Source organism: Medicago sativa, chromosome 3 (genome assembly GCF_051527215.1).
Source record: "Medicago sativa cultivar Bolivia chromosome 3, Bolivia_mono, whole genome shotgun sequence".
Taxonomy (NCBI): domain Eukaryota; kingdom Viridiplantae; phylum Streptophyta; class Magnoliopsida; order Fabales; family Fabaceae; genus Medicago; species Medicago sativa.
In genome coordinates this window covers 64,840,685-64,909,674 of record NC_140751.1, presented here as the reverse complement: position 1 = coordinate 64,909,674, position 68,990 = coordinate 64,840,685, and the positions used below count along the sequence as shown (strand labels likewise).

General features: G+C 33.4%; 4 protein-coding genes, 2 long non-coding RNA genes, 1 other non-coding gene and 2 pseudogenes across 10 annotated transcripts; 2 read left to right on the top strand and 7 right to left on the bottom strand.

The window, feature by feature from the left end:
- Positions 1-8,428: 8,428 nt before the first annotated feature.
- Positions 8,429-9,098, bottom strand: LOC146939190 (uncharacterized). Its single transcript, XR_015031581.1, has 2 exons — positions 8,658-9,098; positions 8,429-8,557 (listed from the first exon to the last, which is right to left on the bottom strand). It is a non-coding gene; the product is annotated as an uncharacterized LOC146939190 (long non-coding RNA).
- Positions 9,099-13,540: 4,442 nt separating this feature from the next.
- Positions 13,541-14,844, bottom strand: LOC146939189 (uncharacterized). The gene is made up of 2 exons (XR_015031577.1): positions 14,026-14,844; positions 13,541-13,926 (listed from the first exon to the last, which is right to left on the bottom strand). It is a non-coding gene; the product is annotated as an uncharacterized LOC146939189 (long non-coding RNA).
- A 7,962-nt stretch (positions 14,845-22,806) lies between these two features.
- PBCP (Protein phosphatase 2C family protein) lies at positions 22,807-26,539 on the bottom strand. Of its 2 annotated transcripts, none has more exons than XR_015031576.1 (11): positions 26,347-26,539; positions 26,199-26,253; positions 26,029-26,108; positions 25,560-25,641; positions 25,275-25,345; positions 25,065-25,144; positions 24,859-24,956; positions 23,842-23,962; positions 23,672-23,749; positions 23,298-23,346; positions 22,807-23,219 (listed from the first exon to the last, which is right to left on the bottom strand). XR_015031576.1 is itself a non-coding variant. In XM_085752961.1 (11 exons), the coding sequence occupies exons 1-11, from the start codon at positions 26,499-26,501 to the stop codon at positions 23,167-23,169; spliced, it is 927 nt and encodes a 308-aa protein (XP_085609087.1). In that variant the 5' UTR covers positions 26,502-26,539; the 3' UTR covers positions 22,807-23,166. The 2 variants fall into 2 exon arrangements, 1 of the variants encoding a protein (XP_085609087.1); XM_085752961.1 differs by having other exon boundaries at positions 23,672-23,754.
- Positions 26,540-26,648: 109 nt separating this feature from the next.
- On the top strand, positions 26,649-26,719 carry TRNAG-GCC (transfer RNA glycine (anticodon GCC)). Its single transcript has one exon. It is a non-coding gene; the product is annotated as a tRNA-Gly (tRNA).
- A 58-nt stretch (positions 26,720-26,777) lies between these two features.
- Positions 26,778-27,553, top strand: LOC146939186 (uncharacterized). The gene is made up of 2 exons (XM_085752960.1): positions 26,778-26,885; positions 26,975-27,553. The coding sequence occupies exons 1-2, from the start codon at positions 26,855-26,857 to the stop codon at positions 27,400-27,402; spliced, it is 459 nt and encodes a 152-aa protein (XP_085609086.1). The 5' UTR covers positions 26,778-26,854; the 3' UTR covers positions 27,403-27,553.
- A 548-nt stretch (positions 27,554-28,101) lies between these two features.
- On the bottom strand, positions 28,102-32,124 carry EMB3147 (Acyl-carrier-protein S-malonyltransferase). Its single transcript, XM_085752958.1, has 10 exons — positions 31,810-32,124; positions 31,638-31,723; positions 31,483-31,549; positions 30,024-30,166; positions 29,456-29,504; positions 29,206-29,343; positions 29,021-29,101; positions 28,766-28,942; positions 28,601-28,687; positions 28,102-28,499 (listed from the first exon to the last, which is right to left on the bottom strand). Exons 1-10 carry the CDS (start codon positions 32,059-32,061, stop codon positions 28,437-28,439), a joined length of 1,143 nt encoding a protein of 380 aa, XP_085609084.1. The 5' UTR covers positions 32,062-32,124; the 3' UTR covers positions 28,102-28,436.
- A 3,844-nt stretch (positions 32,125-35,968) lies between these two features.
- Positions 35,969-38,943, bottom strand: LOC146939184 (uncharacterized; annotated as a pseudogene).
- A 4,090-nt stretch (positions 38,944-43,033) lies between these two features.
- Positions 43,034-49,173, bottom strand: LOC146939183 (UDP-glycosyltransferase 87A1-like). 2 transcript variants are annotated; one of them, XM_085752956.1, is made up of 2 exons: positions 48,276-49,173; positions 43,034-44,245 (listed from the first exon to the last, which is right to left on the bottom strand). In XM_085752956.1, exons 1-2 carry the CDS (start codon positions 48,754-48,756, stop codon positions 43,299-43,301), a joined length of 1,428 nt encoding a protein of 475 aa, XP_085609082.1. In that variant the 5' UTR covers positions 48,757-49,173; the 3' UTR covers positions 43,034-43,298. The 2 variants fall into 2 exon arrangements, with proteins under 2 accessions (XP_085609082.1, XP_085609083.1); XM_085752957.1 differs by having other exon boundaries at positions 43,034-44,242; positions 48,276-48,916.
- A 12,699-nt stretch (positions 49,174-61,872) lies between these two features.
- On the bottom strand, positions 61,873-66,225 carry LOC146939182 (UDP-glycosyltransferase 87A1-like; annotated as a pseudogene). The gene is made up of 2 exons (XR_015031575.1): positions 65,638-66,225; positions 61,873-62,973 (listed from the first exon to the last, which is right to left on the bottom strand). The product of XR_015031575.1 is annotated as a UDP-glycosyltransferase 87A1-like (transcript).
- Positions 66,226-68,990: the final 2,765 nt, after the last annotated feature.

The following is a 68,990-nucleotide window of genomic DNA, read 5'->3' as shown; positions in this document are numbered from 1 at the left end:
GTTTGTCAACACATCTCAACAAGACCATGTCATAGTTCCTCTTGTATAGGATTTCTCCGTCCAGAAGGAATTTATTAGCCCATCGTCTCAAGGTCTTTTTATCCCTGTTGGAAGCACCAGGTGGATATTCACGATTCTGCAAGAATTGCTTGATGTTGTAATACCAAGGCTTTTTATCATTCACATCTTGGTCAGCCTGATCTGGCATATTTTCAATGGTGAACACATGAGCGGGTCTGTCAAGACGCTGCACCTTGATCACGGGCACGTCATTCCAGTGATTGACACGAAACATGGAAGACAGAGTAGCAAAAGCATCAGCCATCTGATTTTCATCCCGAGGGATGTGGTGCAGCTCAACCTTGGTAAAGTATGTCAACAGACGTCTTGCATAGTCACGGTATGGGATTAGCTTCTTATGATGAGTCTCCCATTCACCCTTTATCTGATTAATGACAAGTGCAGAATCTCCATAGATGTCAAGGTGCTTAATCCTCAGATCAAGGGCTTCTTCAATGCCCAAGATGCATGCTTCATATTCAGCTATGTTGTTTGTGCATTCAAAAGTTATTCGAGCAGTGAAAGGAATGTGATGCCCCTGCGGAGTTACAATGATGGCTTCAATTCCTTTACCATAAGCATTGACAGCACCATCAAACACCAATCCCCATTTGCTATTGGGATCTGGCCCTTCATTGATCAGTGGCTCTTCACAGTCTTTTGCCTTCAGATACATAACTTCTTCATCAGGGAAATCAAACTTAATTGGCTGGTAATCATCAAGAGGTTGACAAGCAAGATGCTCAGCAAGGACGCTTCCTTTGATTGCTTTCTGAGCTTTGTACACAATATCATATTCAGACAACAACATTTGCCAACGTGCAATCTTTCCAGTAACAGCAGGCTTTTCAAAGATGTATTTGATTGGATCCATTCGGGATATCAACCAAGTTGTATGATTCACCATATAATGACGCAGGCGTTTGGCAGCCCAGGCTAAAGCACAACATGTCTTTTCAAGCATCGTATACCGAGTCTCACAGTCGGTGAATTTCTTGCTCAGATAGTAGATAGCATGCTCTTTCTTACCAGTCTCGTCTTGTTGACCGAGAACACAACCAACTGAATCATCTAACACTGACAGATACATGATCAAAGGCCTTCCTTCCACTGGCGGGACAAGGATAGGTGGTTCCAACAGGTATTCTTTGATGCTATCAAAAGCTTCCTGACATTCATCATTCCATACAACAGGCTGATTCTTTCTGAGCAATTTGAAAATTGGTCCACAAGTATTAGTCATGTGAGATATGAATCTTGAAATATAGTTCAGACGTCCGAGGAAACCTCTGACTTGCTTCTCAGTTTGAGGGGCCGGCATCTCTCTGATGGCTCGGACTTTGTCAGGATCAACTTCAATGCCTTTTTGGCTGACAATGAAGCCTAGCAACTTTCCAGATCTTACACCAAATGTGCACTTGTTAGGATTCAACCGCAGCTTGTACTTTCTCAATCTTTCAAACATCTTTTTCAAATACACAACATGCTGCTCTTCGTCACTTGACTTCACAATCATATCATCAACATACACTTCAATCTCTTTGTGAATCATATCATGAAACAGAGTCGTCATACCTCTTTGATAGGTAGCACCAGCATTTATCAAGCCAAACGGCATTACTTTATAACAGAACGTTCCCCACGGAGTGACGAAGGACGTCTTTTCTCTATCTTCAGGAGACATTCGTATCTGATTATAACCAGAGAAACCATCCATGAAAGAGAACACTTTAGATTGAGCAGTACTGTCAACAAGCACGTCAATATGAGGCAATGGGAAGTTATCTTTTGGACTAGCTTTATTCAAATCTCTGTAATCCACGCACATTCGAACTTTCCCATCTTTCTTTGGTACTGGTACGATGTTGGCAATCCACTCAGGATATTCAGCTGTCATGAGGAAGCCCGCATCAATTTGCTTTTGTACCTCAGCCTTGATCTTAAGAGCCATGTCTGGACGAGACCTTCTCAATTTCTGTTTGATAGGAGGACATTCAGGCCTTGTCGGTATCCGATGTTCCACAATCTTGGGATCTAGACCCGGCATATCTTCATAGGACCATGCAAAGACATCTGGATAATCATGGAGAAGCTGAATAATCTTCCTTTTCACTTCTGGCTCAAGTGCAGCACCAATCTTGATCTCTCGCTTGTTCTCTTCAGTACCCAGGTTGACGAGTTCAATCTCTTCCTGGTGAGGCTGAATGGCTCTTCTTTCTTGCTCAAGCAGTCGAGTGATCTCATACGGTACCTCTTCATAATCATCATCCTCATCTTCAGCTTCATATACAGGGAATTCAAAATTTGGAGGAACCATAGGGTCACTGTGTTCAACGGGTTTATTATGGTTCAATCTGCATAATATGATTGGGATGATTTTTAGAAAAATGTTTTTCATGCAGATTTTTAAAATTAATAAGAAAATACAGATGTTTTGGTTTTTTCTGGCATTACCATTATTTCCAAGAAAAAGGCACTAAAAAGTAAAAAACAAAGAGTCGTGAGAAAGACGACAATTTTTATTGATAACGGCAATGCCGAAACAAACACGCCCTTACAATGATATCACTTTCGCCTTGGGCAGAGCGAAAGGATTGTTATTTTGAAAACAAAGAAAACATGAGCAACAAGACACGTTACATGGAAGCATGCATGACTAAGGGAACATCAATGGCTTCCCAATTTCTCACAGTGCCTCCTGGTATGACAAATGTAGGCATGTGGTTTCTTTCGGCAGCATCTTCAGCAATAGCATTGATGAACCCAGCACTGTAGAAGGTTCCCTTTGAAACACCAGAAGTTGGAGAGAATCCAAGGCCCTCTTTTCGCTTGTTTTCCAAGATCTGAATCACTTTGCCCCAGCCAGCAGCTTGTCCTGCTTGAACAGCCTTCTGAGCGTCTTTCAGTGAAGCCATGCTAGCACCAGCCCTCCGGGGTTCTGCACCCTCGACAGTCAAGCCTTGAAACGACGTTCCTTCTGCGGACCCTGCTTCAACACAAGAGAAAGATGATACTTGGCTAACCAGAAATGCCTCCTCACCATATACAGTGACAACCTTACCATTCCTCATGAATTTGAGCTTCTGATGCAAAGTGGATGTGACTGCTCCAGCGTAATGGATCCATGGTCTTTCGAGGAGACAGCTGTAAGAGGCATTGATATCCATGACTTGGAAAGTTATTTGAAATGTCTCGGGACCAACGGTGATTGGCAAGTCCACTTCCCCGAGAACATCCTTGCGGGATCCATCAAAAGCTTTAACCAGATAGCTGCTACCCCTCAGAGAAATTCCATGATGGCTCAATTGCCTTAGTGTGGATTCAGGCATTACATTCAGAGACGATCCAGTGTCCACCAATACGTTGGATATCATATCAGACCCACAGTGCACCGAGATATGTAGAGCCAAGTTGTGGCGTTTCTCTGCTTCGGGGAGCTCATCGTCACCAAACCCCAAGCTGTTGCAGGCAGTAATATTACTTACTATCCCATCAAATTGATCCACCGAGACTTCGTGGTCAACATAAGCTTGCTCCAGTATCTTCATTAACACCTTCCTGTGAGCTTCTGAGCTCATAAGTAGAGACAAGATGGATATCTTTGATGGAGTTTGCAGTAGCTGGCCAACAATCTTATAATTGCTCTTCTTGATGAGCCTCAAAATCTCGTCCAGATTAGACTCTTCAATGGGCTGGCCCGAGGGGCTGGCATTCTCTTCCTCAAGGTTAGCCATGTTTCTTCTTTTGTACAATCTTGTTTGATGAATTCTAGCCGGTTGGTAAACCTTGCGAGCACGAGCCACTTTTCAGACTGCGGCGGACAAAACCAGGAGGCAATGAGCACGAGAGAAGCCATTTGTGACCGATGAATGATGCATATGATGCATGATATGCAAATGCAAAAAGACTCTTTTTTTTGTCAGAAGACTTGTCAAAGTGGTTGTGAACATCACGGAGAAACACGGTTTTATTTGAAGATCTTGAGCAAAACTAAAAGTTTAGTTGAGATGGTATAACTTGGTGTTCACATCCGTGATGTTCAAAAGATGACTTGTCTAAGTCCTCTGATAAATGCATGGGAAAAAGTTTATGCATGTATGCATGTATGCATGAATGCATGATTATGTTCAAGTTCGGAGAAAACATGGTGGGTTAAAGTTCAAAGTCGAGGAGTCATGGGTGGACACGGTGTCCGGTGAAACTAGGGCTTTAGGATAATAGTAACCGGGTTCTAAAAGGGTTCCCAAGTTGCAACCTCTCCGACGTATATCACGGTGTCACGAGACAACCACTCGCTCCATGATTATACGTGGAAGGTCTAACTTGAGTGTAGTATCGCGTGACGACTAAAACTCGAGACGACACTCGGTTTAGCCTCCGCACTACATCCTAGAAAATGGCCATGGATGGGTTTGGTTATCTACGGTTCATAGCGTCATAGAACAATTAGAAGTAAAGTGCCTAAACGCGACAACTCGCGCCGACAACATCACCCCCAAAATGCCTCAGCTATGTGGGATTGATCGCATAATCCAAAACACGAGGCAACCCCCGGAATGAATTGTCGATTATATCCCTCCTAAATCCTAAGTTCACTCAGCCCGGGTGCAGGACTTTTGATATTCTCACCCCACACGTTTGCAAGAAATTAAACATTTATTCAAATAGGAAAGCAAGTAAAAGAACAAGTAAAAATACAAGCGCAAGCGTGGAAATAAAGACTAGGCGTAACTCTCGAATTTCCCCAGTGAAGTCGCCAGCTGTTTTATCTTGGTTTTCGGGTGTCAAACATTAATTACGTTTGAACCTTTTAAACCGGTGATGTCTTATTTTTTCTTGGGAAGGGAAAAAGTAAGCAAAACCCTTGAGAATCGAGGTCCGGGAGTTGTTTTCGCTACGGGAAGGTGTTAGGCACCCATAACGACTATAGTAACCTATAGGAACCGTCTTTAATTTCTACGCGCGCGCTCTATTTTTAAATGCTATTTTGAAATGTTATTTACACCTAAGAATTTCTAAGTGAAGAATTGGAGGGAGAAGAGTGTTTGAATTTTTATTTTATTTGAATTGAAGGAATTTTGTTCCTTGCCTACGTACCCGTTTAAGGGATCAAATCCACCGTAGTTCTCTCTCAAAAATGTTTTTGTTTTTGTTGGTTGATTTTAAGTTTGAAAATGGATTTTGGAAGAATAGAAAGAGGCCTCGAGGGCATGAGATTAGGAAATAGTGAGGTTGAATTAGTGAATTGCAAAATATGGTCAAAGTAGGATTAGAGTTCATTGAAGTTTGATTAAGAAAATGGAAAAGAAAATACAATGGGATGTTGGATCCCAAGGTTTATTTGGAAAAGATTTGCGTGAAGTTGTTCACATTTGTTTGGAAAATTGGTTTTTTCTAAGTATAAGTCCTAGGTATTCATCTAAACATACAATCCTAAACATACATCTAAACATGCATATTCTAGCTATATATCTAAAGTGAGGTGTGTGCATGTGTCGGTGCTTGTGTCGGTGTACATCATTAGAGTCCATTGTCCTTTACATCATACCCTAGATACATTCTATGGCCTCTTTGCCAAGAAATTAAAAGCATGAAAGTAAAATATTACAAAAAACTCCTAAGCCTTTACATTCTAAATCTTTGTACAAATTAAGTTGCAAGAAAGTTAAACTAGAATATGAAATGAGATGAGCTTATGGGATACATGAAACAGGAAACAAAAGGGTTAGTAGCACATGACAATATCAAGAAGTAAAATCAAGTAAAAATTACTACAACAAAAGCAAAGAAATTACCACAAAAAACATAGCAAAAATGATGCAAAATAGAGCTAAAATCCTACTACAAAATGCAAGGTTCACATGACTTATAATCCTCACATTTTAACACATTTTAAAGACATGAACTCATATTGTAAAATGGGGATCAAAGGGATGTGATAGACCATGCATTTTAATAGTGAATTTAAGCGTATTTTACATTATTTATTCGCAAACGAATCTTGCAAAGCAAGCAACTAGGCACAAGACACACATTCAATAAAAGACATACCCATAGTAGCAAAAAAAACCCTCACAACATCATATATCATGAATTACCAACATCTATCGAGAAATGGAATTGAAACTAGGCAAGAAAACCACAAGTTTTTAGCATAAAATCTTACAATTAAAGCAAGAAAAAAAAAATCCACACTATTTTCTATCAATTTTCAACACAACACATATCATAACAAGACTACAAAAAAAAAAGAGTACATATGAATTAATTTGGGAATTTTTTGGCAATGAAACATATGCTGGGGGGTATGAACAGCAAGAAAACAGTTAAATGGCACAAAAATGGGGGGTGCGCATAGCCGTGTGTGTGCAGACATGGGCCTAAGGAACAGGCCGGGTTAATGGAGCGAACCATGGGTTAATTGAACCGGCTATAATCTCTTCTTCTCCACTTTTACAGAACACTGTTCGTTCTTCTCTCTTCACACGTACCAGTCTCTCTTCTTTCAACAGTTCTAGGCTCATCTTCCCCAACCCATTCCCGGCGGCGGTTGGCCGGCCAGGGGTGGCGGCGCCGCCGCCTGAACTCGTTCTCTCCCTCTGTTCGATTTCAAAACTCATTTTTCACAAGCAATTCGCGACAATCTTGGATCCTTTCGAACAGCCTTGCAAACATCAACAAGAAAAGGAAAGGGAGAACGTGTTACCTGTTTGTTACTGATTCGACGGTGTTCTTGCTCGTACGATCCAAGTTCGTCGCCGTTGTCGCGAGTCCAGTTCGCGTTTCACTCGGACTTGTAACAATTCGTTGCTGCTTGCTCTTTTTCTCCGTTCTGTTCGTGCTCCGCCGCTGGTTCTTGCTTCTGATTCTAGTCCGTTTCGGATTCGATTTTGGGAGTTTGATACGGCGATGAATACTCCAATCTGCTCTTCGTTCCTTCTTTTTGCCTCGGCTTCACTCCCTTTCCATCAAACCGGTTTGATTTGAGCTGCGTGCATCATGAAGACTCGGTTTGTTGCTGTGATCCGAAATGATTCTCGCTGTGTTGTTTGTTTTGCTTAATTTCGGTTTCGAGCAAAATTTGTGAGTGGTGATGGATTTGCTAGTGATTGGCGTTGTTGATGAGTACAAGAAAATTCAATGGTGAATTGTGTGAGTTTCTGATGATTGATTGAAGAATTCGTGTAGTTTTCTTGATGAACTTGGTGGTTATGGAAGTTTGAGTGGTGGTTTAAGTTGCTTAGGAGAGGTTGTTAGGGTGGTTGGAGTGGTGGAGAGAAGTAGTTAGGGTGGTGAGAGTGGTGGAGAGAAGTAGTTAGGGTGGTGATGGAGGTTGTTAAAGTTTGTTAGAGGTGGAGGGAAAATTGAGAGAAAAGTTTTTGTGATTTTGATTGAAAAAATAATTAGTGTGGAAAAAAATGATTAGTGTAAAAAAAATTAGTTGAATGAACCTTGACCAACTTTGACCTATTTATAGGTGATGTGGAAATGCTTGGACCAATGATGGACTGCCACGTGGCACTTGACTTGTAACAAACTTTTAAAGACCAATAACATTTGGACACATGGCACTTGGACTCTAACAAACTTAAAAGGGATTAAAATGCAAATAATGAAAGTGCAAGGACTAAAATGAAAATTAAAACTAAAATTGAATTGAAAAAGTAAACTGACAATTAACGTAAAGCGAGACGATTAAAAACAACAAAGCAGATTAAAGTGAAACGGAAATATGTGAAATGACCAAAACGCCCCTAGGGACTAAAACGACTAAAAATGACTCAGATGCAATTTAAAAATGATTTTTTAACAAGGGATTAAAGCAAGAGTTTATACAAGCGAATTAAAAGACTCAGAGACAATTTTTAGGATTTTAAACAGGGTTTTAACACATGAAAAGACTAAAATGCCCCTAGGGGCAAAACTGACTCAAAATGACTTCAAATGCGAATTTTAAAATGGATTTTGACATGGAATGAAACAGAGACTTATTCTAATCAAATGAAAAGACTCAAACAAATTTTTTAAAAGACTGAAAGAAATTTTATCACATGAAATGACTAAAATGCCCCTAGGGGCTAAACTGACTAAAAAATGACTCGACTGATGTTTTCTGAAATGAATTTTGACATGAAGTTGAAACAAGGACTTATACAAACCAATTTAAAAGACCCAAACAATTTTCAAAGATTAAAATGAGTTGAATGCAGGAAATGACTAAAATACCCTTGCATGTAAATTTTGCAAATAACATTGAAATAAAATGCAGAGAAAGATGCAATTGATCAAAGATAGTTCAAATGACTTATAATGCAAGAAAAGAAAAATTGACTAGTATTTTTAGGTCCAAAATTAGGGTATAACAATAATCATGCAAGATCTATTGGCTCAAAGTTTTTAATACATTTACATTGGTGCTTTACACATTGCATATGAGTACCAACCTTGCAATACATCTTTTTTGGACAACTAGAGACATCATGACATCTTACACCCGCTGTAATGAAAAAATAGAATAAAAGAATATAACTAAATGGGATGAAATATTATTTACAAAGTATAGAAGGGAATTTGGAAAGATTTAAAAGTGGGCTTACCATCAACATTCGTTAAAACAAGAAATAGGTAAATAAATATAGTCATAACTTGAAAAAACTTGAAAATTTGAGCCATATTCCTACACCTCCACCCTTTGCATGTAACAAATTGTTTTATCATTTTATATTTTATGAAACTAACACTCTCCTACACCAAAAAGAAAAAAAAAAAAACTAACCCTCTCCTTACGCCAATTAAATAGCTTTAATTCTTAAAAAAAAATCAATTAAATAGCTTAAAGTGCTTTTGGAGATGCGAAAAACTCTTTTTAAAACTAGAATTGTCATTAAATATCTTTTAAGTAAATCAATGTTTTTATTTTGTCAAGTAGTCTAATGGCTAGAATTTACATTTTAAAGTGAATAATAAGTAGGGTGTTCAGAGTTCGAACTCTGACCCCTGCATATAACAATGCACTGTCCATGTCAACTGAGGTATGGTTACGGAGACAAATAAATGTATTTTCTAATTTGTCCCTATAGCACACTTAAATAGGTTATTTAAAAAACTTACCAATCAAAAGAATTCATTATTTTTTTAATAAATTTTCATAATTTTATAACCCTTCGTGATAGGAAAGGAAAACTCACAGAGATTTTTTTATTGCAAAGATTAGATTAAAAGAGCATTACATGGAACACATCCGGATTTTCTAACGAGTTAACAGGAAAAAAAATAATTATCTTAAAAAATAGGTAGTTTAGACAATTCAGCTATTAAATTTTGGTAGTCTTATAAAAAAAAAATGCAACACCATCAATTATTAAGAAAAAAAATTATCACAAATGTTTTGAGAAACAATTTATTTTCAAGTAATGTCTTGGTTAAAAATCCGGGTGTTACATTAATCATGATGGTTATGTTGGAAAATCGCTAAGACCGTAAGGTCTCCATGAAGTAACTCAAAGTTGCAACATCCTGTTACATGCGAACCTATATTTTGATCAAGTCAAATTCCTTAACCACTCTTTTACATTTGAGATCTAAAATCATTTTTTTTATTTAGACTATTCATTAAACTTTACTTTTATTGTTGAAACCTTAAATGATTTATTTTATTTGCACACAAACAAGTAATTGTATGTTTTGAAAGAAGTTGAAAGTAACAACATAATCCATATGGGTACGATTTATCTATAACTATAACTTAAGGCAGTGTATACTTGCTGTTATATATGTGTGTTTTATATTTCACTCTCTATCATACTTTGGCGGTTGTTTATGTTGAAAACACAATTCAACAAAAGATTTATAATGTGTTAGATCATACAATTGAAGCAACTATCCCTGAAAAATGATTGAGGAATCCCTTTCCGATAAAAACAATTGATGCCAATTGTGATGAAGACAATGAATTAGCTCCTGTTTGGAACAAGGTTCAAATGAGCACAAACACACGAATACATAGAAGCTTACAACTGTAGCTTCACAAAACTCACTTCAAGAGTGCATTGGAAAGTGAGAAACATGATGCAAACTCGAATCCAAACACTCTATTAGTGGATGACACTGTTAAAGCTATAGGTGTGGTGTAAGATATTGTTGCAGTTGAGAACTTGAAAAGGAAAGTCTTGGAGCATAAAGACAAGGTTAGGAGGAAGCAACTGCATCCTCCTGATTATAACTTCAATATAAATTTTATTTACGACAAGCATCTTTTAGGTGTTTGTAGCGGATAGTAGCATTCTACTATCACAAAATCACCTATTGATAAATATCAATCCATCGTGGTTATCTCTAAATCTAATAAGAAGAACTCATGTATTCAAAGAAAACTTGATCCTATAATACTCGCTCATAATCTTCTAATTAATGATCTTGCTTAAGGTGTTTTTAGAGACTTTTTTTATCCTAATTTAGAATATATAGTTGTCCTCTTGTTCTAATATAATGTTATGTTGGACAATCTTTTCTTATTTGGTATTAGGAAACAAAGGAAAATAAATAAAAGTGAATTCTTATTGATGATACAATATTGATTACAACTTATATATATATATATATATATATATATATATATATATATATATATATATATATATTAGGGAGTAGTTGGTTGTGGGTTCCTTTATCAATACAAAATTAAACAATTTTGTCAAATTCAATTTTATAAAATACACAAATCGATAACATCAATATGGAGGAATTTTTCCTAATCTGTGTCGAATTGCCATTGATTTCTCAAAGATTTAGATAATTTTTTGAAGAACAATTCAGTTAAGAATTAGGAATTTGCAATTGAAACGGTTCAGAACATTGCAATTGAAATTAGGGATTTCAAAACTAACAAAGAACGACTGAATTTCAGGCCGGAAATGGTAGAAGGTTGGGGGCGAGCGATGACAACCCTTTCCGGAAAGAAGATAGGGGCCAGAACTGGTTGTCGACGGTGAGAAGAAGAAGAAAGGTAGAGGCAGGTTTGAGAGCTGTGTTGGAAGTTGGAACGTGGAAATGAAAAGAAGTAGGTGATGATGGTCCACGTGATATTTATGTTGGTACTTTGAATCTAAGCCTTTCATTTTAATCTAAAGGGCTAATAATGTATTCTCATATTCTCATATAAAGAAGTCATTCTCATTAGATATGTCCTATATATATATATATATATATATATATATATATATATATATATATATATATATATATGCGCGCGCGCACACACACACACACAAGTATCTTAGTGCATGATAGTCTAGAGTGTACAAACAGTAAAGTATAAGAACCCTAATATCAATTACTTGCGCAGCAAGAAATAGCAAAACTAAGTGATGTGATTAGTATTTTCATCACAGTGTAATATCCCCCACAAGTTGGAGGTTGATAAATGTTTATCAATCCCAACTTGGACAAGAGTATATTAAAAGACTTAGGAAGCATTGCTTTTGTGAAAAAATCAGCTACTTGGTCTTGTGAAGAAACTGGAAGCAGTTTGAGTATGCCAGATTGCAACTTTTCTCTAATTAAGTGACAGTCAATTTCCAAGTGTTTGGTCCTTTCATGAAAAACAGGATTAGAAGCAATGTGAATGACACTTTGATTGTCACAGTATAACACATGTAATTTGGAGCAGGATACATGCAAATCTCTAAGAAGATACATAATCTATTGCAGTTCACAAGTAGCAGAAGCCAAAGCTCTGTACTCAGCCTCAGAAGAAGATCTTGATACAGTAATTTGTTTCTTTGTTCTCCATGAAATCAATGAGCTTCCTAAAAAGAAACACTGACCAGAAATAGATTTTCTAGTATCAAGACAACCAACCTGGTCTGCATCTGAAAAACCATGCAAAGTGAGAGAAGAGTTTCTTGGAAAAAATAAACCTCTTCCTAGACATCCCTTAAGGTATTTCAAAACTCTTAAAGCTGCATTGTGATGAGTTTGTGTAGGTTTGGATAGAAATTGGCTCAGCTGCTGAGTACTGAAGGTAATATCAGGTCTGGTGGTGTTGGTGTAGAGGAGTCTTCCAACCAGTCTCCTATAAGCAGGAATGTCATCATAAGGAGGACTAGAATCAATGTGAAGTTTGATGGAAGAATCAGATGGAGTAGAAACAGGTTTAGAGCCTATAGTGCCTGTGTAATATTTGGCATTTAGAATCTATTCCTTGGTTTGGTTTATGACCCCCATATATTGTATTTTTACTTTTTTATTATTATATATTAACTTAAAAAACATTAAAAAAAACAAACTAGGACAAAGTCAGAGTCTAGGGTCAACCTTTCTACCCATGACCTTCATTATACTCCTAAATAAAATAATCTCCTTTTACCACAATGAAGAAAATCCACACTTAAAGGTGACGAAGGAAAACTTGAAACGAAACTCACGGGAACGATAATAAAGTTGTAAAATTGCAAAGGATATATATCGATGTCTAATTTAAATAAGATGACAATTTTGAATCAAATCCGAAAACATATGGAGATTCACTTAAAACGTCTCACTATTGCGGCGCTAATGCTGGTATTGTCGATTTTAAAGTAAAAATGTTTTGAAAAGTATAGATAAAAGCTCTTGATGTGAAGTAAAATAAAAAGGGTAAATTACACTAACCTCCCCCGAGGTTTCATTAAATGACACAGACACCCCTCTAGTTTTATAATAGACATTAACCTCCCCCAAAGTGTCATAATTAGACGGATACCTACCTTTACAACTTAACACCGTTTATTATCCGTTAAAAGTAAAGCTGCTACTTTTCTTTTTCTAGTTATGATAATCTTCATCTACTAAACCATAGAATATCTGTAAAAAGTTCTAAGCTTTTCTTGTCCGTTCTATCAGCCATTTTTTGTAACCTTTAGTCAAAAGGTTTTTTGGCTTTGATTTTTGTCACATTTCCTCCCAACAATTCACAAAAATTTCAATCAATTGAAGCTTGTTATTATTCCAAAGGCAAATGGGTTTGGGACGAAACTTAATATTCAAATAAATTGTACCATGGAAATTGCCCTTTTTTGTTCCTGGATTCCAATACCAGCAAAACGAACAGGACAATAGATATCCACAAAAGCATGATGTACGAGAATGGAATCTATCCAATGGACAAGAACCAAAGAGAAAGACATGAGCTTTATGTTTTCTGTGTTGCTTCCATGGAGGAATGAAAATTTTGGGTTTGGAGGAGATGAAAAGACAACGTTAACATGAGTTTTTTTGTTTTTGTTTTTGTTTTTTTTTCCTTAATATAATTTGACAGAAGTTAAACGGTGTTTAACACCAAGGGAGGTTAGTGCTAAATAAGAAACTAGAGGGGGTGTCTGTGTCATTTAAAGAGACCTCAGGGGAGGTTAGTGTAATTTACCCAAATAAAAATTATTTTTCAACTAAATAGTTAACAGTATTCTGATAGACGATATTGTTAGCTGAAAAAAAAGTGATATAACTAAATTAAAGGTCATGGCGATATCTCTAAAATTAAGAAAGAAGATGACAATTTACACAATATTATTTGTTGCCTTATTTCATTTCATGACTACCATCTTTGGGTACAAAGTCATAACTACATGGACTTGAAATCATAAAAAAAAAAAAAAAAAAATCAAATTACTGAGTGCCAACATAATAACTAAATGGCAACCTATGAAATATTGTATCAAGATGTTTGTGTACTCTCATAGGTCAGACACTAAATAAATAATCATGCAAGATCTATTGGCTCAAAGTTTTTAATACATTTACATTGGTGCTTTACACATTGCATATGAGTACCAACCTTACAATACATCTTTTTTGGACAACTAGAGACATCATGACATCTTACACCCGCTGTAATGAAAAAATAGAATAAAAGAATATAACTAAATAGGATGAAATATTGTTTACAAAGTAAAGAAGGAAATTTGGGAAGATTGAAAAATTGCTTACCATAAACATTCGTTAAAACCACAAACAGGTAAATAAATATAGTCATAACATAAACAAAATTAAAAATTTGAGTCATATTCCTACACCTCTGCCCTTTGCATTTAAGTGTTTTATTACTTTTTATATTTTACGAAACTAACACTCTCCTTACGCCAATTGAAAAGCTTTAATTCTTTTAAAAAAAGAATCAATTAAATAGCTTTACGTGCTTTTGGAGTTGCAAAAAACTCTTTAAAACTAGAATTGACATTAAATATCTTTTAAGTAAATCAATGTATTTTCTACTTTGTTCCTTTAGCAAACTTAGTAAATAGGTCACATAAAAAACTTAACTATAATAAGAATTCATTATTTTTTAATAAATTTCTACAAGTTTATAACCCTTCGTGATAGGAAAGGAAAACTCACAGATTTTTTTATTGCAAAAATTAGACTAAAAGGGCATTACATGGAAGAATAGACATCATAAGACCACCACCAATCATTTGCAGGCACTCCAATAAAAATATTAAAATAAAATTAAAAATAAGAGTACTTGGGGAACTAGGCCATAACTCAAGGAAACAATCATGTGAACAAACAACAATTGTTTATTTAAAAATGTTATCAAGAAAATCCAATGAGATAATACCATGGTGAATGAAAAAAGAGTGTTGTGTAAGGTAGAAAAAAGTACAAATACCAAATTCATGACTAACAAACAATTTCAGAACTTACAAAACCCCTAAAAACCAATTTTAAAACTTGGGGGGACACATTTGAAACCGAAGAAGAAATCATTTATACCAAAATAGAAGATGAGATTAAATTCCACAAATAAATTTATTGAAATAAAATTACCTTGTCTAATAAGAAAACCTTTGGAGGAAATTTGACACTCTTGATTGAGAATTTCTTCTCAATGTTCTAAAGAATTTTTCATCTCAATCACATTTTTTGCAACTTGATCAAGTCCATCTTTAATTTTGTTAAATTATCCCTTGATCATTAATAGAATAGCTACATATATTTCTTCAATTGCACTAGGGGAGTTTGTCATGCGATCCCTTGCGTCCTTTTTTTTATTTTTCGTTGTTGATCAAGTTTTGGGTAGAAGTGTTTCTTTGTTGATTGATAATAGAAGACTGGATTGTATGGTCGACTCTAGATGTATCAAGATCCCGAATCATGTTTTCTACTCCCTCCGGTCACTATTATAAGCAAATTTTTACTTCTTAGATTCATTCAATAAATAATGTATATGTGATCTACAATATAGACCACATACATCATTTATTGAATGAATCTAAAAAGTCAAAATTTGCTTATAATAGTGATCGGAGGGAGTATCTTGATATAATAATTTCATGTAATGTGACTAAGAACAATGATCATGTTATTGCTCCCTCTTCCAAGAATATGTAGTTAATTCAGGTCATTAATCATTCTCGATTTAAGGTCCTATTTATGCTGTTATTGCTTCTCTTTTCCCACGGAACCCTTCCTTTTGATGGGAAAGGATCGTCTCCTGTCACTTTTCCTCCTGTTTTCTCCTGTGGGCTAATCTCAACCATTCATTTCTCTTAATGTCAGATCAATGGCTGTTAATAAAAGGAATTAAATGGACTGTCTTTTTCCTTCCTTCCTCACTCATAAACCAATCTCAACGATAACAGCAGTGGAGGTGGAGCAATGTGATGTTTTTCATTCCTTCTCTATTTTCCATCCTTTCTTCAGCAAATTAAAAGACAAAACTCATCAACCTTCAAAAAAATCAATTTATGGGTTTGATTCTTTTCTTGATTAAGAGAGAGATAGAGAAACACCAAGTGAGAGAAGGAGATTCAATTTCGAAAAATGACTTAGGTTTTAGGAAAATTGATTTCCACTGTCTGTTCATACTTCTACCTCTACTTCTTCTTTTTCATTTTCGTTTAATTTTCCAGAAACAATTGGAACACCACACATTTGATTGGAAAATCAATTTGGTAGTATAGATAGTATATACATTTCTATTTCGATTGGAATTGATGGTTTTTATGGGATGAAACACCACACAACAATTGGAACCATTGATGCGTTGGTTTGTGAGAATTGTGAGTGAGGAAGATGATCTCACGTGAGGAAGAAATGAAAGGAAAAAGACAAAACCATATAATTTAATTCTTTTAATTAATAGCCATTGATTTGTTATTAAAAGAAATGAATGATTGGGATTAACTCACAGGAGAAAACTGGAGGAGAATTCACCGGAGACAATCCCTTCCACCTTTTGATTATTTGGATGTACCAATTTTCAAAGAGAGGCCAAAGATGGTTTATTATTCCTTCTTGAACCTTGGAAGGGTTTTAGAATACAATTTCTCCTAGGTTTATTAGTCTTATGGTCCGTTTGGTTCGAGAGTTTTGGAGGGGAAAGATAGGGAAGGGGAGGAATTTTTTGTTGTTGACAGAAACAAAGTTAACTATTATCATTAATCAACCAATGTTCAATACAAGAAGGATAAGAATCAAAAATACGGTCACTAGCCCAAAAACAGGTCGCCCTAGCTAAACTATGAGCAACCATGTTCGCTTATCTCCTAACAAACTTCACATAAATAATACTAGAAACAATAGCATAGAATTCCGAATCACCATGGCCCGGAGATGATAAAGCTTGCACTAGAGTAGATGAGTTGGACTCGAACATAACCCAGTCCCATCTGTTCGCATCAGCAAAGTGAAGGACCTCGAGTAAGGCTAATGCCTCCCCCTCCAAAACTGTCATATTTGCCCACTTCCATTTTGTTTGAGCCCGAATAAATTTCCCGCGGGAGTCTCTAACACAACACGCAAAAGATGTAATATGGTTACGGTCATGGAACGCGGCATCTACATTGCACTTCAACCACGTCTCGCTCGGTTTCTCCCAAACTGAACTGTTACCTTGCACTCTACTCTGCTCGTGTTGTACAACCAGTGGTGAGGGGTGTTTATGAACATCTTGCCATTGTTGCCGGGCATCTAGTGTGTCCTCCCAATGCTCGTTGAAGTATGATGAGCGTCATTCCAAATTACATCATTATGTGCAACCCAAATTTGCCAAAGAAGTAAAGCCACCCGACCAGCAATGTCTCGGCTTTCTGAACGACATATATCAAAAACAAAGTCTGCCAAGTTGCTCACAATTCCAACTTGCGGTTGCAGTACAGTTGCAATCCCTGCCCAATACCAACTCTCACGCGCCACCGTACAACCCACAAAACCATGCCAATCATCCTTAACAACCGTTTCACACCAGGGACATATCATCTCACATTGTACATGCCGTGATTGTAATCGAAGGCGCGTCGGAACACACTCTCTACAAATCTTCCATAACAAATTACGAGCTTTATGAGGGGAATTCACCTTCCAGATTCTACGCCATTCTCCTTAAACATGGAATCGATCAGTATGTAGCAACTCCATCATAACTAGTTTATAACAGTCTTAACAGTATACCTCCCGTTTTGTTCCATCATCCACACTTTTCTATCATTTTGAACTTCTGTAAACAGTGGTGTGTCGAGAATAGCCTGCACCATATCATCTGGAAACAAAGATTAAATCTTATCAATATACCAAACTCGTTCCTCGGTAGCTATCAAATCAGACACACTCAAACTATGCACACCTTGGCTTTGTGGGGATTGAATCCAGCTTCCCTGGACACCTCGAACCCATGGATCATTCATCACGCTGACCTGCTGCCCATTTCCTACTGTCCATCTACATCCATATAAAAGTAACTGACGCGAATTCCGAATACTCTGCCAAGCAAAGCTCGGGTTATAACCGAGTTTAGCACCAAAAAATGATGAACGGGGAAAATACCTCGATTTAAAAACTCTAGCAACCAGAGATTCAGGTTTAGATAGAAAACTCCATCCTTTTATAGCTACCATGGCGAGATTAAACACTTTGAAATTCCTAAACCCCATACCACCAAATTCTTTGGGGGCATGCCACACATTCCCATGCTATCCATTTAATTCTGCGATTGTTACTCCTAGGGGAGGAAATATTTTTAATTTGAAGTGTTTGGTTCAATTTTTAGAAGGCGAGGGGATCAAATTTTATTGCACTGCCAAAATTATCCTTAGATTAATTTAAAATCTCAATATTATCCTTATAACATTATTTATTATTATTATTAGGTTATATTATTCTTGAAACAACTTTTATTATTATTATTATTATTATTATTATTATTATTATTATTATTATTATTATTATTATTATTAGGTTATAGATTATATTATATTGTAACAACTTTTATTATTATTAGGTTATATTATCCTGTAGCAACTTTTATTAATAATCCATTATTTCAACGTGTTGTTATCGATTACATCGTTATTGTTTCGTTACTTTATTATCCTTATTTAATGAAGTTCAAGGGTAAAACAATAAAATAATTTTAAAATCCCTCCCCTCCCCTTGCAAACCAAACACATTTTTATTAAAATATCTCCCCTCCCCTCCGTTAAAATCCCTCCCTCCCCTTCCCTCCCTTCTAATTCTCAAACCAAATGGACCCTTAGTCTAAGTAGGTTTTGATGCTTATCTTTTTATTTTAGTATAATTTATGCTTATCTTTTATACGGTAAAAAGAAATGAAATTATTCTTCCCTCTATTTTTATAACATCAAAGAATGTTAACCAGTGTTCCAGAGGCATTGGTTAAACAACAAAAGTAGGTAAATTCTTATAAAAATGTAGTGTAATTATTACTTTATCAAAGATAAAATTTATATTTGAGGATTCCGGGACACTGGTTAGCAAAATCCAACATTTCATTCATGTACTTCCATTGCCAAACCCATGTTTAGAAAACAAGAGTTTTGTGGTAGCCTCTTTTGAACCCTCTTTTGCGCTTCCAAGTGTTACATCTCTATTGACAAATATAAAAGTGTTACATCTTCTTTGCCAAATTAAGTTCATTGCACTATTACCTTTCCCTTTGTCAGACTCACTCCATGATCATTTTTACATAAGAATCTTGAATTATATGTACGAAGTTTACTACCTCATCTTCTTGTCCTATAAAAAGCCCACATCGTTTGGCTGTAATAGGCAAGCATGATCTAGCTATGGCTAGCTAGCATGAAATTTATTAAAATGGCATGCTTGAATGACATGCAATGCATTATTGACGACACTATATAGTGGTACTTGTGCAATGCAATTTAGGGCATATTTATGAGTTTGAAAAAGATCATATTGAGCTATTATCATTTTGACAAAAAACTATATTTAACTTCAATCAAGACTAAGGTGTTGTAATTTTGCTTAACACATCGTCAAATCGTCCATCCTAATATAATGTGATTTGACACTAGTAAGGTGGACCTCACAATTAAGAGTGCATTTTTTTTTTGTTGACAAATTTGTCAACAAAAAATGATCAATCTCTTTTATCATGCCTTAACCATGTTTAATGAGTAAAATACTCAACTTAATTAATTATTGAAATTGTAGGATCTTGTGTCAACTTCCATCACATTATTAATATTCAGAAATGATCTATGAAATTGTATAATTTATCAAGAGTTTGTCTAACATGTGTAAATATTGTACATGTTAAAACAATTAATAGTAGTAACTTTTTCTTGGAAAACATGTAAGAAATATAGTGAGTTTCTTTTATTGTTTTGTTTGGCTGAAGAGAAAGCCAAGAGTTGTTATAATTTTTTAAATAACTAGAGTGCCATGTACATAAAAAACTAACAAATAAATTTATACTATTTAATTTTATTATTTCATATGAAAAGATATTTTAGTATCTTTTATCGTAGTTGAATTAAGAAATTAAATTTCATAATTTAATTATTTTTTAATACATTTATTAATTCAATCTCTTTATATATCAATTCGGACGGGAGTGATTTTTAAAAATCATAGTGGAAAAACCGAAAAAGAAACTCTCATAAATAAAAAATCTTTTAAAATGTGTATAAACTTTTCTTTCTTATTCACAAATTCACGATCGAAGCCTAAATTACAAAAATCATTTCCTTTTAATATACAAACAAAAAATCATGTCATGAAAAGCAATTCAATGATTTTAATTTGTTGTTGTTGTAAGAAGATTCAATGTAGGTCACTTGTTTATTATGACAATTTTTTTTTAGAATAATAAATCCCATCATCACAGTTTCCTGATTGCACCCACCACAACCCAACCATGACTTAACATTCATCAATTTTACATAATAAAATCCAAAAGCTTAATTTGATGTACCAAAAAAAAAAAAATCCAAAAGCTGAATTTGTTATTTTATTGCACAAAGCCACTAACCAAGACTTTGAAAAATGGTATATTTGGAAAGGAAATCGTAGGTTAGCAAGGGTGTATAATATGTATCATACAATAAGGAAAAACATACCATCATATATTTAAATCATTTTTTCTACTTGACCTTTTTTACTTCACTGGCTCACAACTTTTAGTTCTTTGTGAATTTTATTTTGATATATGATACATCAGAAAGAGTATTATATAGGTTGTAAAACAACAATAATTCTTCTTATCAAATGAGAAAAACAAGTTAAAGAAAAAGAAAACACAACATCCCCTTGTTTTTTTTTTTGTTACAAAGGCTAAAGAGCAAGGGAAACAACCGAAAAAAACAAGAAGAAAAAGAGAACTAAAGTCTCAAATAAAAAGTTCCAGCAGCATCAGACCGAAGGAGGGGCAAGAGCTCCGTAGGTGGAGAATCGTGACGCATGAACTCATAGTTAGACGAGGCACCAAGCTTGGCCATAAAATCCGCACACTGGCTGCCCTCCCTGCGTGTGTGGCTAATAGTTGTTTAAGTCTGCTCCATCAACTCTTTTATGTCTTGAATCAAAACAACATAAGCATGAAACTTCAAGAGGGAGCCGATGATGATGTTGATACATAATAATGAATCAGAATAGCAAAAAAGATCAACAATACCCTTCTCTTTGGCTAGCGAGAGGCCATGTTAGATGGCATAGAGCTCAACATCCCCTTGTTTGAAACAAAGGAAGATGATACAAACGCAGCTATATAAGAAATTATAGGTTGATTGAAGAAACTCCAAGGAGAACCAAGCAAGTTGCATAACAAAGCAAAATACCGTTAAAAATATTAGAAAACAATGCTGAAAAATAAAAACTAAACTAAAAACAACAAGCCATTTCTTGAGGACAAACCAATAGTAAAAGAAAAACTAAATAAAATAAAAATTAAACTAATAACAAGTCATTTGTTGAAGACAAACCAAATAATAAGACACTTATTGCTAGAGGTGGAACATGCTTCATCCATGCTTATGATACAATTATAAATCATGCCTTGACAAACAAGATTTGATGAATACCCTATCAGCATCTATTCGATCTTGAGAGTGATATTGTTCTTAACATTGCATCGAGTGGAATTAGAGTGACAGCACAATCAAGATTTAAGAATCTAATAGCCACAACAAATCCGAGGAATCAAAGTGTAATATCAAGCAAGGCATTCCCCATGTAAAATTATCGTCAACAACAAATTAATTATTCGAGATGAGGCTCCAATGATGAACAAATGGTGTTTTGAACCCTTGGATAAATGTATTTCATTTTCAGAATCATAAAACCCTCATACCATTTGGAGGAAAAGTTATGGTTATAGGGTGGTGACTTTAGGAAAATCCTACCAATAATTCCTAGGGAATCTAAACATGATATCGTGAATGGCTGAATGCTATGATAAACTCGTCGTACATATGGGCTTTCGATAAAGTTCTTCCTAATGCCCAGTCTCGAACCGACAACAAGGATGAAGAGGAATCTCACAACCAAATGAACTATCGGTAATCTGGCTTCGGTAAAGTTCTTCGTTTAACAATGAACATGCAATTATTTTTGGACATCAACAAAGGACATGAGACTTGGAAGTGAACCATCATGCTCAAAGGACATGTAGGCAGAAATACAACTACTAGATGATATGCTAATCCATAAAATTGAAGCGGGTTTGACGAAATGATAAATTTTGCTTATCCTGATTTGTTGAATAACTATAAACATATTATGAATATAGTAATTACACATAAAACAAAATGTGAATACACACATACACAAATCAATCAAATTAAGCTTATCGGAGTCAGACCCTCATATAATTTGTTATATAGTGTTGATTTGAATGGCACGAGTACACACACTCGATACCAACAAACTAATTTGAGTGGCATATGAACCTTTATATTTCGACCACCTATATATTATTGCCTCTGCTTCTCATTTTTTATCAGGAAGTGATTTAGCAACAATTTATGGTTCACTAACAATGTAATGACCTGAACAAGGTATGAGAAGCGTTCATGCTAGCTCTTGCAAGATAATTGCAGCTAAACAAAAGTTTCCCTAGCAAGGTACAACAATGTAAATGATTTCACTGCAATTTATATGCGGGTTTACATGTAATTCCTTTTGAATCGATGACTTGCCTCTGCATACAAATTGCAACAGTCAAGTTAAAACATCATCTCAGAAGGTGCATAAACCATCTGAAGCAAGTGACATAGTCCTCATCATTTATATCTGGGTTTACATGTAATTTCTTTTGAAGCACAAAAAGATCCGTGCCACCAAATGCCTTGTTCATATCATCCCCCGCCTAAATATCAATCATAAATTTCACAATGGTATTCATTCGCGCGTCTCTTGCTTCTTGATTCACATGTGATGTATCACAGCATGTTAAAACCATGTTGTGTAATTGTGTGTGTGTTTATAAATATAAATATAAAAAGAAGCATATTGTATAGTAAAGGCATTCAGCTTACATTGGAGACATCGAGAAATATAATAAGCTCAAGCAGTCAGTGTAATGCTTTATCTTAACATTACATGTTTTTGCTTACCACTGGTTCCAAATATTATGTACAACATCTCATAAACAAAAAACTAACTTTGAATGAATATCTTATACAGCTTCTTTCTATATGCATGAAGCTTCTTTCACGGCAAAGCAAGAGAACTTCCATGGAAAAAATAAATTTAAGAGCATGACCAAAGTTTAGTGCCATGGTATACTTAAGGCAACTCCTTCTCTGGTGATCTTAACAATCAGGACCTTGTTTTCTTTACAGCATAATCAATCGTTGAGATTAGTAAATCTCATGAATTTATAACCTGACCAACAATTACAGTAATATCATCAAGCTTTCCACCTGTTAACAATAGAAAAAGTAAAGTCAGCAACATATAGATAGAAAATATAAGTTATTTTAGAATTTTCTATACCATACCTGTCAACTTCATCCCAAGAACTTTCTTCCACCATGGAGCTTCAAAACCCTGTAAAATTGTTGACAATGCATCAAAAAAGAAAAAGATAGTTCATAAAATTGTTTTGCTTTTTTATTTGTCCATCTATTTTACGCAAACTAATTTTCTAGAACGTGTTTCAACTTCTTTTGGTGTTTCTTGCAAACAATATCTTTTTAGTCATTAGTACAATTGTCAACTTGTTCAACGACTGCGACTCTTTTAAAACTTAGAAGGTCGCTTCCCTATTAAGAAGTCATTTTCCAAAACTGACAATCATAAAATAATGCATCATTTTAAATAATATTTGTTGTTGTAAAGCAAATGAAATTTAGTTACAAACTTATTTCTTTACCTTGGCCCTTGCCTCCAATGAATACGGAGAATCAAAATTTGAATCCATTGCATGACTGTTTGCCAAGTTAGCTAATGCCTTTGCTAGCAACAAAATGAACTGTGAATCAGTGAAATTCCTACAGTTGATCGCAATTCCTCAAACAGATCAACAAAGAAGAAGGACCATACCAGCCTCAGAAACATCTTTGTTTGCAACGGTTAGAGCAATTTCATGGTCAAAAACATTATCAAAAAGCCCATCAGATCCCATGACAATTGTGTCTCCTTCCATCAACTCCACATTACTTACCTGTTTTTCTGTCAAGGTTAGTAAAAGAAAATATAACAGAAATACATTTGTATCAGGTGTGAAATGAGATTATATCCCCTTTGGGAAGTTGTGTTGTGTATTATGCTGTGACTCAATATGATAACACATAACTTGGCCTTCACCCAAATCAAGAAACTAAGCTATTTTAAAAGAAATACAAGAGTTTAGGGGGAACTAATGTACAACAATAACTATGGAAAATAATAACAAAGAAACTGGACCCCTTAACCCAAAGCCAATATTTTGGCTGGCACGTGAGCCTAAAAATTCTATGCAAAATCGAAATTTCAGATTGAAGTTGTGTCTGGTGTCCGCCACCGACATGAAAATGACACAGGTAGTTACATTCAATCACTTCTATTTTATCAAATTATTACCGGTGTTTATGTGTCAACGTCGTCTTTGGTATTTGCGTCTATATTTCACAGCAAAAAACATTATAAAATACTCCTTCCGTCTCAGACAAGTGTAGCATTTGGGTTGTGCACAGTTCTTAAGGAAATGATTAGTTGTGGTGATTTTAATGGTAAAATTAGTATCATTTACTAAAACACTCTTATTTTGAGACAGAGAAAAAAAATGCAAAAGTGACACTTATTATGAGACGGAGGGGGTATTGTTGTGTAGCATCGGATTATGCTGGGAGTATTAATATTAGTAATTTAGTTATCTGTCTCAATCTGAGCAAGAAAGTTTAGGTGGTTGATTTTTGTGCTTATTTTCCCTTTTCTCATCATTGACTATTTCACATACACAAATTTATATATAAGGCAGGTTTAGAAATCTTAAAAAAGAGTGAAGTGAAGACAAATAGAGGAGTAGGAAAAGGAAACTAAGTTAATGATATAATAGTAGTTACAATTGCTAAATGTTACCATTGCATCAAGGTATGTTTGGCCAACCCTCTCAGAGCTCAGTTGGTATGGGCAGTCAAAGTAATGTTCTTGTGGAGAAGTGGAAAAGATTACTTGACCTGAAAGAAGAACACCGAGAAATTCAAGTTCTCAACATTCAAAGTGTTTTCGATGAGGAAAAAAACATATAGGGAAGATTTAACTCCTTTTATAACATGAGATATTACCATTACGGATAACTCGTAATCCACAATCACCAACATTGGCAATCTTTAGATTCCCATTCTTTTCCAGCATAGCAATGATGCTTCACAGAATCACAGACAAGAAATTGTTGAGGCTATAATGTGGTAGAATAGTTTGAATATTAAAATGCATATCAATGTTTGATCTTTTTACTCCAAATTAGCAACCTAAATTAAAGAGGATAAACTTACACAGTTGCCGAGCCTGTAGAGAATGTAGCAGCATGTGCTTTCCTTATAAGAATCTGAGGATCATTATTCACCTGCAAAATCAACCAATATTCAACGAATCAACATGTTTGTTACTTTGTCACCAAACAACATGCATATAACCATTCTTATTGAATTACAGCTCAAAATTTAAAGATAAAAAACAGATATCATTCTAGATTTCAAAAGAATGAATGTAACTGGAAAGCAAATATAATGTTATTCTACGAATAGTCATAATCAGTATCTGCGTTTAGGGTACGATACCTCCTCATCTTGTACAAAATTATAAGCATTAGCCATCAATTCACGTGGGAATAATGAAGGATCTACATCCTCTTCAGCCCAACTGTGAAACATAACACAAAAACACGTTGAGACAAATTGTCACAAGACAAGATCTCAATATGATGCATAACAACACCATCTAAATTTATAACTGAAAAACAAAGCAAGATTTTAGTCAGGGTGTCATTTTGTGTTTGTTTAATGATAGTAATGCCTTGTTTGGATAAACAATTTAATTAAACATTTTTTATCATATAAGCTTATAATATTTGTTTATCATATAAAAACTTACACCTTCTGGTCACTATTATAAGCAAAAAACAACTTTTTAGATTCAACGAATAAATGATGTATCTGGTCTATAATATTATAGACAAGATACATAAGTTGTTCAATGAATTTGAAAGTAGTTTTTTGCCAATAATGAATTAGTGAGTAAGTAGCATACCCAGAGACACCATCAGCAACAGCAATAACTCCACCATTATAGTTGCTCACAAAGAAAGCATCTTCCCCACCTTTCTCAACCTTCAAGAAACACCACAACTCTAAGTCTCTAACAAGTAACAAATACACAAAACAACATGTAACTAGTGTTAACTATATAATTACTATTACCTTTTTTGGATGTGGAATAAGGCAAGTCCCAACAGAAAATGAAACCTCTGATGACCTATAAAATCAAACCAAAACCCAATTTTAACATAGACCAAAAAAAAGTATTAAGCATTAATAGTTAAACAAAAAAAATGAAGAGTTTACTAACCTAATTACAGGTTTAAGTTCTGAAGAATGAGAAGAGAAAACTACTCTTTTCCTCCTTTTAGCATTTTCATCAATAGAAGATATGTTATGAATGTGTGGTTGAGATTGACAATGAGAATTAGACACCATTACAGCTCTCAATATTGAAATAGCCATTCCTTACCACTTTAACTTCAACTCCCTCTATTCTTCACATTCACACACTGCCATGAAAATCAAAATTTATCATGATTTTTCATACATTGAATTGAACATAATATATATTATGTATATATATAATTAAATTCAAGAATCAAACAAGCAGCACCAGTGGTCTAGTGGTAGAATAGTACCCTGCCACGGTACAGACCCGGGTTCGATTCCCGGCTGGTGCATAAATATTTTTTATTTATTCATTTATAATATTATTTATTTTTAATTAAAAAAAGTAGTATTTATTTCTTCGTGTTTCTTTCTTCTTCATTTTACACTATTTTTTCTTCTTCAGTTTCATATTTCAAATTGCAATAATGAACAGTGCCACCATTGATTCAATTGAAGGTATTGTTTTTTCTTTTATTTTATTTTTCTCAGAAAAAAAAAATCAACTGCTTCATGAACTGATTTTATTTTTGTTCTTTATTTGGTAGAAAACGGAAACGGAAGCGATTCAGACGCGAATTCCGATGATGCTACGGAATACTACCAACCAATATCCGCCGTCGACGACGACGGCAGTTCAGACGGAGAAAACGCGAATGATTTCCATCAAATTCCGAACGGTTACACTGCGCAAGGTGGAGCGGAGAACGGGATCTCGATGCTGGATCTGAACGACGACGAGGAGGAGGAAGAGGAGGAGAGAAGCGGAGAGGAAATTGAAAATGAGATTCAGAGAACGTTGAGGGAAGAGGAAAGAAGGAGGATTGCACCGTTGACGGCGGAGAATGCGACAAGGGTGATGGAAGCGATGCGGGGGATTTCGTTTGTTGGAGAAGCTCCGAGATGGGTTTCGGAAGTTCCGGAGGAGCGTTGGATTGATCAGATTCGAAGACGAAGACAATCTTCAAACACTTGAAGATTTGGATATGCAGATTCATGCTATTTTTTGTTCTTCATTTTGATTATGGATTTGTATTGTATTGTATTTTTTTTACAAGTTATTTAGTTGTTAACAAAATTGTGTTTTGGGAAGAAGATGAATAACGTGATTTCTCTTTCGAATTCTCTCATTTCAGCTTTGGTAGATTGCTTTACTATTTTACCAATCAGACACTTGTAACCCAGAAGTCCTTAGATAAGATGGCGTTAAAACTGTTTAGAGTTTGCCGCCTATTTGAGTTCCACAAAACATAGTCTTTGCAGTTGCGTGCGTGGAGATACTCGGTTTACACAAAAACACAGTAAAACAAACTTGAATTATTTAAGAATTTTGGATTAGTGGTAAAGGAAATCTATCGCATAGATTTGATCAAACAAGTGTGTTTGGATCTGCCTCCAGCTTCATTTTTCCACATAATTGCACTGTTAAAATTCAGAAGCAAGAAATCTAAGCTTATACGTTTATGTGGTTTTTCACCATAGTTTTAGCTTTTATACCGGAGAATCAAACATTAACACGACCTCTGTTTGTTTCGGCGTCCAAGACCAAGAGGCAATAGATACTCGTCATTTGTTTTCGCAGCAAAATGGAAGCTAGATGCATATCTGCAGTGACCAAACTCAAAATCAGACATTAATCGAATGTAAAATAAGTATTCACCATTGCCATTTCAAATTTTCAACCAACAATTATTTCATCTAAAATTTATTGGTACAGAGATTAGAGTACAACATTCTACAAGAGTATAAAATTATATAAATGAAATAAAATTCTATGCAACAATAACAAACAGTGATCTAACTTATTCAAAATGGAACCTATTGGTGGATTAAGTTTTTTTAACTTCAAAACTGGCATTCAAATCTGACTGAAGTTGCTCTTTGCACGCAGACGTTTCAAGTCCCGTGTTTCTCTTTGATTTAGCTCACACACATTTTCTCGTGAAAAAGGAGATGCAATATTGTAGTTTGTATTGGAAGCCACACACATAGCAATGTCCTGCAAACTTCTTAAGCTCCGATGTTTTCAACATCAGCACCTTTGTCCATTCTTTTGACAATTCCAGCAATAACCTGAAGAGTCCAGAGAAAATAAAAGTTAGCAGAATTATAAAACTAGAGGTCTCCATTGAGATTCAAGAACACGGATAGTATAGGCTGCGTAAACTTTCTACCTTTCCAGGTCCCAATTCATAGCTTTTCTTCAGCCCCTTGGATAGAAGAGTCTTCACTGTTGTTTCCCATTGAACAGGGTAAGTAACCTGCCAATTGCATTAGAAGTGCAATTATTTACCACTTATGTCTTTTGCGTTGGATAGAAACAAGTATCACCTGCATACCTGTCGTGCCAATATCTTCTTTATTGTGTCAGGATCTGTATGTGGCAGAGCATTTACGTTGGAAATGACTGGTATTCTTGTGGTTCTAATGTCTGTGGATGCTAATGCTGCTTCCAATCTTGACACTGCAGGTTCCATAAAACTAGTATGGAAAGCGCCTGCAACAGCCAGGCGCACCTGCCACCATGAGGAAAAGGCATTATTACTTTGCGAAAGGTGGTGTAGAAAAGAAAAGTTTAGATGCAAATTTCATACAGTCATTCGAGCCTTGAAAGACTTCGCTTTGGCTTCCACCACTTCTATTCCTTTTATGCCTCCAGAGACAGCATAGTTTCCCTACCAAAATATAATACAGTCAATTTGAAAGAAATTATTTATCATGATTTTAGAAACAGAATTTTGCCTAAGGTTGTTAAAAGCCAGATCCTCAAGAACCTTACTGGACATAGGTAATTGGCAATCTGAACCTTCTCAGCTTCAGGTACTTCCTGATTGGCTGCATCACACAACTGCTGGACCTTCTCTGAGTCCAGTCCTACCACACTAACCATGGCACCTTTAGTAGCATCAGCAGCATCCTGGATAAAGAACAATGGTTACTCACATGAATGCAAATTACTATCGAAAGAAGTTTGTGTAAGTGTAACTGAGCAAGTCATACAAGAAACTAAACTAACTACCACAGATTACCTGCATGGCTTCACCCCTTAGTTTCACCAATTTCAGTCCATCTTCAAAGCTTACAAATCGAATTAAATACATGGGTCAAGATCATGTAAATCAAGACAAAAAAGTGGAACTTTAAAAAAAACAACTCAAAGGACATTTCTGTGAACCAATTTATGTGCAAAACCACACAGGGAAGATACTTCTTCGTTCACCATATGCTACAAGCTGACAAGCTGAAAACAAACAGGCCTAAACTTCTCATAGATGGTATACTAAAAACAATAAAACCATTTACTAGATTGTAATGACTGATGTGATTTAAAACTATAAACTTTAAATGACTCATACTGGAAACCCCGTAGTTGGGTCACTTAACATATCCACTTGGTTTTCCTAATTCTACTGTCATGGTAAAAGGCCACATTCGCCATAATTACATATTTTTCTCTTTTCAAATATTTCTTGAAACGTTGGGAAAAATATGAAAAACGGAGGCAATGAAAGGAGAAGCAGTAGAAAAAACATGGTAATCAATTTTTTTGGACAAAAAATACATGGTAATTAATAATAGTTACTGTTGTCAACTCACCTGAAAGCCCCAGCAAACGCCAGAGCAGTATACTCTCCTAAGCTCAAACCACATGAAACATCAACAGAATCAATAATCTGCTCACCTCCCTCACGTGCCCGAAGTAGCTCAACAGCAGCAAGACTTGTGACATACAGGGCAGGCTGAAGCAGAGAATTAGATGGTAAAATTACATATATGCCTCTATGGCCTTTATAAACAACAAATTTCATGGAGAACAGAGTGATGTATGCATACAGAGTGATGTATGCATTCTAGTGTAGAAAAGGTCTCTATATACTATCATACAGATGTTTGCCTCTTTATTCTCTTTTTATTCCTTTAAAATCATGATTACAGAGGAGGTCTAAGGTCTGGTGAGGAGGGAATGGAGTGCTCAAGTGCAGACAATGCGGTCTAGTTAGACTCCTATTTCGTTGATAATGTTAACAGAAAAATGTTTTAAATAATTCAGAGAGATTTAGAGATAAATGCTCTCTTATCAGGGAACTTGAAACATCATTAAACCATGTAGCCAGCCCCGTCTAATATTAAAAGGCTTGGCTGCTGTTGTTATAATAGTTCCAGTAGGGTGAAATATAATAGCTAAAGACGCAAATCAATATTTGAATTTGACTCTGAAGTGATCCACCAGAAGTGATTTCCAGTGATTCAACTTCTAATTGTTAAACTAATATTTTCTCGATAGTTACTCCGATTACAAACCAACTCATATTACACTGTTATGGCACATTGATCTGTAGTTTTAAATCATCTATACTTGATCAACAGGCATGAAGCAATGACTCTCAAGTCTCAAATTTCTGGCATAATATGAAAGTTATCATTCATGCACAAAAATGATACTTGTTTTCGACTTTAATGTAACAGAAGTCTAAGGAATCTTTTGTAACTAAACATAGACTATCTTAAGAAGTAAATAATTAGCACATAAATAAAAACTAGCATTATTCTAAGTTAAGTAAGAGCCAATAGTAGAAGTTTTTTTTATTAAATGCAGTATATCATCATCAATATGAGTTTATAACATTATTGAACTACATTTTATATCATTCATCCAACACACTGAGGATATGTTATAGATATTTATGATAGACTGAAAAATAACTTCCTTTCTGTTGTTTGTAAATGGAACTGCATGATGAAAAAATCAGTGGATGATAATTTGATTCCATCTCAAATATTCCTAAACTGGGGAAAGTACAAAAATAATGACATTGGATGGAATGTGGTGCAGGGTTGCTAACTATCAACCATTGCAGATTCTTTGCTTTCTGCCATTCACAATCGATAACACTAATGCGATGAAATATACTCCACCTAACTTCATGCCGTTTCGTCATATCATAAAAAATCTAAACAGTCACAACTAATGTCATTCCACTAAATTTCACTCCACCCTTCCACCTCAATAAAATAACAACCTTGATTGTCATTTATACTAAAACATGAAACATACCTGACTGATAACTGTTGAATTCAGCTTTTCCTTCGGCCCATTAATGCATACATCAAGAAGATCAAACCTAAATACACAATACAAAACAAAACATATTAAATATTAATCTTGACCAAAAATAGTTGTAATTTAAACTAATAATTAATACTAAATACCCCAAAATCTCATTGGCTTTCTTGTACAAAACTGCAGCAGAAGGAACACTCTGAGCTTCTTTTCCCATGCCAACAGCTTGTGCACCCTACAATCAAATCAAATCAAATCATTCCCAGTTCCAATTTCAATCAAAATTCATTGTTTATTCGCAATGCAATGCGGAAAATATACCTGACCAGGGAAGAGAAACGCATTGGAGACTTTATAATCAGCTACAGAAGCTTCGTGGATGGAAGATTGAGATCCAGTGGAGATGGTGGCCAAAACCCTAGATTTAGGGAAATTGTGGGTTTTAAGAGTGTGGGTTCGATTTGGGAAGAAGATAGGGGAAAAAGAGGGAAGAGTGAGAGAAGAAGACATTGTAGAGATGGAAAAAGAAGAAGGGTTGTGGAGAATGCGAGAATGGTGAAAGAAATGTTGCATTCAAACGTTGGATTTATGGGTTTTGTTACAGTGATGACGGAGGTTACCAAGTGTTTTTGTCTTCAAAACCAAAGAAACCTGCCAACTACTTCAGGAAAAAGGGAGGTGAGTTTTAATGCTTGTGAACCATTAGATCAATCCTACATTCAATATTGTGTCATGCGAGAATTGATTTTGAAATAATTGATTAAAAATGAGTTGAAATTAAAATGATTCGTGTTTGGATATATTTACATAAAATTGGTTGAATTATAAATTTGTTTATAAAAATCAATTCTACAAGTATTATCAATTCTATAGGCAAAATCAATTCAACTCAAAAGAAATCAAACATGACAGAATCAATTCTAAACCTCCAGAATCAATTTTGGTCTCTCTTAAATTGAACCAAACATTAGTGCACACACATGAATAGAAAAGGAATAGAAAAAAAGCAACAACTAAATAATATGAATTTTTTACTTCAAAAAAATAATATGAATTTTTTTTGACCTAAATGATTTTAATTTCATGTTGTGACTATATAAGTATAATTAAGTAATTGGCTTAAATGCAATTTTAATTCTTTATTTTGTTAAAATGATCCCTTAGTTTTAATTGTGCAATTTTAGGCTTCTATTTAAGAAGTGTTGAGGTAACAAACCACTTATATGAAAACGAATGATATAATTGATGAGAGTTTTCAGAAGTTGGTGTTAAATTGGGTTGGGATCAAACGTAAGAAGCTCAAAGAAAATCAATTGAAATAATACAAATGACTTGAAGTGAACAAATTATTGTCACATCATCAAATTCGATAGTCAAAAACATGAATTGATAAAAAAAATTAAACAGGGAATCAAAATTGTTATTTTGCCAAAAAATTGTGATTTAAAGTTAAGTAGTTTTATCAGAGGTGTGTCAACTGTCGCATATTTCTTTCACACGATACTTAAACATTTGTTTGTTTGCTCAATTCCTGGTTTTCCCATTCATAAAGGAGTTCAGGTATGCTCCATTTAGATGGTTGATTTGTTGGGTCTGAAACATATCCATTAGATGCATTTAACAATGTAGTGTCCTCATGGGCAGGGGCGAAGGGCTTCAGTACCATGGGGTAGCATTGGCTACCCCAAAAGAAAAAAAAATCTTTAATATTTAACTTAGATATGTATGTAGCTACCTCATTAAGATATTATTTGGCCACTCCAAACAATTTTGTTGGTTAAAATAGAGATGATATTTTGATAATCTATTTAGTTTAGTATCAATTATGGATAAATTTGACTTCTAAAAACTCTTTAGAGCTTAACTTTTATAAATAACTACTGTTAGCTTTTATTTTCTTTGTTGCAGTTTCATTAAATATGAATAAAATTAATTAAGTTTCGTATATTAATGTTTAATTTTTTTTCTTTATATTTGGCCCCCTCGTAAAAATAGTGCTAGCTTCGCCGCTGCTCATGGGAAGTCAACCATTGGTTTGTTAAAATGCCCCTTACAACCTATTTCTCTTATGAAGTTGTGATACTCTTAAAAGTATACTAATTGCGATGCAAATCCACTTATCTCTTGCACAAACTGATATTGACACTTCTCGTGTACTCATTGCTTTCTTGGATGAATTTAGACTTAGTATTCATCATCTCTTTGAATATATGGATCAATTCGCATTTGAACGCTACTTATACGAAGTGTTGATTCATCTTCCATTATCGAATTTTTTGCATGTTCTTGTTAATGCATTTGTTATTTCCCCAATTGTCCCTGCAACTAATGTATCTGATTACCAATAGGCTTTGTTCAATTGGGGGATCATTGACACCTTGGTTGAAAATGTATTTCTAGAAGTGGTGATCATAAGTGGGATTATGGGAAGCATACTTATTGTTCTATATACTATTCAAAGAGATATTATCAATATTTTCAATATGCTAGATAAATTGCATGTGATAATTCTTGCGGTCGACTCAAGTTTCCCAAGAATCCTGCTCATGGATAGCATTGCCAGTGGTGTATTCTCTTTGCACATAACAAGCTAATTTCATTGAAGAGAATGATGATACTATTTCTTTGATTGGATTTGAAAATAGCTTATAACTACTACCTAATTTGGCACTTGAACCATATCAGGTTCACTGTTTGAGCTGCACAGTTGGTAATTCCCATGTTGATGTTATGGAAATTATGGACTTCTTTTTCTTTTGCTTTTACAAATGTTGTTGTTTCTGTTCCTTAAAGTATGCATATTGCTATAACATTGAGCCTTGTGTTTTGCTCTAAAAATGTTGCAAAAGCTTTCACATGTGGGGAGATAAAAAAAGGTAAAGAGCTCTACCATAATTTTTTCCTTCTCTTCTGCTAATGTTGCTTATATTTTGGTGAATTTTTATGAATCAATCATTCATGTTACTATTGATCATTCCTACCTCATCACTTGTCTATTTTGGTAGTGATATACAAGATCTTATTCTTCAAGCATTTTTAGAGAAACTTTCTTTGGTGTTTTATCCTGATATATTGGCTCTTGCAACAATGCTTATTGAAGTTAATATGAATGCTCTATTGAATTTGATTGCCGCTTGGTTCTATGAGAATTGTTGGTGCATGATATTATGTGAGAGTTATGTAATGATGGGGGAAAATTGAGAGTTCTATATTGTTTTATGCAGCAGAATTGGTCTTCACTTGAGGTCTCTACATTTTGGATACTGAGAGAAACAAGGGAAGACACTCATTAACATGGTTTGGTGACTGCCAAAAAGATGGTTTGCAAGGTTTATCCCACTAACATATGGTTTGCAAATGGAGCTTTCATAGTAATTCAACAACTGCACAACATGGTTTTAAGGATAGTTATTCTGTTCATCTTTCCTTTATCGCTGTCAATGTTGATTTTAATTAACAAAATGATAAAGGGTATTCGTGAGACACTCTTTAAGGACCTTAAATGATACTCCCTCCGTCCCGCAATAGATGATCCATTTGAAAATGTGCAATTTTGACCTAACTTACTTTGACTGTATTTTTCTACTAATATACAAAGATAAATAATATCATATAAGATGTCGTTAGATTCATCTCGATGAATATTTTCAAAATATCAAATTTTCATAATTTTTTCTAATATATTATTCAAAATATTTAAGCTCAAAATTATGCATTGGCATGCGTAATAAAGTCAACTGTGTCAAGTATTCTGGGACGGAGAGAGTAAATTTTTACGAAAAATTGTGTATTCAGTTCATTGAAACATTTGACTTTATAATTATGAGCAATTGCTTTGAGGGGTTAGCTTATGAAGAACTAAAATTGTTAGTTTTGTTTGGTTAAATATGTTTTTGGGAAACCCCTAATATGAACCTTAATAATAGAGGTTCACTCATGGTCCTCTTAAAGAAAATTGCTTTTCTGACATAGAATACTTCCTATTGACACAAGTAAATGACGATTTTACCCCCAGCGGCAGTTAACAGCCGCTGGTTAATGCGCCGGCAGTTAACTGCCGCTCACACCAGTTACAGAACCAGTGCAGTCTACACTTGGTTTTTCCCAGAAAATGTGTCCTATTTTACCTGTAATTTCAAACGGCAATTTCGGAGGAAATCAAACCGAAACAACAACATCCAGCATTCATAAACATCAACATTTCATAATTTATCAATTATTCGGTTACATTACACCAAACCGATAATGCGTTAACGTTTAACAATTGTTTAAAATTCATCAAATTTTCCACATTTTGCAAAACATTACACGTAATGTACATTAATTACTAATAAATGCGAAACTCAAATATATTGATATACATATAAATAGTTAAAGGTTAGTTACATATCACCCAAAAAATTGGTCATTACATTATATATCCAAAAAAATACGTTGGCGCATATCAACCAAAAAACGGATTAACACCGACCAAAAAGTGTCACATTTCATCTAATAAAAGCAAATCATCTAACTGTTCCAGAACATCTTCAAATTCGGTGTTTTCTTTAACCGGAGTGTCATCAAACATAATTGGATTGTCTTCATTTGTTGGCTTTTTTGGTGGAACCGGTCTCTCTTTGAGCTCAATGTCCATGAGTGTTCGGAAACGATCGTGTTGATCCAAGAATTCATCCTCCCATGTTGCCGCCTCTTCGCTCCTGTGATTTCACCACTCCGTGGATGCTGGAGGTAGTGGGCAACCATCTTTTAATGAAAGAAGGACAAAATGATTTGGGATTAGACCAAGGCAAATCATGTTGCTTTTCGGTTTAACCGGAGGCCATCCTCTAAGTGGGAAAAAAGTCTCGGAGATGTAGTCTTTCGATGTAGTCATCTCTAACACCGGCCTATTGTAACATGATGCAACGATGTGTCCCATATCCGGCAATGTCAACCATTTTTCGGGAGGTGCAAAGCTACTAGGATTTTTGGGAGGATACAATCCATCCAAGATGTAGTTGTAACGGTCCTCGTTCGCATATATCTCCATGTATTTGCTCCTATTCTCTTTCAACTCTTGAATAAGTGCTCTCCGCACCATAACATGACTTTCTTGCGTCAAACCCAAGGCTTCCGCTATAGCCCTAAACCCACAATGCCCGTCACCAATAACATCCACAACTCTCTCAATGTATGGTCTCATGAATTTTGGCATGTAATACATAGGATTGGATGGACATTAACTTGTTGAAACCAAGCTAGGCTTAGGAACCTGAACCGAAGAAATGCCAATGCGAGTACCTTTTCTTTTAGTTTATGAAGATTTTTTCTGTGGTGAAGATTGACTTTCCGGATGTTGAGAATCAATAGTCTCCCACGAAGATGGGATCCTACTACATGTGGTTTTGATTTTTTTGGGAGCTCCTTTGGTTGCCACCTTTCTTGGAGGTGGTGACAACAACGTGGTCTCCGAAAACGCTAACAACCGCAAAGCCTCTTTGATTTCTAGTTTTATTTGGAACGGAACTCTTTGGAGACGTTCTTGGATACCACGCCACTCCTCCGCGACCGAAAACAAATCTTCATTACTTTCTTCTTCACCCATATACAACTTATGACAATGTTGGTGTATCTCATCCAATCGAATGGGCTTGTTGTGACGGATTTTCATAGCAATGAAGCATGCACAAGGTAGGCCATACGACGTCCTTTGAACACAACCACAAGTTTTCTTCTCAATGCACAAGGTTTTCCTAGCACGTTCTTCTTCCACAAAAATAAAGTTCATGGCTTGTCTAGACACTTGACTCCCAACCCGGAGTACAAAGTGACATCTTTGTCCTATGTTCCAAGACAGTAACACTCCTACCAAACGATGATTGTATCTCCCCAAATTGGTTTGCCAACATCTCATCTATTTTTTGCCAACAAGTACCCAAATCACCCTTGGAGGTGGACAAATATTCCTTCACCACACCATGAGCACCTTCAATTCTATTCGTGGTTCTACACCCAAGATGTAACACAAGGTCCGTCCATGCCCTCACTAGTTTGTCCTTAAAAGGGTTCAATATGGTTTCTTGAACATAGTGAAGAAAGTTTGGATGATCCTTACAAGCATCTTGGAATTCCACTAGATTACCCGCATATAACTCTTGAGTATGAGATTCAACCAATTTTTCCCATGCATCAAATATGGTATCAACCAACTTACTATGCTTCTCCTCGTCGACAATCTTCTTTTGCCCATCCACCATAACAACATTTTGTTTAACTTTGCAATTGATGATGATTCTTGATCTAACATTTTTGCCAACATGGAAATAACAAAGTATTGCACTACTACCGGGGAGAACATTTTTTACGGAATTCATCATACCCGTGTCCCTGTCGGTCACTACCACCTTAGGCATATCACTATTTGGTCCAAGAAATTTAAGCAACATTTGCAAAGCCCAAGTATAGTTATGCTCCTTCTCCGATGTTATAAATGCAAAACCAACCGAATATGTCAAATAGGTTGAGGTGACTCCAACTATTTCAAACAATGGCATCCTATACAAGTTGGTTTTGTGCGTGGAATCTATTATCAAAACAGTAGGAAAATTGTTAAACAACTTTATCGATGTTGGATGAGTCCAAAATATGTCTTGAACGGTTTGACTTTCCTTTTTTTCTCTTACGTAATAAACATATCCATTCTCTTCCAACTTTGTGATTAGATATTGCATCTCCATCAAGTCACCCCTTTTTGCCTTTTTGAATTTATGACGTTCATTGTAGACTTGCTTGATATTTGTCATGGACTCTTTCCTTTTTCTTCTTCAAATTTGTCAAAATATTTTTTGGTTTCACCGAAGAATCGGTCAAGTCATGTACAATCTTCTTGTCGTCCTCCGTTAATCTTCCGGCAAGAAGGTGCCCTACTACATACGACACCATCTCATGGTTGTGAACGCCATTAAGAATAGCCAATTTCCAAACATTGTCTTCCCTAACGACATATCCACGCACCTTGAACAAACACCCATATTTTCTTGATCCCATTCCTTCATGCTTCACTTTTGTCTTCGGTACTTTATGCTTGACGCTCCGTTCACGAACCAACTCCAACATAACATTTCTTCCTTCACAAGATCTTCTAATGATAACCGTAAATCCAGCCTTATTTGCTTGTCGACGGACCCAACCGAGCAATTCGTTTTTATCTTTCCATGTGTCTCGGGTGGAAAAGAAATGAGCCGTGTCCAGTTCGTTGTCACGAAGTTTCCACACATTGGAATTGACGCTTGAAGCCTCAACTTTAACGGAAACTTCGACCTTAGCGGGAGCTTCAACCTTAATGGAATCGACAACTCTAGGTTTTCGATCACCCGGATCATCACCCGCATTCTCAACATTATCTATAAATAAACAACATACAATTACTAAACTAATTAATAAACATGTATCTAATATCATATAATAACATAAACAAACCAAAAAAAGCAAAAAAAAAATTGTGGAAAAAAAAAATGGCAGTAGCTAATGCCACTAGAAAATTTTGAAAATTTTCTAAGTCCCCAGCGGCAATTAATTGCCGGTGTATCTTCCAGCGGTAGTTAACTACCGCCAGGGGCATTAAGGTCATTTAATTATGTCAATTGGAAGTATTCTTTGTCAAAAAAGCAATTTTCCCTCTTAAAATGACTTTCAATAGCGGGTTGCATCCAACAATACTGTTTTATGGTCCCACATAGGAAAGAAATATTTTTAAAAGGTCCAGCAGCGGATATTACTTCTCGAGCCTTCTATATTAAAGCAAAATTTCTGTGCAAAATTATTTTACTCCTCTCTCTCTCTCTCTACATAGCCAGGCCAGAGTTATTATTCTTCTATCACTCCTTCACCTTCATCAATTGATTAGATCCACCATTTCTCTATTCTGTTTTTCTTCCTCTCAACATCATAAAACCTAAATGATCCTTAAATTTTTAATCTAATCAAACCTAAGAAAACCCATCTTTAATTTTCATAGATAACATATGCAACTGGTTTTATTCTATGAATTAATATCTTGTTGTTGTGTTGCGTGTGAAGTTAAAGAATAGAGAAGACTCAACAACTACAATTTAGGTCACAATAAGTAGTAAAACTTTCCTGGAACATTCATTCGAAATAGCATGGATTGCTTAAAAAGTCTTTCTAATAGGTTGATTCAATACATAATCTTGATCTAAGAAAAACAACATTTCACTGAGATTAGTCGGTGGTATAAATCCAAATAAATAATAAATAGATTTAATCCATGTTTTGAACAAACATTTCACAATAAACACGGTCACTATTCCTAACCAGACAGCTTCATCTTAAACTCAACAGGATTTAAAGGAGAAGCTTTTATGGTGACATTGGTGGTGGTTGTATTGACGACAGCGACTTGGGTGTGGTAATGGGAATAGAAGAACAAGAACAGGGATGCATCAGTATAAAGTATTGAAAAAATTAATGAAAAAAAATCCTTAATATGTCAACCGGTAATATCCGGTGTTTTTAAATGGTCCACCCATGAACCTTATTTTAAATGATCCACCCTGCGTGAGTTAACTTACACTAGTACTTTGGTTAACGTGAGTTAACTCACGCGACGTGACTTAAGTCACGCATGTGTAAAACAAACGTAATTTTAAGTCACTTTAATTTTACACTTGATGGTTGGATGAAAGCGAAACTTGATGGGAGAAGAGCAGAATTTCAAACAATTGTTTCTTGCTATTTTTTTGGATTGAGCCAAGGCCTAATCTAGAATCAGATTATGGGTCTGACCCAAATCTCATGTAGGGCGGACTATATCATGAACACGTTCTAAATTCTACTAGATCACATTCTGAACCGTTAATCTGAATCGTCCAGTCTAAATTCAATGTTGTGTATATCAAGATAATTACAAGTTTTCCTTGAGGACATATCTCGAGGTGAAAACCTAAGTGCCAAAAACCATATTTGTTCCTTATAAATACTAATACACAATGTTAGGTCAAGTATCTCACTCTTTACCCTAATATTTACTTATGATGGAATAACATATGATGTTTTTAGCTACGTTTTTAGTTATTTTCTTTGCATTTTAAGGCAAATTAGAAGTCAATTAGAGGAGTTATCAATGGCTTGAGTAAAGTTTCGTATTGAATTCATTCGAGTCATTGTAATTCAATTTTTATCCTAAATCATGCAACTTCATAGGTGTTTTGAGTCTTTTTAGAGATAAATCATGTAAATTGGCAAAATAAGACATCAAGTGTAGGATCGAGGATACAAAGATTGAAGTTCACCAGAGAAGGTTGAAGCCACTAGGAAAGTTGTTTCAGACCTCTTAAAAGGTCGATTTTGTAAATGAGGCCAAGTATACAACTTGGATCTCAAGCATTGTACTTGTCAAGAAATCCAATAATAAGTGGCGCATGTTGGTTAACTATTCCTATCTTAATAGGGTCTATCCTAAAGATGCCTACTCCTCTCGAACATTGATAAATTAGTTGATATCTTGTTTAAATTTAAACTGATATAATTAACCAGATCCCCGTGGACCGTAAAGACCAAGGAAAGATGACTTTTATGACCCAAATAGATAATTATTGCTATAAGGTAATGCATTTTTGTCTTAAAAACGCTGGAGCAACTTACTAAAGAATGATGAATAAGTTATTCAAAAACCAAACTGGGAAATGCTTGAAGTATACATGGATGACATGATTGTTAAGTCAAAAGATGAACTTGACCCAATCACTCACTTAGAGCTCATATTCTCTGAAGTCTAGAAATACAACATGCGCCTCACCACCAAACGAGGCATTGAAGTAAATCCAGACAAAAAAAAATTGTGGTAGATATGGCCGCACCACAATTCAAAACTTTTAAGTCCTTGAACTATTAATTAACTTATAAGTTATAATCAGGTCCTTCTAAACTTTTAAATAATTTTTAAATCCCTAAAATTTCAAATAATATGTATTTGACCCGATTCAAACTTGAATACATATTATTTAAAATTTAGGGGTTCAAGTAAAAAAATAGTTTAAGTAAAATTACAAATCGGTAATAAATATAGGGATGCAATTTTAATTTTTTTGTTCCAATTTTTTTTTTTTTGTGGTGGCCAGTTTCGAACTCCAAACCTTACATATTTTATGCATTGTCCCTATGAGCTAAGTTTACGAGGACTTCCAAAATCAGTTTAAAAATACTCAAATAATTTAGGAACTTGTTCAATAATTAAACCTTTATTTTTCAAACAAAACTATTCTAGATCTAGATTCTTCTTTCTGCCAATTTTTGGCTTCCTAGTAACAGTAAACAAACAGAAAACAGAAAAGTTGATTGATATATAGGAGTACAGTACACCATATTTGTCAGGAAAAAGTGTTACATTACATGTACCGACCATGCATGCTTTTTTTGTTTTTGAAAGCATGTTATCATCCTCTCAACAAAATAAACCGAAGTCTTTTTTTTTTGACAGAATAAACTGAAGTCTTAGTAAGGGGATTTTTGTTGCGTCGAAAAAAAAAAGTGCAGGGGATTTTTGTGACTACGGTAATTCTAATATTTACCCGTAAAAAATATTCAATTTTTTGTATATTATGTTCAATAAAATAGTAGATTATATAATATAAAAAAAATTATAATGTTCAATATAATAGTAGATTATATAATATAAAAAAATGATAATATTTTATTAACTGAGAAATTTATCTATTATATCATGTTAACTTGAGAATTCTAGCTTGAAATATTTTTTAGCAATAGAAGAAAAAGAGAACCAAAGAGAAAAAGAAAACAACTAATCCACAGAGAAGGTTTTGACTTGATTGAAACCGAAGTCACCGTTAATATAAGCATTCGATATATTTAGAGTTTAATGATGGTGGGTTAACGGTCTAAAACAATTTTGCAGCCACGACCAATCAAAACATTTTAAATTGTTACGTCAGTAAAATTATTGATATGTTTTTAATTGGCAAGGCAATTCGAAATGTTTTGATTGGTTGTGTGTGCAAAATTGTTTTGGGCTGTCAACTCATCACCATTAAACTCATATATTTATCTGTATCAACATCTTATTCTGGTTAAAAGTATATTCATTTACTTGATATTTAAAAAGATTTTGAAATGAATTTTATTCATAAACATAGTTAATCACTTAACTTATTTTAAAAGTTTAGTTTGATTCATTAACTTTAAAATCCATCAATTTGATCCTTAACTTATTTTAAAAGTTTAGTTTGATATCTTACCTTTAAAATCGTTGAATTTAGTTTCATCATTTATGAAAGTTAGCGCAAATTGGTGCTTTAATATACGTAAGCTATGACACCATAGTTCTTTGACTTACATAAGTTAATACAACTTTTGTCTAAAATAAATAAATAAGTTAATACAACTTTATCCCTCTACATATAGACATAATAATATATTTTCATAAGTTAAGGGACTAAGTTAACGGTAAGTTGCATAAGTTAAGGAGAGCAAAGGTGGACCTTTGCCGATTTAAGTAAAAAAAAATGAATTTTGTAGTAGTGAACAATGAAGAGCAAAAATAACGTTTTATTAAAATTTACTTAAAATAAGAGGGTACACCGTTGGATCGGGTCTATTAGACGATCCCTAAATTTATAATATGAACTATCCTATCAACATCTAAAGGTTGAAATCTACCGACACCAACAACCATAGAGTTTGATGATTGCAAAGAATTCGAGTTCGTTATAGCAAAATTGAAAAGAAAAATTATTTTTGAAATAGAAATCAACCAAACAACTAAGCATGACAAAAGAATCAAGTACAAGAATTTAATTGAAATTCTCAATAGCAACTTGAACTTCATGTAGTCCATTTGATGCTTCATGTGTCAAACCACTCTCCATTATATTCTTCAAAAATGCTTTGACATTGATTTCAGATGATCCACCTTTCTTTATTGCTAGCTGACATAAAAGCTGAAGCTCTTTTGCTCTTTTTCTCAAATCCCTTCCTAAATCAAAATCCAAATCCATGAATTTCTTTATCAACACAACAATGTTCTCTCTTCTCACCAAAGTATCAAACTTATCATCCTTTTTCACTCTCCACCCAATTTTCCAATCCTCAACTATAATCTTACTAATTAGTGGTTGATCCAAAACAAGTGGAAATGTTAAAAAAGGAACCCCAGAAAAAATACCTTCAATAACGGAATTCCAACCACAATGTGTCCAATAACCACCTATAGAAGGATGTAACAATACCCTCAATTGGTCACACCATGTCACAACAAACCCCATTTTCCCACACATATGTTTCAATCTATGAGTCTCGTCGCGCGCTACCCACAAGAACCGAACACCGCTATCGTGCAATGCAGATGCAATTTCATCCATTTGTGTTCTTGAAACCGATAGATAACTTCCATATGAAATGTACAAAACGGAACCATGGGGTTGGAGATTTAGCCAATCTATGTAACTTTGGGCAGCACCATTATTAGTAGCATTTAGAGAATTGTGTCCAAGATTAAAGTAAGGTATGTTTGGACCAATTGAGTAAATGGGAATTGTGAGCTTTGATTTTAAGGCATCAATTACTTGAGGTTCAAGCTCATAAATTGAAGGTAGTAATAGATATTGTGCTTTGAGAATCCATTGACAACTTTTGAGAGACCATTGCAAAATTTGTTGGTTGTTCTTATCAAGAAGAGGAATATCTGCTAGATGAATCCAAGAATTTGATGGAATATAATCTATAAAATTTTCACCATCTTCTGCATAACAAAGAATAGTTAGTGTTTCTTTAACTATGATTGAAAAGATAATAAAAACTTCTCCCTTTGTCCTATAACGTAAGCCATTCTAGCCAAAATAAGGGTGTGTTTGTTTCAAGGTAAGAAATTACATTCTTAGAAATGACATTCTAATTAGGAATAATATTCCAAGGAATAACATTCATACCCATGTGTGTTTGGTAAAAATTTAGATTTTCAGAGAATGTTTTAGAAATTACTTAATTAAAAAAATAAAAAAGGAAACAAATGTGAGTGGTAGTGAGAATTTATAACAAGTTGAGTTTTATTTCAATGAGAATGTTAGATTCCCATCCTTTAAGCATGCGAATAACAATAGAAGAAACATGTGTAAATAACATTTTTGGGTATATAACATTAATGAGAACAATTTTTATAAACTTGAAACAAACATGAGAATATTGCATTTACAATCTCACATTCCCAGGAATCATATTACAAACCTTGAAACAAACACACCTTGTCTTGTTTTTTTTTTTTTTAAGGAAAGTGTCTTGTTTTTTGTCATGATGTTTGAATAAATCATTAATATTTCTTTTTCTGTTAGTATGATATTTCCTTTTTTTAATAAATCATTAATATTTCTTTTTCTATTAGTATGATGTTTCCTTTTTTTTTTTTACAAACATTATACCGTTTACTATTTACTTTTGTAAAACATTATTAACTTACTCAGACAATAATAAATATTTTTTTAAGCAAGTCATAAATTCTCTTTACAGTACAAAATTAATTGCATTTTTAAATTTGTGTGATATATTTTTCATTTTTTAATTTGTGTGGTATACATTAAAGTGACATTATATTAATTGCATTTTTAATTAATTTATAATTAGGTCCCTCCTAGACTTAAATATGATAGTGATAGTACCATGTATATAGATCTAAAATAGTCTTGTTTGAAAACTAAAGGTTTAATTGGTTGACAAGTACCTAAATTTGGGATGTGCCAAAAGATAGCAACAAATGAGGGGGGAGGGGACCAAACCAAACCCTTAAAAGATCTTAACAAAATTTATAGGAAGGAAGACCCTGCCTAATTTTAGGTAAGTCATCCCAAATATTAAAGGAGATAATAATTATTATCTCTTACAAGATAGTGATATTATTTTGTCAAGACAAAAAGAGAATACCCTTTTTTACCATAAATACACAGACAAAAAAAGTTGATTGAAATATACATGATATTTGTTAGGAACATGTTTTAGACGTACTGGCCATGCATATATCATCGTGTTGTACTTCTTGTGACAAAGGAGATTCTCTTTTTTTATTGATAAAAAAGGGTATTCTCTTTTTGTTTTTAAAAAAAATAATACTCCCTCTATTTCAAAATAGATATCGCAGTCAATTATTGACTGCACATATGCCAATACACAACTTTGATCACTAATATATTTAATTATATATAATAAAAAATTATAAACTTTTAATATTTTGAAAATATTCATCGAAACAAATCAAACAAACATCTTACATGCTAATATTTGTATTTATTAGTTAAAAAATATGGTCAAAATAAACTATGTGAATAATGCACATTGTAAAATATTGCAATATCTATTTTGAAACGGATGGAGTATCGGGTAAGAGATATAATAATTACTATTTTTTGTTGAAAGATTCCCTATTTTTTCGAAGAGACAATAATAATCTCCCCCGTTGATATCTGGGACAAAAATTATTATCTTGTTAAGATCTCCGATTATTTGTATCACCATTTGATTGATTAAAAGTAGAGAAATTCTTACATGAACTCTTATCTAAGAGATTATTCTTACACCCAACCAATTAAAATCAAACATCTCATTAAAATAATAAAAATAATTAATATCATAATTTTTTCTCATTATTTTTAATATTTCTCTCTCCTTTTCCACATTCTTTAACCAACAAAAACCACCCACCACCATTTATGTTTCCATTTCCTTACTTAAAATCACATTTTTTTAAAGTTAATAACATGTGTCATATTTTTATTGTTTGGGTGTAAGAATAATCTCTTAGGTAAGAGTTCATGCAAGAATATCTCTTAAAAGTATATACATTTATATTTAAGGAAATAGTGAAAACTACGATATAGCTGGCCTTGATTTTTTAGTGGGAGAAACTTTAACTTCTCTCTAAATTTTTTTTCTCCTTCATTCATCGAGGAGGGGTGATTTTAGGTAATTTTTTGACATAAAATCACCCCTCTATATCTCTCTCTCTCTCTCTCTCTCTCTCTCTCTCTCTCTCTCTCTCTCTCTCTCTCTCTCTCTCTCTCTCTCTCTCTCTCTCTCTCTCTCTCTCTCTCTCTCTCTCTCTCTCTCTCTCTCTCTCTCTCTCTCTCTTCTTTCAGTCTAAATAAGTGGTTTTCACAAATATCAAATTTTTTCTTTTGTGTTTTTGTGATTTTATCGTCTAATTACAGCGTTGTGTTGTTGGTCGTCTTGTGCGGCGTTTGATTTCGCGTCTTATTGCGGTGTTCGTTTAGTTCCTATTGAAAGATCGACATTAATCAATTATAAATTCAATCAATGATTTGGGCGTCAACGTTGCAGATCCGGAAGCATGTGTATTTCGGTGACTTAAATTTTATCATATTATTCGTAGGCATTTTGCCGTATGCTATAAACTTGGGTGTTGTGAGTCTGTTCGCAGATTTATCCTTTACGTTTTTAGTGATGTTTGTATGTGATGTACTTTATCAATTTGAATGAACGAATATGATTTTGTTAGTGATGTTTGTATGTGATGTACTCTATCAATTTGAATGAATGAATATGGTTTTGTTTTTGTAAGAAAAAAAAATATTTAAGGAAATTTCCACGGCTTAGTGCTTTTTTTTTTTAAGGAAGGGTTCAGTACGTGGTTATGTTAAAAAAAAAAATAGACATGTGTAGTTTTCAAAAACTTTTGGGGGAAGATAAGTAAGGATCATAGACTAAAATATCACTAATTATTTTTGTTGGAGTTCTTGAAATCACTTTTAAATGAGTTTTTGCAAAACTGTGAATTGTGTAATCAATAGTTTAACATATAATATTTAGAAATTATGCAAAAATTACAAGTAAGTTTTTGAAAAAATTGTTTAAAATTTAACTCATAATATAGAGCATTGAATCGTAAATAATCAACCCAATCGTTTGACGATCCTTTATTTAAAATCTTATAAATATTTGGAATGAAAGAAATAAATGTATTTTCAAGCATGTCGAAATAACTCTGTCAAAAAAAAAAAAAAAACATGTCGAACAAACATTGATTCAATTATTATAGAAAATCAAGCTTTCAATGTTTCAGTGGTTGAAAGCGTGAAATACACAACTTTTGCTTTTACTTATCATGTTTAATTTAATGGCTAAATTCTCTTGATGTGCTTGGGAGCAGCTACTTAGCTTTCTTTTTCAGTGTCTTTGTTTCTTATGTATCATCTTGATTTTGTTGTTTTCTTAATAAATTTTGTTGTTGTTGTTTTTGTAAACTTTGTCTATGTATTTCTGGCTCACTTCGTGTTGGGAAGCCTTGGTTTTCGATTAATTAATATCATTTTGGTTTATTAAAAAAAACCTCATAAATATTTGATATTAGTGTTTATTTTAGAATAAATATTCAATTTTATCTATCGTAACTTTTGTATGCTTCAATTTAGTACCAGACAAAAACTAATACTCAAATTAAAATAAGACATTTTTATATTAGAGACAATTTAACCTCTTTATTTTTATAAGTCAGACAAACATGTTTTGTATAAAAATGTCAAAACTAATTTGGTTATTATTTTTCGTCATAGATTAATTTGAGTTGCGTAAAAATGATGAGAGATTAAATCGTGTCTCTACTCTATATGATATATAAAAAAAAAATATCTACCAAAACATTATATTTAAAATTTTAAATAATTAATACATTTTAAGTTATCATAAATTAAATTTGTATAAACTCAGATTTTTTTTTTGATTGTTTCTTGACAAAGGAGAAGAAAAGTAAACAGAGATTGCATCCATACCTAAATGCTTGCGTTGTAGGAAAATATGGAAAAATTGCACCCACAGCTTCGACGTGGACGATGTCCAGAACGCAGCCACCGGAATATTCCTCCGGTTTCCAACACGAACTGCCCAGAAGAGAAAATTATCGCAGATGATAAATGTTGGCGGCCACGGCTGAAGTACAAGCCGATCGAGTAACCGCTCGAACGGTGCTTCCATTTCAGTCATAACAGCTTCAACAACATCCATAAATTTGTCGCCAACAACGTTAGGGATGGTTTCAAATCTTACGTTGTCGGGTTTTGGTTCGGAGTTAATTAGGGTTAGCCATTCTTGTGTAACAACGAAGGTGACAAGGATGTTGGGATTGTTAGAGACAAGTAACTTGCTGAAGTTCATCATAGGGTTGATGTGTCCTCTTGATGGATATGGAACCACTAACACATGGCTCATGGTTAAGGTTTTGGGTGATTTTGGATCTTGAAGTTGAAACTCCATGGTAATGAAATTGGAAGGAAACAAATGAATGGTGATGGTAGTTTTGGTTTTGTGTAGTAAGGTATAGATGAATTTGTGTATGAATGTGTGGTTTTCTAGTACAATGAATGTGTGGTTTTCCAGTACAATGAATGTCTTGTCTCATTCTTGCAGTTGAATCACAAAGTGTGAAGATTTATTTCTTATAATCAACGACAACTTTTGTCTTTTATACTATACCAATCTCACCATTATCTGCATGGTAATAATAATAATTGAAGGAAATTTAATTAACAAAGATGCTCAAGTTGAGTTGAGTTGAGGGTTGCAAGATATAGGGGATATTTTATGGTGTACAAAGGGGTGTGTTTGTGGTTATTTTTTAGTACAATTGTCTACTAAGGTAATTTAGGCTCGTCTTGTCTATTTCTTGTGGATGAATCACGGAAGTACGAAGATTACTCTTTTATAAATAATCAATGACAACTTTTGGAACCTTAGATGATATTGTTAGGAAATTGAAGAATAAACAATAAGTCTTAAAAGACTTTGATTTGGTGTGTAAATTAAAACTAGTTAAAGTCGGACGTTGAAAAGTTAGCATTAATTAATAATCTATATCTATCTATATTATATATAAAGAGAATACATCATTCTGGAGTGATTTTTTTCATTTCTAATTATACTCTTAAATAAATTGGACTATAAAAATGATATTTTGTTGGTGTCGTTTAAAAAGATAAGAATTTTATAGTATTATAGTTGTTATATTGTTAATGTCAATGGAAATGTCAATGGAAAAGATAAGTATAATTTATTACAATTGTAGTGATTACACCCATGTAACGCGCTGTTAAAAAGATAAGAATTTTATAGTATTATAGTTGTTATATTGTTAATGTCAATGGAAAAGATAAATATAATTTATTACAATTGTAGTGATTACACCCATGCAACTCGCTGGAAAACTTAATAATTGTGATAATTGTATACTAATTTAGTATTTTTAAATCCTCTTAATTTTTGATGAGATAATTGTTCACTTACACATATATATATTTTCGACTCCCATTAAACATGTATTATCTTTAAAAAGTCTTCACACATTTAATATATATTTAATATATATTTCCAACCCCCGTTGAACAACGTTGTATTGTCCTTATCAGTCAAATTTATGAGAAGATAATTGTCCACTTAAGAATATCTTCTCATGCCCCGTTTGTGGGTTTTGTTTAAAAAATTTGTGTGAAATGTTGAGTTGGAGAAATGAATGCTTGCTAGGTACTATTATTAAAAATGACGTCATGTGTACTCGTGCTCTTTTTTATTCTAAAATGTATATTTAAGAGATTATAATTTCTTTTGAGGAAATAAATTGAAAATTATAAGTAATGACTCATTAATTCGATTTTTTCCTACAAGGAAAAGCAATGCATACCCTACTTGATTATCAATCATCAATTTTGTTTCTGCATATCCAGATAGGTTACTCTTTTTGTCTCCTTTTGTTATTTATTTATCTATTTATTTTACTTCTTTAGTGCTTTTTTTTTTACCAAGGCACTTTTTTTTTTGTTTAATCTGTTGTTTTTCTTTACATTTCAATTGCTCCAATATCCAGTGTTTGCATGTCCATGGAGATAATGATACAGTTTATTTACATGTTTTGGATATAGGCAGACTTTGATATAACGTTTTCAGCGTGGTTGCCTAATTGTTGTGACTTTATAGTTGATTGTGTGTATGTAAGGAATCTTTTATATGCTTTGTTATGAAGATTTTGAAATACAACATGACTATACTATCATAAATTAGTGCAAAAAGGCCTTGAATCTTTGGTGAATAAGGCAAAAGAGGTTGCTCCTTATATATCCCACTGCTAATTTGGAACATACATCTATGACAGAGCTCCTTATGTATGGTCTATTTTTCTTTTGCATGAGACAAACAAAAATATATTAATATTTTAATGTAGAAAAGAGCACCAAAAACAACTGCATTTTTTAGATATCTATACTCTATATATAAAGAAAACTACCATTTTGAGCACTTTTGGGCTGGATTTTTTTTCTCCAAAAATACTCTCAATTTTCAATACAAATAACACATGTAACAAATAAATAAGAATAATTTTAAATATTAAAACAAATGTAACAAACACGATATGAATATATATATGTCCAATTTTTTCCTTTATCTTTTAAAAAGTGTAACAAACTGGATGAGTATATTTATACTAACTTTTTTATTATCCCAATTATACCTCTAAACAACTTTTTCTATAATAAAGATTGTTGTTGGTGTCATTAAAAAAAGAACTTAGCTTATATTTTTTTGTTACATTGTTTGTGTCATTGAAATAGATAATCATGATTAGTTTGGTTTGTTATAACTTGAAAGCAACAAACATTTATATTTTTAGTTTTAATCAAAATCAAAATTTTATAAAAAAAAAACACCGTTCATAATTTTCAAACGTTAGCTCAATAAAAAGAGCAGAAAGACGACGGACATTTTTATTCACTTCTATCTCTTATCTCTTCTCTTCTCTTATTATAAATGCATGTATGGTCAAGCTACCACTTAACCCTAATTTTTTTCCCTTCAAAGCATTTGAAAAGACATAATTGTCCTTCATTGCTTTCCATTATATGACGAATTTGTCTTTCTCCGTTGCTATTATAACACAAGATTAAATATTTGAAATTCAAAATCAAAATTAATCTTTCCCTCCCGAATATACGAATTAGCATCCGCCAATTCCTCTGTAAATTCATATATTTGACTTTGGCATCTCTCATTTGTCAACCCACCATTTTTTTGTTGTTCATCTCTCATTTCCCTAATGACTAATCGTAATGTGGAGACATTGTTTTCATATAATTTCTTGACCGGTATTCGTATGTTTCATATTTTAATTTTATTATTTTTTTCGTATTTTAATTTCTTCTAATTTTGCTAATGTGTAATCTTATATGTTTTAATGCATTAGCACCTATAGATTCGCATCCGATAACTGATTTGGACAAGGTGATAAACAAACTAAGGATCAAATATAAAACATACTAAGTGGAGTTTGATGCGAGCCTGTGAGATTATATGTTTTGTATTTTAAATTATTCGTCAATAATGATGCACATAATTGTATATCACTTTTCAAAATCGTAAAATTCGTTTTTGTTCAGAGTGTTGTAATACTACCAAATATGTTTGCTCGAGATTTTGGTGATCAAATTAGTCGTGATGCAACATTGGCCAATCCAAGTGTTAGTAGAGAGGTTCAGATGTAGTGTTTTTTTAACAAAAGGATGGCAAACTCTTCTTGATTTTTATGGTAGTCGTTTAGGCACTTGGGTCACGATGAATTTTGCGTGTTTGAGTTCATATAGAATTAATCTTAAGGATATGGTGATTATCGGCAAACAGTAAAAGGATTTATGGGTTTGAATTAAAAAACAGTAAAAGGATTTATGGTAATTAACTGAAAATTATTAAACTTATTTGAATTATAAACAGTAAAAAGATTTATAGGTTTGCAAGTTTGATTGATTGCATAATATAGATTAGGTTTTGGTTGATTTAGATGATTATCGACAATTAGGGTTTTCTTGGATCCCCTTTATCTTTTTTATTGGAATTGACTTGGGTTACTATTAGTTATGACCTAGCCTTGTTCTGATATGAAATTGTTATGAGTGGGTGGGAAGTTCTAGTATTTGTGTCTAAACAGAGGCTATACTTTTGACTTCCCATATAGTTGAGTCATAATCATAATATCATACTTAAATTCAATAATTAAATTAAAAAAATAAGCAATTTCTATTGCTCTAGTTCGCGTGAGAGCAAGATAGTCAATCATGTACCATGACCTAGAGATCAGGTCAACTGCAAGTTGAAAAGCATCATAGCGTTTGGAACAAATCGAAATTATATAAGACTATGATCATAACTGAATAAAACTTTCATTAATTGAATCCAACAAATAAATAGAAGTTCATCGTGGAACTCTAATCATAGAGGTTTAACTACTCATGGTAACTGACAACAAATCAAAATAAAAGTAAAACACGCTCAGGAACATATTGCCAACTTTTTGAAGGGATAATACTGTGTCATGGTCTCTATTTTTAGGCCTCTTTCCATCTATGGTTTGTTGAGATTTATGGGGTTTTTTCCTACGATCCAGCTTAGAAAACAAGTTGGAAGTATATAAAACCCTCACATGTTGCGCACCATGTGCATGAGTGAACTCTACAATTTTTCGTCCTTCTTCAAAAAAATTCAAGTACTATTGATCTTCATTCTTCAGTTTCCATAATTCTCAATACAATGTCTTACTTTGTCGAATTACATGATTTATCAATAAAAAGACTAAAACACCTATAGAGTTACATGATTAGGGAAGAAACTGGAATACGATGATTCGAATGAAAACAATACAAAATGTCCCTCAAACCATGAACAACTCCTCTAAATGACCTTTAAATATTGTCTTAAAATGATAATAAAATAACTAAAAAAACAAAGCCTAAAACATCATATGATTCTTCACCATCATCTTATTCTCACGGTTTTCTTGTCGGTTCGACTCGTTAAGTCTGATTACCCATTTACTCCTAAAAGTTCCTACGTAATTATCATACTTCACTCGTTGAAAGAAGAATTTTTTTTTTTTTTTATAAACTCCTCATTTTTGCTTGGTTTGTGTTACTACAAATTTGTCTAACACATCTTTTAGCTCATAAATTTGTGGGCTATCGGGAAAAAAAAAAATTCCCTTTGAAATTATCGGGAAAAAAAAAATTCCCTTTGAAACCAAGAGGTCTAGCCAATTTTTGAGGGGTTTGATTAGATTGAGTATTTTGATTAGAAATATTTGTACAACTTCTCCATCCTTGATTACTATCAATTTTCCCCCATTTTAGATTTTTTCAGATGAATAATTGAAGATTGTGTTGAAAATATGCATATGATAAAAAAGGACATCTTGCAGTTATTAGAGTTCATCACTACTATGAACATTCCACGTCATATTCTTTTCTTTTGCTTTAGGAAAACAAGTCTAAGGATGAGATAATCTATCAAGTATCAATTAATAAATCTAAAGTATCAATTAATCTATCTCAATTAGTCGAGTTCTAACAATCACACCATAATCTATTTTGAAAAGCGATAAGGTTAGATTAGAGTTTTGAATTCCCTTTGCATAGGAAAATAAAAGGATTATGGAAAAGTTCGTCGTAGGATTGTTTTCCATTATCCCAAGACAAAAAGGAACTACTCACTCATCATAAGGATGAACTATGTAATGAAAATAAAAGAAAACAAGAAGTAAAACCGAAATACTTTATTGAAATAACAAAAATAATACAAGAGTTTTCTAATATGTAATATGATGCGAAATCAATTACAATCAATTACAAGTGATCAAAGAAATGCCTAAGAAAAGAAGCCACTAACTTTATTCTTTGAATCTTTACAACCTTTTTGCATATTTACTTCATATATCTCTTATATTTACCCATTAATTATTCAAAATAAAGTGAAATGTAATAAAATGTAAAAAAAAACTTAAATAAAAGTATTAATTTATTTAATAAACAAATATTAAAAACACCATAAAATATTGAATTACCATGGACTTAACAGAGGTTTCGTCACTCCAAATCTTTTTTCTTTTCAATTTCGTTCTTTACATAGCTCCGATAAGAATAATTGTGTCCATTCAACTATATACTCCCTCCGGTCCTATTTACATATTAAAAACACCATAAAATATTGAATTACCATGGACTTAACAGAGGTTTCGTCACTCCAAGTCTTTTTTCTTTTCAATTTCGTTCTTTACATAGCTCCGATAAGAATAATTGTGTCCATTCAACTATATACTCCCTCCGGTCCTATTTACAAGAGACAATTTACTTTTTAGATACATTAAATAATTTATGTATTTGGTTTAGGTTTTTGACTAGATACATACATTATTCAATGTATCTAAAAAGTCAACTTTCTCTCGTAAATAGGACCGAAGGGAGTATACTCTAAGAGATTGAAGAGAATAAATTTTATCACTAACTAAACATTATAAACAAGCAAATAAACAAAGTGTACAAAGACCAACCAACAAAATGGTAGTGTGGTCCCTAAATCAAATCAAACAACGATAGAACAGAACTTCACGGATTGAAACAATTGAAAAACTAAGGCTATGATACATACGTGAGACAGACCGAGATACCCATTTCCTTCCATTGATAGCATGTTAACAAAAGAGAAAAGAGACCAGAGTTTTCATTAGAACGACAAAAGTTTTTGAGTGTAAAGGTTACAATAGAGTATAAATACTAGATAATAAAAAAGAATAAATTATTTGCACAAAAAAAAAAAAAAATTACTCTTGATCCAATTACAACCTAAAACCTATTACATACTCCTTCTGTATTATAGTATAAGAAAAAATGGATCAGAGAAAGTTTATGTATTTAAAATAAAACTTAAACTAAACACATCAATTTTCTTTGACCAAATGCATAACGGTAGCACATAACTCCCCCAAATGAAGCCATAGAGGCCCGAGGGTAAAAGTGCACCATTAAAAAAGAGTGAAATGATCATACTATTAAAAGTTTTAATGTGCATATTTTTTTAGTACGATCGATAATGAAATCAAATAATTAAATAGAAAAGAAATTGATTTTATAGAAATATCAGTGAGGTTAGTTATCTTAGATTTTTACATTTGAGCTAACCTATCTTTATAAAATTAACTTGTAAAAGGATATGTCTCTCTCGATGTGAGACTTGAAATATTCTATATATTTGACATAAATGATTAATTTTTTTTCTCATGCAAATGCATATATATTAATTATTCATTTGTTGAGAAGATCTAAATTGTGTCACTTATCTTCTGGCCGAATTCCGGATTACCAGAACCCATTTATCATGAAACTTGCAGAATTAACAAACAAAAAACCTAGATATTAGTGTAGGACTCAATATGAGTTCCTTAGAGTTGCACCATTGAGAAAGGAAAAAAAAAAAAAAGAGTGAATAACTTTAAAAGATAATATGGTTCAATGAGATCCACAAAATACATATGGGTGGAATTCACCATTGGAGTTACTTTAAAGTCCATTTAAAAAACTAACTATTTTTTTTTCTTTCAAAAAAACTTATGTTTTCACTCTCTGCTTTACTTTATTTTCTTACGATGGTAGCTCCATATATTTTTTAACATATGAGTATCTTGGCTGTTTCTTGGTAGGTGTCCTATTGCTAGGGAAAAATATATGATTGGTTTCGCCAAGACGGGAATGCAGCGAGAATTGATAGGTTCTTGTTGTCTAATGGAGTGGTTAATGGCTGGATAATGTAGTGGAGCAATGAGTCGAAAATAGGGATATATTTTATCGAAAACTAGAGATTGAAGCCGTTTTCGATTTAATAGATGCTGAAAGGAACATAATGATGTTTTTACCTTTTGTTGAGTAGTGCCAGAAGTCCTTTGATGTATATGGGAAGAAAGCTTATGTGATTAAAGGGAAATTGAAGTTGGGGAAAGGAGAGATTGAAATAGTGAAACAGAAGTCTTTGGATGACTAGTTAGAAATAGATGACAATGTTTTTAGAGCTGTGATGGAAACAAGAGTCTTGATCTGGATGGTTTCACCTTAAATTTCATTAAAGTCTCTTGGAATATTATGGGGTTCATTAGAAATTTTCATAGCAATTTAGTCTTGGTTTCACCTTTTTAGCTTTAATTTTGAAAGTTGATCATCCGCAAAATTTGGGAGAATACAAATCCATTTGTCTGTTTGGATGTGTGTATAAGATTATAACAAAAGTACTGCTAGAAAAGTGTGTGTTTTTTAAGGTAGATTTTGAATGAGTGTTTGTTTATCTGAATCAGGAATACTTGGAGTTTATGCTTAGAAAGATGGGATTTGCTGATAAATGGATCTCTTGGATGCAAGCTTATATTTCGAGTTCAAAATTTGTGCTAGTTAATGGAAGTCCGATAGAGGAGTCCAAGGTGGGGAAGGGACTAAGACATGGTACTGATCCTTTGTCTTTGTTCCACTTTGTGATAGCAGCTAAAGGCCTATCTAGATTGGGGTCCCTTTAGCTTGGACCAGTTTATGTTTTGGTCCAACTTGGACCAGTGAAATTACCTGCTATCACAGGTTCTCTTCCGGTTGTCCCATACCATACACACCCTTATATGAAAACATGCTAACAATCCCTTTTCTTCGATAATTAACAAAGTCATTTTTTGTTTCAGATCTATTAAACACTTTACACCAACTTACAACCACTACAAACCTGAATTCAATGGTTATTAATACTTAGAGAAATTTTTTCCAGATCCATTACATTCTTGGTCCAAAATCGCGCAGAACAAAGGATAAGAGGAAGGTTTGATTTATCTATTCCCCTGTAAGAATCCGTAAAGACCCGTTAACCATTGCCGCATACTCGTTTGCAACGAATTCTCCAAGGTTGCGATTGGCTTCGTAAGGATGGGGTTCGTTGGACTTTTCATCATGCTTGGCTTTAAACCAATGAGCACATCATCGTCAGATTTATTTAGGATTTGGGAAGGAATGGAGGGAATATTCATCGCCACTTCCTTTAACATATGGAGAAGGAGCGATTTGGGTGCAATTTGACAGTAGAATTGATTTTGGTGCGATTTGGGAAGGAATTGATTTGGGTGCCATATCCATCGTCAGATTTATTTAGCTGCAATTTGACAGAAGAATTGCAAGGATTTGGCCTGGTTGACACTTGTGGATGGGTGTTGTTAAGGACCGTTTGATAATTTAGATTTAGATCTTAATTATCCAAACATCAATTCCTTTTATATGAATCACTTTTATAAATCAATTTAGAGCTTTTATAAGTGTGTGTTTGGTTATGCGGTGACGAGAATTGATTTTGATAGAATTGATTTTGATAAAATTGATTTTGACTAAAAGTTAGTTGAATGTAATTGATTTATGTTTGGATATATTTATGTAGAAGTGATTTTTACCAATTCAAGTTGTTTGGATAATTTGAATCAAAATAGCTTTTGAAAGTATAATTACCAAATTAGACATTATTTATATTATATATAAATAAATGTTAATTTGACAGAATTGCTTTTAAAAAAAATTATAACAAAATCGAAAAGTTTTTAACACATGAAAAATGGAAAAGTAATAATATTTTTTTTTTTTAAAAAGTTATAATCTTTTTTTTCTTTTTCCAACTTACAACTTTTTTTGGAATATTGAGAAACAAAATACATAATGTATAAATCTATGCTTTTTCAGTAACATAAGCAAAGAGCAGCAAGAAAACCCATGTCGCGCAGCTTGGCACCAAAATAAAAAGAAAATAAAAGAGGCTCGGCGGAATCTACTTGAAAGAAAACATAGAAGATGAAGAGCAGATTCAGAAAAGCAAAGATAGAATAGAAACTAAAACAGTCGTTCCATAAGGAGAAAAAAAAGTTGATCTGTGGTAAAAAAGAGATGGAGGAGAGGGCAAATAAGGAAGAAGAAAAGTTTTTTAACTACCAACCAACAGTAAACAACAGTAAACGTAGAATTGATTTGGAGAAGCTAGGATTTGGAGCTTCTCCTAGAATTGCTTTTAGAAGACTGAATGGATTTGAGAAATGATAGCCAAACATGTTGCAAAAGGCTGAAATCACGGTGGAAGCCTGAAAAAGTGCTTTTAGAGGTTGCAAACGGGCAACCAAACAGGCACTAAATCAATTTGACAGTAGAATTGATTTTTTTATATGAATCACTTTTATAAATCAATTTAGAGCTTGTTTGCAAATCATTTTTTTTTTTGAAAGGAAGCAAATCAATTTTTTAAAACTATTTTTAAGAATAAAATAAAATAAAAACTGTTCGGTAATCCTAATTTTGAAAAGTGTTTTAGAGAAAAGTTATTTATAAAAAAATTGTTTGGTAATCCTAATTTAAAGGTTTTGACCCGGCCCAAATTTGGCAAAAGGCTTGAATATATATCAGTCCATGTCTATATCCGGTCCAGAGAACAATTTTCACAAAATGACAACAGTACTACTGTGCAGGCACTTTTAAGTAGGCTTGGATAATATCTAACTTATACATCAGGTAGTGGACAGACAATCTGAACCGTGTATATTAATTAATATTATATCAAATGTCAGTATTCAACTGGTCCAAGTTGAACCCCAACATTCACTGGTCCAAACTAAAATTTGCCTCTAGATTGACTCAGAAGGTGGTGTATATTGGAGCTTTTAAAAGTTTTAAGGTAAATAAAGAATTAAGTTTCGATATACTTTGGTTTAGTGGTGTTGGTCTAGAACCTTGGAGTGTACTTCCTCTCAAAGTCTCATGTTCGATTCTCTTTGGTGCCAATTTGGGTGAGCTAGTTTAACTTCTTAAAAAAAAATCGATATACTTCAATATGCGGATGATACTATATTGATTATCGACTGATTATGGGAAGGTGTCTAATAGATTCAAATGCTATTTGGAGTGTGTTAATTAAATATAGATATGGTCTAATAGGAGTATTAAGCCGGAGAATGGATTTATTGTATCGTGATTTATGCTCAATTGGTAGTGATGTTGAATCGGAGACAAATTGGGTTTTGAATATATATAATACAAAAAGTGTTTGGAAATGGCAAGACAAGTAAGTTATGGATTCAAATGCTATTTGGAGTGTGTTAATTAAATATAGATATGGTCTAATAGGAGTATTAAGCCGGAGAATGGATTTATTGTATCGTGATTTATGCTCAATTGGTAGTGATGTTGAATCGGAGACAAATTGGGTTTTGAATATATATAATACAAAAAGTGTTTGGAAATGGCAAGACAAGAGTATACATTTTTAGAAAGATACGAAAAGAGTAGACAAAAAGTGTTTGGAAATGGCAAGACAAGAGTATATTTGGAAATGGCAAGACAAGAGTATACATTTTTAGAAAGATACGAAAAGAGTAGACAAAAAGTGTTTGGAAATGGCAAGACAAGAGTATACATTTTTGAATATACATTTTTAAATATAATATGGTCACTATAATTTAGTGTATTTAATTGGAGTGCAATAATATTATTTAATGAGAAAATCGCAGACATTTTAGAGGTGGTGGATCATTGTTTACTAATAGGGAGAGTAGAAATAAGAATTTCATTTTATTTTAAGATTGGTGGAGTATGTCTCTCTTACGCCTTCAAAGTGTTGATGTAGTTGCGTTGTAACGAGTTTTGAGTATTCCTTATACTTCTATAAGTAAATTTTGTTTATAAAAAAAGGTTGATTCTTGATTTTTTTTTTTTTGAGAAGTAAACTAAAAAATTATAAAGTGCAATTTCATTGAAAGATGAATTAGATATTTTGTTTTCTTCTTTTGTTTGACAAGGTAAAATGAATTATATTCACAATAAAAAAAAAAGTCTCTTAAGAGTACAAGTACTAAAGAGAAGCACCAGAGTCTTACAAATAGAGCACAATGACCAAAAAGAAAGAAAAAGGAAAGAGTAGCCAATGTTCAAACAAAGGAATGGGATAAACCACCAAACCATGATAACTGAAAGCTAAATTAACATATTTTGCATTCAACCACTAATAGGAAAATAACTTAACTTTATCTAAAAGATGATGAATAGAGACACCCTTTTGACTAAATATTATATTATTCTTCGGGAAATTAACACTTTAGTCCTTGAATGGGAAAAAAGTAGTCACTTTAGTCTTTGAATACAGAAAAATTGTAAAACAGTCCCTGAATGTAGACTATGTTAGTCAATTTTAGGGACTAAAGTGACTAACAGAGTCCACATTCAGGGACTAAATTGACTAACAGATTCTGCATTCAGGGACTAAATTGACTAACAGAGTCTACATTCAGGGACTATTTTGCAATTTATCTGCATTCAGGGACTAAAGTGACGACTCCTTTCCTATTCAGGGACTAAAGTGACTAATCTCCCATTATTCTTCTCTTTTCAAATTACCCAAACACATGAAAACCAAATAACGTACATAAAAGATTGCCTTACTTATGAACCGCCTATTAAAAAGGCAATACAATGCCGGATATGTTGTTGAAGAAATTACATTTCAAAAACAAGTGATTAGATGATTAAGAACGCCTCACCTAAATAAATTGTCTTTGATAGAAAGTCAAATTTTGAGAAGACACCAAACAAACACAGATACCTTCAAAGGAATGTTCTTGTGTCAAAGAAGATCTGAACTAGGAGTATGAACATGGGGAACAGACTGAACTAACAAATATGTTCCATTGACAGAGTAACCGACTGTCGGATCTAATTTTCATTGCCAATGATCACCACAGCTAACCTGTAAAGTAACATCGTTAAGTAATGTCCAACAATCCTCTACCAACTCCTCCTCCCATGCAAATAATCGACGTCTCCAATTTCGTGCCCGTTCTCCCTCATCCCACCCCAAAGAAAACATATCTGCCACATACGTCCCCTGGTTCATTGACAACTCAAACAACCTCCTAAACAGCTCATTGAGAGGAAAACATATATGCCACGTTTAATATTTCTTGAACATGTTTAGGTTAATGATATATCCTCTATTAAAAAACAGGCTGACACTTGACTCGGACTCAAAGTTTAAGTCCTACGCAAAATGAATCATGATATTGTAGTTGTTGCACCATTTGAATTATGTAGTGCCAAAGTAATTTCGTCACAAAGTCAAGAGATTGACAACATTAGATTAGATGACTCATAATTTTGATGCAGATTTAAAATATGAACCATACAATCTTGATCATATAATCAAAATATCATAATCCAGTAATCAATTTTGTTTATTTGATTGCATCAAATGTGATTCATTGGCGATAGGAAACCGAATTTTTTTTTTTTTTCATTTGGGTTTTGATCAGTGTTAATTTCATATTTGGATTCTATGTAATCACAAATTCAACAAATGTCTATATAAACCGTCATATAATGATCGATAGCTTATATTCCAATTAGTATTTTGAATATTATTTTGTAAATTTAGAATATGAACTATCCTATCTTTATCTAATGGTTGAAATATAACGATCCCAACAACCATAGAGTTCGATGATTGCAAAGAATCCGAGTCTTTCATAGAAAAAGTTAAAGAAAATATTGAAAATCACAAACATGTTTTTTTAATACAAGCTTAATCTTTATGATACAATTATTCATGAAATAGAAATTAACCAAACAACTCTACCTTTATTTAATCGCTAACCATGACAAGAGATACAACAATTTAATTGAAATTCTCAATAGCAGCTTCAACTTTTATGTATTCCATTTGATGCTTCATGTGTCAAACCACTCTCCACTATATTCTTCAAAAAAGCTTTAACATTACTTGCAGATGACCCACCTTTCTTTATTGCTAGCTGAGATAAAAGCTGAAATTCTTTAGCTCTTTTTCTCAAATCCCTTCCTAAATCCAAATCCATGAAATTTCTTATCAACACAACAATTTCCTCTTTTGTCACCAAAGTGTCTAACTTATCATCCTTTTTCACTCTCCGCCCAATTTTCCAATCCTCAACAATAATCTTACTAATTAGTGGCTGATCCATAGCAAGGGGAAATGTTAAAAAAGGAACCCCAGAAAAAACACCTTCAATGACAGAATTCCAACCACAATGTGTCCAATAACCACCTATAGAAGGATGTGACAATACCCTCAATTGGTCACACCATGTCACCACAAACCCCATTTTCCCACACATATGTTTCAATCTATTAGTCTCGTCGCGCGTTACCCACAAGAATCGAACACCACTATCGTGCAATGCAGCTGCAATTTCATCCATTTGTGTTCTTGAAACCGATAGATAACTTCCATATGAAATGTACAAAACAGAACCATTAGGTTGAAGATTTAACCAATCTATGTAACTTTGGGCAGCACCATTATTAGTAGCATTTAGAGAATTTGAGTTGTGTCCAAGATTAAAGTAAGGTATGTTTGGACCAATTGTGTAAATTGGAATTGTGAGCTTTGATTTTAAGGCATCAATTACTTGAGGTTCAACCTCATAAATTGAAGGTAGTAATAGATATTGTGCTTTGAGAAGCCATTGACAACTTTTTAGAGCCCATTGCAAAATTTGATGGTTGTTCCTATCAAGAAGAGGAATATCTGCTAGACGAACCCAGGAATTTGATGGAATATAATCGATATAATCTTCACCATTTTCTGCACAAAAAATAATAGTTTGTGTTTATTCAGTTATGAACTTATGATTGAAAATATAATGTGTCACTTTTCATGTCATTTTAACATGTCAAAACTGTTTGAGAATTCTTAAACTGGACCCTATACTAAAAAATAATAGCATGTGTGCCCGTAAATTTGTCAAATATATTTAGTTATAGGGGAATTAGTCACTTTAGTCCCTGAATGGGAGAGGATTCGTCACTTTAGTCCCTGAATGAAGAGAAATTGCAAAACAGTCCCTGCATGGTCAATTTCAGGGACTAAAGTGACTAACGGAGTCTACATTCAGGGACTAAATTGACTAACGAAGTTTGCATTCAGGGACTAAATTGACTAGCAAAGTCTACATTCAGGGACTATTTTGCAATTTATCTGCATTCAGGGACTAAAGTGACGAATCCCTTCCGATTCAGGGACTAAAGTGACTAATTCCCCTTAGTTATATCATTAGATAATTTTTTTAACAAGTCCCTGGATTTTTAATAATTTATATTCATTTATTTCTCTCTAAATTTTTAAATAATTAATTTTAATTAAATCCATAAAACTTCAAATAATATGTATTTGAATCCCAATTCGAGGACATAATTACAAATTACTTAATGTTAGGTTCAATTAAAAAACTAGTTTAAGGATGTACAAATGAAAATGATTTTTAATCAACTTATTATTGAATTTTTTAAATAATTTTGTTTTAAAAAAAATGAAAATTTTGAGGAGGGCAGGTCCCTCGCAAAGTCCTTGATAAATGAAGTCGGTCGAAATAGGTGGCAGAGGCTATGACAGGGGTTGAGTCAGGGGCTATGCAAGGGCTTTTGTCAGGGTCTTTTCCCTCGCAAGTTTCCCAGAGGTTTAACCGCCGACAAAACCCTGACAAACGTCCATTTTTTTGGGTCTTTATGCGCCTTTAATAGAGATTTTGTGCTCTTGACAAATTGACAGATTTCTTGTAGTGAGTTTAATACCATATTTTTTTTAGTTTAAAAATCTATTTAAAAATCATCAACTTGTGGAATAATTTAAACCTTTAACTTTTTGAAAGAATTTAAACCTTTAACCGTTAAACAAAACTATTGTAGATCTAGATTCTTCTTTCTGCTATTCTATTACAACAAGTAAAAACAAAAAAAAAAAAGTTGATTTGACGACATTTGGTTAGATAAAGTCTTACACGTACTGGCCATGCCATTATATCTATCATCACTTTTTTTTTTTTTTTTTTGAAGAAATCTATCATCACGTTATGCAGTCTATTATTACCAGCTGAAGTCTTAGAGTAAAATTTTAAAATGAACCTTAAAGTATATCTGGATCCCTTAATTATATAATCCATGGTTCGATCTGGTTGGTATGAAAAGACATTCATTGAAAAAGATATTATTTCTTAAATAAATTTCAGTTGTTTATCAAAAAAAAAAAAAAAAGCTCTCAGTTAGTTTAAAATAATTAATCTCTAAATAATATATGGTTGGATCTTTTAATTAATCGTTTAATCTATAGTTCGATCCCGATTAATATGAAAAAACATTTGTCAGAATATTCAACTACTATTCTTGTTTTAATAAATAAAATCCGATGTGTAAGTTGGATCAAAATGTTTGTATAATAAAAACAAATATGATTGTTTAAAAATGTATTTATCTTCTTTTTTTTTTTTTTGAAAGAAAATATGTATTTATCTAACAATATCTTTACACAATTGGATATATGTATTTATCTTCTTTTTTTTTTTTTTGAAATAAGATGTAGATCTTACTAATTTTAATAATGCCTATTCTTTATTTTTATTATTATGAAATACACTAAAAGCGATGAAGGTCCATCATTTTATAAAAAATAAAGGTTCATCGTAAATTTTATTTTTGAAGGATCCTTAAATTTTTTTGAAAGAGAAGGATCCTTAAATTGTTTTTAAGAAGTTCATATTAGACACATTCTTAATTTATATAAACTATAATTGCAAAAAAAATCTACTTCCTCAGTCACTAAATATAAACATAAATTTGACAAAATAAAGTTTATCTTTAAATATAATCCCCATTCCAATCTACTAAGTACATTTATTTCTTTAAATATAATCCCCATTCCAATCTACTAAATGCATTTATTGGTTGTTTCTAAGGTCCCTGTTCTGAATAAACGGTTACCTGATACCACTAAGTATTTTGAAATGTGAAAAATCAACATCAACTTTTTATACATACAAAGGGTATTTTATGTACATTCATACATAAAATAAACTTTCTAACTATATTACTAAATTTTCCCTAAAAAAAAAAAAACTATACTACTATAAATTTTCTTGATAAAACTGAAATTTACAATAAACCTTTATATATATATTTTTTTGGTACAAAATAAACCTTTATATTTAAGCACGTAGGAAATACATATCAATCAATCATAACCGTCAAATTTTAAATACATTTTAACTTTTATTATAATTACTTTATAAATCATAAATATGAACGAGTGTAATTTGTTGATAGTGCATTTCTTTTATATGAAACTACATCAAAATTAAACTCATTGGTATTTTATAAAAAAATTATAATATATTATACATTTTGTTTTTTAAATAATTAATACTTAAACACTAAAAATTGTGAAAATAACATAACTATATAAAAAAATTGTCCTTACCTAAATGCTTGCGTTGTAGGAAAATATGGAAAAATTGCACCCACAACTCGGACGTTGACGTTGTCCAGAACGCAGCCACCGGAATATTCCTCCGGTTTCCAACACGAACTGCCCAAAAGAGAAAATAATCGCAGATGATAAACGTCACCGGTGGCCGAACAAGCCGATCGATTAACCGATCGAACGGCACTTCCATTTCAGTCATAACACCTTCAACAACATCCATAAACTTGTCACCAACAACGTTAGGGATGGATTCAACTTTTATGTTGTCTGGTTTTGGTTCAGAGTTTACTAAGGTTAGCCATTCTTGTGTGACAACAAAGGTGACAAGGATGTTAGGGTTATTAGAGACAAGTGACTTGCTTAGGTTCATCATGGGGTTGATGTGTCCACGTGATGGGTATGGAACAACTATCACGTGGCTCTTGATAGTGGCTTTTGGTGATTGTGGATCTTGAAGATGAAACTCCATGGAGGAAACAAAGGGTTCAAGTTCAACTCAATAACAATCTTGATTGGGTTTTGTGTAGTAAGATAGAGGAATTTGTATACTTATAATATGACAGTGTGGTTATTCATCAGTGACAACTTTTTGTCTTTTACACTAATACCATTTTCAGCATTTTCTCTTTTTTGCTTAAAACAAGTTACCATATAAAGTTATTAACAAAAACAAATTGTACAGCTAAATCAAGTATTTTTTTGGTTGGCAAAACTACAGTAGAGATTCTCTCAAAAAAAAAAAAAAAACTACAGTAGAGATTATTTATCTTATTTAGGTGTAACACATTCGTCCTTTGTTTTTTTGGGTCCTTTTAGTGTAAACTTTATTATCGATTTAAACATGTAAACAACATTAACTACACGTTTAAATCAGTAAGCGGAAGCAGAATCAGAGCATTTACCTCCTGCCATTGCTTGATGAAAAGACCTCACTGCTTATGCTTGCTGCTATCACGGACTGATTTCACTGCTGTTCCAAACCTTCACTTTGCTCAAACTCGATGGTGCAGTATTATGAAGAGAGAAAGTAGGTTCAGTGACTATGAAGTTGTGAATATGTCCTGGATTTATAGTACCTTACCCATCATAAGGTCTACAGACATGTACCACAATATGAGGGAGTACTCAATTGAATATGGGATAAGTGGGAACAAAAGTTGCACAAATTCAGCAAACTTTTTCCCATAAAAACAGGATTCAAGTGGACCAATATAGCAAACTTTTTCCCTTAAAAACAGGATTCCACAACAGCCATTTTTTACTCAATATTGGCATATGTGGAAAGGGAAAAACAGTGAAAGATCTAACATTCTCCCACTTGGTCCATTTGACCCATAATCAATCTTTAACAGAAAACTAAACATAAGAATCATGGCGATATGTCCTCTTATTATGAGTAGTATCTTCCATGTATTACAATATATCAAGTCTCTCATATCAATCCTCAACTGAATGAAATAACCACATGTTTATTTCTAGTCTAAATGAAGTGAATTTTTCTCAAAATAAATAGAAATATGTGCACATAAAATGAGGAAAATTCAAGCTAAATAAGAGTTTCATCAAAATAACAAAGGTTTAATGAAATTTACATCATGGAACCAAGTCCCATCCGTACTACATGATCCTTAAAATTCATTGGTGGCATGCCTTTAGTCAAAGGATCAGCAATCATCAACTCTGTGCTAATGTGTTCAATGACCACTTTATTTTCCTTAACACGTTCTCTTACAGCTAAGTATTTAATGTCGATGTGTATATTTCGACTTCCACTTTTGTTGTTCTTAGCCATAAAAACTGCAGCAGAGTTGTCACAATACATCTTTAATGGTCTCGAAATGGAGTCGACAACTTTAAGACCAGATATGAAACTCTTCAACCACACACCATGCGAGGTAGCCTCAAAACATGAAACAAACTCAGCTTCCATAGTGGAAGTAGCAGTCAAGGTCTGCTTTGCACTTCTCCAAGATACAGCTCCACTGGCTAGCATAAAAACATAACCCGATGTAGATTTTCGGGTATCAATGCAACCAGCGAAGTCTGAGTCAGAGTAGCCAATTACTTCCAAGTTATCTGTTCGTTTGTACATGAGCATGAAATTATTTGTTCCTTGAAGATATCTCATTACCTTCTTTGCAGCTCTCCAATGGTCAACACCTGGATTACTCTGATATCTTCCCAAAACTCCAACAACATATGAAATGTCAGGTCTGGTACAAACCTGAGCATACATAAGACTTCCTACAGCTGAAGCATATGGGATTTTCTTCACGTGTTCCCGTTCAAAATCATTTTGTGGGCATTGACTTAATTCAAATTTATCACCCTTCACGATGGGAGCCACACTTGGTGAACAATTTTTCATATTAAATCTCTCAAGAACTTTGTTGATATAGGCCTCTTGGGACAAACCCAAAATGCCTCGATTTCTATCTCTATGGATCTTAATGCCAATGACATAAGATGCCTCTCCCATATCTTTCATATCAAAGTTTCTTGAGAGAAATTGTTTCACGTCATATAGCATACCCTTATCATTTGTCGCAAGCAAAATATCATCAACATATAACACAAGGAAACAAATATGGCTCCCACTGACCTTCTGGTATATACATTGATCCATGATATTCTCTTCAAAACCGAATGAAGTGATTACCTCATGAAATTTTAAATACCATTGGCGGGAGGCTTGTTTCAATCCATAAATGGATTTATTAAGCTTGCAGACTAAGTTCTCACCTTCACTAGAGTAGAATCCTTCAGGTTGTTTCATGTAAACCTCTTGCTCTAGTGAGCCGTTTAGGAATGCTGTTTTCACATCCATTTGATGCAACTCAAAATTAAAATGAGCTACCAATGCCATAATTACTCAAAAAGAATCTTTCTTAGACACATGAGAAAAAGTCTCTGTGTAGTCGATTCCCTCTCTTTGAGTGAATCCTTTGGCAACAAGTCTTGCTTTATATCTCTCAATGTTGCCTTGTGAGTCTCGTTTGGTTTTAAAGACCCACTTACATCCAATGGCTTTTACACCACCAGGCAACTTGACAAGATCCCAGACTTTGTTTGATGCCATTGAATTCATCTCTTCTTTCATAGCATCGTGCCACAAGTTTGATTCCTTAGAACTCATGGCTTGTGAAAATGTTTCAGGGTCATTATCGGCTTCTATGTTGTAGTCTGATTCTTGTAGATACACTATAAATTCATCAGGAATTGCTGACTTTCTGACTCTAGTAGATCTTCTTAATGTTATCTCATTATCTTCTTGAGGATCTTGTTGTTCAACCGGTTCAATAACAGGTTGTTCAACATTTTCTTGATGCTCCTCATTAATAACTTGA

Excerpts from the sequence above, each read along its gene's own strand:
- PBCP (XM_085752961.1), bottom strand. The coding sequence starts at position 26,501 with ATGGCTATTTCAATATTGAGAGCTGTAATGGTGTCTAATTCTCATTGT. Across the intron at positions 26,254-26,346 it reads GAACTTAAACCTGTAATTAG|GTCATCAGAGGTTTCATTTT; the intron begins GTTAGTAAACTC and ends TTGATTTTATAG. Across the intron at positions 24,957-25,064 it reads ATTACGAGTTATCCGTAATG|GTCAAGTAATCTTTTCCACT; the intron begins GTAATATCTCAT and ends TTCTTCTTTCAG.
- LOC146939186 (XM_085752960.1), top strand. The coding sequence starts at position 26,855 with ATGAACAGTGCCACCATTGATTCAATTGAAG. Across the intron at positions 26,886-26,974 it reads CACCATTGATTCAATTGAAG|AAAACGGAAACGGAAGCGAT; the intron begins GTATTGTTTTTT and ends TTTATTTGGTAG.
- EMB3147 (XM_085752958.1), bottom strand. The coding sequence starts at position 32,061 with ATGCAACATTTCTTTCACCATTCTCGCATTCTCCACAACCCTTCTTCT. Across the intron at positions 30,167-31,482 it reads ATTCAACAGTTATCAGTCAG|CCTGCCCTGTATGTCACAAG; the intron begins GTATGTTTCATG and ends TCTCTGCTTCAG. Across the intron at positions 28,943-29,020 it reads CTTTCAAGGCTCGAATGACT|GTGCGCCTGGCTGTTGCAGG; the intron begins GTATGAAATTTG and ends TCATGGTGGCAG.
- LOC146939183 (XM_085752956.1), bottom strand. The coding sequence starts at position 48,756 with ATGGAGTTTCAACTTCAAGATCCAAAATCACCCAAAACCTTAACCATG. Across the intron at positions 44,246-48,275 it reads CCTACAACGCAAGCATTTAG|AAGATGGTGAAAATTTTATA; the intron begins GTATGGATGCAA and ends TTTGTTATGCAG.